General features: G+C 35.6%; 4 protein-coding genes across 4 annotated transcripts; 2 read left to right on the top strand and 2 right to left on the bottom strand.

Moving 5' to 3' along the window:
• Positions 1-8510: 8510 nt before the first annotated feature.
• On the top strand, positions 8511-9277 carry LOC140015965 (uncharacterized). The gene is made up of 2 exons (XM_072068802.1): positions 8511-8953; positions 9196-9277. Exons 1-2 carry the CDS (start codon positions 8511-8513, stop codon positions 9275-9277), a joined length of 525 nt encoding a protein of 174 aa, XP_071924903.1.
• Positions 9278-12977: 3700 nt separating this feature from the next.
• LOC140015964 (F-box/kelch-repeat protein At3g23880-like) lies at positions 12978-13918 on the top strand. The gene is made up of 2 exons (XM_072068801.1): positions 12978-13105; positions 13435-13918. Exons 1-2 carry the CDS (start codon positions 12978-12980, stop codon positions 13916-13918), a joined length of 612 nt encoding a protein of 203 aa, XP_071924902.1.
• Positions 13919-21473: 7555 nt separating this feature from the next.
• Positions 21474-22052, bottom strand: LOC140015963 (dirigent protein 2-like). The gene has a single exon (XM_072068800.1). The coding sequence runs from the start codon at positions 22050-22052 to the stop codon at positions 21474-21476; it is 579 nt and encodes a 192-aa protein (XP_071924901.1).
• A 27358-nt stretch (positions 22053-49410) lies between these two features.
• Positions 49411-49989, bottom strand: LOC113716272 (dirigent protein 2-like). Its single transcript, XM_027240560.2, has one exon. The coding sequence runs from the start codon at positions 49987-49989 to the stop codon at positions 49411-49413; it is 579 nt and encodes a 192-aa protein (XP_027096361.2).
• Between the last annotated feature and the right edge of the window lie 22100 nt (positions 49990-72089).

Below are 72089 nucleotides of genomic sequence, written 5' to 3'. Positions count from 1 at the left end.
CCTTGCCCAACATCTAAATAGGAGAAGCAACTTGAGAAGAGTGATTACCTGTGACCAAAATGTCATCAACGTAGACAACCACACACATAATAACAACATTATAAGAATAAATAAAAAGAGACGAGTCATTTTTTCGATGGGATAAACTTGTCACAACTGCGAAAATGAGACAATCGATTAAACCAGGCCCAAGGTGCTTGTTTTAGGCTGTAAAGGGACTTATGAAGTTTGCAAACATGGTCTGGTCGATTTACATCAATGAAAGCTTGGGGTTGAGCCATACAAATGGTTTCAGTTGTTACCCCATTAAGAAAGGAATTATGAATATCCAACTAACAAACCAAACCATCCCGACTGTAGCAATGGTAAGAACTGTCTGAATTACGGTAGGCTTGACAACTGGACTAAAAGTGTCACCATAATCAACACCATCTTGCTATTGAAAACCCTTTGCAACAAGACTGGCCTTGTAACGCTCCTATGTAACATTTGCCTTTTGTTTGATATAGTACACATACTGACTGCCCATAACATTCACGAAGAGTTGAAAAGGTATGAAGGTCCAAGTGTTATTTTGAACCGGAGCACTGATTTCTTCTGACACAGCTTGGCACCACTTTGGTGTTCTATTAGCATCAGAAAAACAAGATTGTTCAGATAACTCCGTGGAAGGTTTAGACATAAGATTTGCTGAAGGATTAGTGTTTATGATTTGGTTGGTCATGTGATGAAGTATCATAGGGCGAGTTCATTTGGGTGGAATAAAGGATGGAGTTTGAGTTAAATCTACTACTAGATTAATGCCTACGAGATTATGAACTGGAGTTTGTCTAAAGGTTAAAGATGGAGAAGCAAAAGGAAATGAGTCAAGAGAAGATAAGGGATCGATGGACATTGGATTAGGTTAGGGTGTAGTTGGACTCTTAGATAGTTGGGAAACATATGAGGCTTACACAATATTAGGATGACTTTGATGACGAGAGCTAGAGTTAGCATTGTTTGTGATAGGAAAAATGTGTGTAAGGATCGAAAACAACCTAAGAAGGGGGTGAATTGGGTTGATTATAAAGCGAATCAAATTATGGGCAATTTTGCTCAATATGAAATTTACCCTCTTTTCGAAGTGATCACACAATGAATCAATTAATGAATGAACAAAATCACTTGAGAGAAGTAGAAGAGATAAGCAATGTAAAGATCACAAACGTAACAATAAGTAAATAAAAAGGAAAAAATTGCAAACCAATTAACTACCCAACTCCTCTTGATCTTGTAGATTAATTCAAACAAACTTCTTCGAATTGATGAATTACAATCACTCTTGTATACAAAGGAAGGTTCACCTCCTCCTTACCCCGAACTCCACTCGGTTAATCTAGGAAGTTTTACTATTCCTCAGGACAACCCTCACAGAGCTACACTTATGAAATATTCATTCACAAATGAAAAACTTACAATGAACCTCACAACACTAAGACTGCAAATCTTTCTTGGAGAGTGTTTTCTCACTAAAACTACTCTAAATCTTTTGTATCTTCAGAGTGCAAAAGTGGTTTGGAGTTTCTGACCATGCTCTATTAATAGAAGACTAAGAAAGTGTTTCATTAATGCTTCAAAAGGATAGAAAGTAGCTGAAAAGTCAACTAGCCGTTGGGAGTGTCGGACGTTCGGTACTCCTGTTTTTTGCGTCCGACAGCAGGCAGTGAGTTTGAGAAATTTTTTTCAATTCTATCGGACATCCGGTATTGTCCTTGTGAGCGTCCGACAGCTTTCGTCGATTTTGAGGGATCCTATCGGACGTCCGGTACTTCCGTCCGATAGCAGACAAAGAGTTTGAAGGATTCTATCGGACGTCCGATCGAAATCAATGAGTTAGGGGGAATGTCTTATTTCCTTCGGACGTCCGGTGATGGAGTTTTTCATGCGTCCGAAGTTACGCAATGATTATCGGACGTCCGATCCTGTCTTCACAAGCGTCCGACAGCTTTCAACAACTTTTGTTTCTTTCAATTGCACTTGATCTTTGAATCTGATTTGCTTCATAACTGAAAGTATATCTTGAGAATCATCAATTTGTTTTGTAAATATCAAAAGTTAGGAACTAAGATCAACATTCTCCCCCTTTTTTATGATGACAAAACAATGAATGGAAGAAAGAAAAAAGATTGAGCATAAGCTCCCCCTTACTCATTGCATCCAATTCTCTCCCTTTTTGTCATGATAAGATGAGAGTAAAAACTAGCAATCATAATCCAGTAACAATAATTGAGAATCCAGTATTTCAAACAAAAATAGAGAGATGATACCAGAATTCAGCAATCACAAACATATCAACATTTACCAACATATCATAGAGAATTGATACCAAAAGAAATATCAAACAGAGAAATAACAATCAAAATAATTATTAAAACAAATCGTCATTAGATCAGCATTATTCATTCCTCCCCCTTTTTATCATCATAAAACTTCAATAATATTAAAAAATATCAAGAAAAATTCAGTTTAAAATATCAGAAACATCAAAAGAAAATTGCAAAAGAATATTATGAACAAAAATCTCACCGATCTTACCAATATTTCCTACTCCAATTGTTTTAATTCTCATGTCATCTCCAATGTCATTTTGCCACGAGACTTTGGCTTGAAGTTGAAGAATTGTGATGGATCACCGGTCATGTATCTTGAGCACTCACTTTGATTTCTTAATAATGTTCACCAGATTCACCTACTCAAGAGTTCAAATATTTGGTACCCTTTAATTTTTGGGTTCTTGAGAGTTAGTATCATGTCTAACTATCCACATGCATTTCATACATTTTTTCATGTTCTTTCTCATATAGCAATCACTTTTCATATAACCTTTTTGACAACAGAAATTACACATAATCAAGGGGTTATATACACCTTTTAATAAATCTTACTTGTTTTCTCTTATAAACAGCAAAATCATTTGCAACAGAATTTATCTTCTTCTCATAAGTGCCAAAATGAGGTTTTGTTCTATTTTCTTGAAAGCAGTTTTGTTTCTTATATTGGAATAACTCATTTAAATTATCCGTTCTTCTTTTCAGATCACCTTGTTCCTCTTTGAACATTTCACAAAACCTTATTTTTCTATCAAACTTATTTTGTAAATCAATCTCATTTTTTTTCAAGAAATCATTTTTAATTTTCAGCTTCTTGTTTTCTTGAAAAAAGACGTGTATTGTCTTGAAGAAGAAAACTAAATTTGTGTTTCAATTCCTCGTTTCTAACATAAGATTCTTTCAAACTATCATGCAATTTTTTAATGAAAGATTCAAAATCATCATCAATTTTATCATCACTATCAAATTGAGAGTTACAAATTGTTACCTCATCATTTGCAAATGGCCATGAAAGCCAATTGAACAGATTCTTTTTCCTGTTCAATTTCACCATCGGAGTTGCACTCATTCCATATGAATTAAAAGTTGTTGAATCTTGATTTTTTTTCAGCTTTCCTCTTTTTCATTGGACACTCACTTACGTAGTGTCCAGGTTGGCCCCATTCAAAGCAATTATTAGTTTGCTTTTTATTGAACTTTTGCTTCCCTTTGTTTCTTGTATTGCTGAACTGATTTGGGAATGAGTTGCTGTTTCTTTCTTTTCTGAACTTTCGTTTGTTGAGAATTCTCTTGAAGTTTTTTGTGATGAGAGTTAGATCACTATCATCAGCTTCCGTATCTTCTTCATCTAGGGAGGCAGAATCATCTTCATCTTGAAATACCTTTAAAGCAATACTCCTTCTTACTTTCGCATCCTCTTCCTCTTGCATTTTGGACTTAAGTTTTAACTCATAAGAGGTTAGAGAATTAATAAGAGATTCAATAGGCAAGAAATTTAGATCTCTAGTTTCTTCAATGGCAGTCACTTTACTCTCCCAATTCTTTGATAAAGCATTTAGAAATTTTTTATTTTTCTCGCCTAGAGAGTATTCATTTTCCAGCATCTCTAAATTCTTAATGAGGTCATTGAATCTACAATACATCTTATCAATATTTTCATAAGATTCCATCTTGAACTATTCATATTTGGTAACCAAAATAGACTTCTTTTGTTCTCTCATATTCTCACTTTTTTCATAAATTTCTCTAAATTTGTTCCAGATTTCTTTAGCGGACTTACACCCTTTGACCTTAATGAATTCATTTGAATCTAAAGCACAATATAACACATTCATGACTTTCACATTTAAGGTGAGATGAGATCTATCCACAGCAGTCAGTTCATTTCTAGTTTTTAGTCTAGATCTACGAGTATTTTTATCTATAAGAGAGACATCATATGGACCTTCACTAATAATAAACCACAATTCAATATCAATCGATTGCAAGAGAACAATTATTCTTTCTTTCCAACTCACATAATTCGATCCATTAAATATAGGTGGTCTAATCATAGTTTGTCATTTCAAAAACATGGCATTGTTGGTTGCCATATTTACTCCTAAGCCGATTGAGTTTAATCCCAAGGAGACCAAACTCTGATACCAATTGTAAGGATTGAAGACAACCTAAGAAGGGGGTGCATTGGGTTGATTATAAAGCGAATCAAATTATGAACAATTTTGCTCAATATGAAATTTACCCTCTTTTCGAAGTGATCACACAATGAATCAATTAATAAATGAACAAAATCACTTGAGAGAAGTAGAAGAGATAAGCAATGTAAAGATCACAAACGTAACAATAAGTAAATAAAAGGAAAGAATTGCAAACCAATTAACTACCCAACTCCTCTTGAGTTTGTACATTAATTCAAACAAGTTTCTTCAAATTGATGAATTACAATCACTCTTGTGTACAAAGGAAGGTTCACCACCTCCTTGCTCCGAACTCCACTCGGTCAAATTAGAAAATTTTACTATCCCTCAGGACAACTTTCACAGAACTACACTCATGAACTATTTACTCACAAATAAAAAACTTACAATGAACCTCACACTACTAAGATTACAAATCTTCCTTGGGGAGTGTTTTTTCACTAAAACTACTTTAAATCTTTTGTATCTTCAGTGTGCAAAAGTTGTTTGGAGTTTCTGACCATACTCTATTTATAGGAAACCAAGAAAATGTTTCATTAATGCTTCCAACGGATAGAAAGTAGTTGAAAAGTCAACTAGTCGTTGGGAGTGTCAGACGTCTGGTACTCCTGTTTTTTGTGTCCGACAGCAGGCAGTGAGTTTGAGAAATTTTCTTCTATTCTATCGGACGTTCGGTATTGTCCTTGTGAGTGTCCGACAGCTTTCGTCGAATTTGAAGGATCCTATCGGACATCCGGTACTTCCATCCGATAGCAGACAAATAGTTTGAAAGATTCTATCGGACGTCCGATACTTGCGTCCGATCGAAGTCAGTAAGTTAGGGAGAATGTCTTATTTCCTTCGGACGTCTGGTGATGGAGTTTTTCATGCGTTCGAAGTTGCACAATGATTATCGGACGTCCGATCATGTCTTCACAAGCGTCTGACAGCTTTCAACAACTTTTGTTTCTTTCAATTGCACTTGATCTTTGAATCTGATTTGTTTTATAACTGAAAGTATATTTTGAAGAGATATTTGTATCATTCATTTGTTTTATAAACATAAAAAACTAGGGACTAAGATCAACAGTGTGTGCGACCCATTGGAAACGTGAATTGGTGAAACAGGCCAAGGTGGATTGGAATTAGCTTGTGTTTGACTAATACTGGTGGTGATAGATCAATTATAGAAGCATCAAGAAAAGGAAAAACCTCAAAACGAACTTGCCTTGCTAAATATATCCGATTAGTTTGAACATTAAGACACTGATAACCAAGATGAGAAGGACCATAACCCAATAACACACACGGGATGGAACGAACGTTCATTTTATTTTTATTACAGGTCCTAAGGAACGGAAAACAAAGGCACCTAAAAATGTTTCGAAAACAGTAACTGGGTTTAGTCTTGAATAAATGCTCAAACAGAGAAAAATTTTTAATAACCGGAGATGGTATGCGATTAATGAGATATACATCTGTTTCAAAAGAATAATGCCAACATTTTTAAGGAAGCTCAGCTTGAGCAATTAAAGTAAGACCAGTCTCAGCAATGTGCAGCTGTCGACGTTCAATTGCCCCATTTTGCTCATACGTATGGAGACATTTGAGACGAGGGGGTGATGCTCAAACTTTAAAAAAAAACTTTTGTGTTTTTGATACTCACCCCACCAATCAGTTTGAACATTTTTTATTGTGACACTAAATTGGCATTCAACATTTAGTTGAAATTTTTGAAAAATTTGGAACATATCAGATTTTTGAAAAATTGGATAAAACCAAATGAATTTAGAATAATTATCTAAGAAAATAACAACGTACCTATATCCATTAGAGGAAAAATATGGAGCTGGGGTCCATACATCGCTGTAGATTAGTTCTAATAGGAAAGAACTAAAATTATTTGTTATTGGGAGAGAAAGTTTAGTTGCCTTGCCAAGATGACAGGCAGTACAAGTAGTCCTAAGAGAAGAAGAAAAATAGGATAATTTTAAAACTGTACTTACTTGTAAAAATGCATAGAAATTTTAATATTTTCAAGGAAAGTGTAAAATGTAGGTAAAGAAATAAAATAATGTTGAGAAAATGTGAAAATGTTTTGGGTTCTCACACATTGCAAATGAATAAAACTAGTACTTGATTGGTTACATCTAAATGGTGTATCTTAAGGAAACATTAAGATACATATAGATATTGTATATTGGCAATCTTTATATCTTGTAAGTGAAGCCTTGGAGGTGAAGTATGTACTTGAACAATTTCTACCAATGTTATTTAAACACTATTTTGATTGTGATATGGATGGAAATCAAGTCTAAGGCATTATGCTTAGTCTGGTCGGTAATTAACCTACAAATAAAGAAGATAGACAAAATAAATAGGGCTATCTTATTAACTCCAAAAAATTTAGATCCTTGTATCCTTGACACTTCAAGAATTATTAAAACTAGATATTTAAATTTCTTGAAAAACATGACATTAATGGGAGTGTTTTGTCCTAAGAATGGAGTTTGTAAAGGTAAGGATTCACATTTGACTCCTCCATCTATATATATATGGAAAATTGATGGTTTTTTTTCAAAATAATTATTTAAATTATTTTAGATTAGCAATCAATTGAAAAACTCATTATCAAATAAACATATGAAGATAAATCCACCTTGAATCCATTGGTCAAGTCCACTTTAGGAACTAAAGATATGACAGTGTGGTTCAAAGACCTGAGCATTAGACCTGTATGAAAGAATGTTTGGATAGCTTGAACTATGTCCTTTTTAATGATGTACCAGAATTTATGAGAAAATAGAGGACTTATCCCATCAATGGTAGGAGCTTTGTTAGGATTCATGGAGAAAACAACAGGCTATATTAGCCTTTGCAGAGCCCTGTACAAAATAATATCTAAAATCTTGTCTAACAGGCTTAAGAAAGTCCTCAATGTCTGTATTAGTAGGTACCGGGCTGCTTTTGTACCAAGTAGGCAGATTATAGATAATGTCATCATCTCTCATGAATTTTTACACTACCTAAAAAATAAGAGACAAGTGGACCAGGAATTTTCTGCTTTAAAATTAGACATGCCAAAAGCATATGATAGAGTGGAGTGGAAGTTCTTGGAAGAAATCACGAGAAAGATGGGATTCTACGAAATCTGGATCAAATGGATAATGAGCTGTGTGTCATCTGTCAACTACTCTTTCAACATCAATGGAGATCTCAAAAGCTATGTAACACCTGCAAGAGGAACCAGACAAGGAGATCCTCTATCTCCTTATCTGTTTCTGTTGTGCTCTGAAGGCTTCACCAACCTACTAAGGAAGGCAGAAAGGGAAAAAAGGATAACAAGGATGAAGATTTGTAGACAAGGACCATCAATAACGCATCTCTTTCTTGCAGATGATACCTTAATTTTCAGCAAGGCAGACACAAAGGAGGCGGAGGAGCTCAAACAAATTCCGAAGAATTATGAGAAAAGCTCAAGACAGGTGATCAATATGGAAAAATCTTCAGTGTTCTTTAGCAGGAATGTCCCACAACAAACACAGGAGAGGATAAGTTCACAACTTGGTGGTGTACAGATTGTGACTCAAAGGAAATACATAGGGTTACCAATGGTCATCACAAGGGCAAAACAGCAAATTTTTGGCTTTATAAAGGATAAATGTGAGAGGAGGATGAAGCAATGGAAGATAAACTCCTTAGCACTGCAGGGAAGGAAGTTTTGCTGAAAGCAGTGGCCATGGCACTGCCTACTTATACCATGTCCTGCTTCAAGATGCCAATCAGATTATGCAAGGAATTAAGTACTATGATGGCAAACTTTTGGTGGGGAGAAGAGAATGGGAAGAAGAAAATGCACTGGTGCTCCTAGAAAAAGATGACATAGTAGAAGGATAGAGGAGGGCTAGGATTTAAGGACTTGCAAAGCTTCAATAGAGCTCTATTGGGAGAACAAGTATGGAGGATGGTCACAACTCCTAATTCTTTAGTATCTAAAGTGTTAAAAGCCAAATATTACCCACACGAGTCAATATTCAGATGCAAAATCAAGCAGAACTCTTCTTGGATTTGGCAGAGTTTGATGGGTGAAAGGAACTTGGTGGAAAAAGGAACCTATAGGAAAATTGGAAATGGCAAGAGCACTAAGATATGGGAGGACAAATGGATACCAGGAAATTCCCAAGGGAAGCCGACTTCAGCAAAGCCACAACATTGCACAGTCAATAGAGTGGAAGAGCTGATCCAGAACTACAGATGGAAAAGGCCCCTCTTATTTAAGCTGTTCAAGGAGGAGGAAGCTAAAAGAATTATGAGGATACCCTCAGTTTGGTTGATAAAGAAAATAGGCTCTTCGAGACACACAATGGGAATGGGGAGTATACAGTGGCCTCAGCTTATAAGGAACTGGTGAAGAATGATTAGCAAAAAGAAAGCCAGAAAGAAGGAACAAGCCTGAGAGACAATAAGCCTTGGAAAATTTTGTGGAATCTAAATCTAAAACATAAGATAAAGATGTTTTTGTGGAAGTGCTTGAACATTGCATTACCTGTGAATGAAATCATATACAGTAGAATCAAAATAGGATCACCTATATGTAATTGCTGTGGAGAAGACATTGAGACTGTTGAACACCTATTCTTCCAATGCAGGATAGCTAAAGAAACATGGCATCTAACTCCATTACATTGGGATGGAATTGAAGACCAGAGAGGAGACTTTAAGAAGTGGTAGAGCTCAGTAATAGAAGCTAGGCACAGAAGTGAGGGAATGGAACACATAGCCTTAACAGCTAATATCCTGTGGCAGATTTGGAAAGCAAGAAATGACAGAATGTTCAACAATGTGCAGCAACATCCTTTGAAGATAATACAGAAAGCACAAAATGAATGGATGGAATACAAAGAAGCTAAGGATCAAGAGAAAAGGATGAGCATGCTGGAAACGCCAAGAGCAGATGAACTACAGGGACAGAGGAAGGAGGATGCAGACACCATTCATCTAAATATTGCAGTACAGCATAGGATGGGAGGCTGGGACATAGGGATTGGAATAGTAGCAGAGGATGTTAACAAACAAATTCTTGCTCAGTGGGCACTCAAAGAAGCTACTGATGGTAACAAACTAAGGAACCAAGCAGTGGCTGTTAAATTAGCTCTATGTAAGGCAAGAGAGAAGGAGTGGAAGCAGATTCAGATCAAGGTTAAGCTGGAACGGTTGCTGAAAATGATCCAAACCAGTAACTCCAAAGACATGGCAATGCATTCTCACTTGGAGGAAATCAGAAATTTGCGCTCAATATTTACAAAATGCTCATTCGTTTTGTCCACTACTTTAACAGAGGAAAGGGTTGACTTAGTTAGTATGCATGCATTAAGCATTTCTTCTGATGAAGAGTGGCTACACTCTTAGTGCCAAGGTGCACTTGTAAAGTCAATTTGGGCATTTGCTCAACAATTGTATAGTTTTCAACATATCAATGAAATTATCTAACATTTCTGGAAAAAAAAAAAAGAATCCACTGGTCAAGTTATCTTTGAAACAGTGGGTGGTAAAATGTTCTGTATAACAAGAAATTTAAATTTTCTAGTTATTATGCCATATACCTACAAGAGCTTGAGGATGATCCGTGTAATGTTTTTGCAAGGCATAAATGGAGGCATAAATGGAGAAGGCTCCATATTCTAAAATGATGTCATAAGAGAGACGTTAATTACCATTAAAGTTTTACTAAGTTTTGAGAGATTTTGGTAGAATCCACTTGAACACCCCATTTCCTCAATCTGTCCAGTGCACTAAGTCTTTTTTTACACACCAACTACAATGTAAAAGCATGTCTAAGAGTGTGATTTTTATACCATACTAAACTATGCCGCTGTTTTCATAGCATCATTTACAGTAAACATCCCTGAAGAATTTCCAAACCACACAATTTGATCATCATGCTCTTAGCATAGGCACAAAAATTGCAGGTGTAGCTTCTTGTAGTATTTTGACCTCTCTACTCATTCTCCTTCCTCCAGACTCCATTGCCTATCATATATATTTAGCCACCACATCCTCATTTTTGAACAAGACAATGATTGAGTAGAAATTTGCTGGTACAACGGTCCTAGAGGTTGTCAAAAGTCAAACCAGAAATTTGTTTGCAAGCCATTCCCCACAATCTTCTTAATGAAAGGCTGAGCTAACCCCCTTAGTTTTAATAGCTTGAGCCCTACCCAAGAACAATCAGAGGGAATTTTTATTCCCCATATAGAAGCACCGTTTAGCAGAATTTCATGGATCCATTTAACCCACAAAGTGTCTTTTTTACAACAAATATTCCACAACAATTTCAATACTAAACATTGGTTCCACAAAGTTAAATAAAAAAGGCCAAGTCCACCATCTTTCTTAGGAAAACAAACATCCTTCCTGCTTTCCTGTGCCCTATTATGCATTTTAGTTTTACCAGCCCACAAAAGGGAAGGCAATATGCTTTCAGTCTTCCTAATAACATATTTAGGCAAGATAACAACACTAGACCAATAGAGATGTATACCAGAGAGTACTGATTTAATCAATTGTAATCTACCACCATAACTCACCTTTTTGCAAGGCGCCCAACCAAGAATTCTCTATTGCAATTTAGTGAAAATGGGTTGACAATCTTTCAGAGAGAACCTTGAACTGATGAGAGGAATACCTAAATACCGTACAGGTAGGTCTCCTCTAGGCATTTGCACTTGTTGACAAAGATCATTAGCCAAGAATTCAGAGACCCCTACAAAAAAAAAAACTACGCATTTTTGCAAATTTTGGCTTGAAAAGTACCAAATTCTTGAAAAGATTTGATAATAGTACTATAAGACTTATGAGTAGCAGCAAAAATACTGAACAGGTCATCTGCAAAAGCAAGATGGGACAGATGAATCACAATGAGAACGATAATCATATCCCTGTTCTTTGATACGCCACTCAAACAAAGCAGAAAAAGCTTCCATTGCAATAAGAAACAGGTATGGGGATGATTGGTCCCCTTGCCTTAGTCCCCGTTCATTTCTAAAGAATCCCTCTAAAGAGCCATTAAGGTTGATAGAAAATTGGGTAGTTTTGACACAATTTCAGGTCCACAGAATATATTGATGAGCAAATCGCAGAACCTCCATTACTACCAAAAAAAAAAATCCCAACACAAAGTGTCTAAACCTTCAGAATGTCAATTTTAATGATAGCTCTTGGCTTTCCCCCTGCTCTAGTATAACCATGGTTCAAAGCCGTGGTCGCGGTCACGGTCGCGGCCTGGAACGTTCCACATCGGTCTCGGCATATCGGTCGCGGTCTCGGTGAGACGCAAATTTTAAAATATTTAATATTCTAAAAATTATTAATAATATAAAAAAAGTATGCTAAACAAAAATAATAAAAAATAGCAAAAGAAATGGCCGAGTCAATCTGTCACGGTGTAACTCGGCCAATTTCTCGTCTTGACTCGGGATAACTCGGTGTGACTCGGCCGAGTCAATCCCTCGCGGTGACGTCTCGGCCGATTTCTCGGCGAGTCAAATATCTCGATATCGTTTCGTCACGGTATCGTATCGGTAGGGGCCGAGACGGTGACGACTCGGCCGAGTCGTCTCGGTCTCGGCCGAGATTTCGAACCATGAGTATAACCCTTAATGATCTCATGCATAGTCAGGTTGTCAACCATGTGCCTCCCCTTTACAAAAACATTCTGGTAGGGAGTAATCAAATGAGGCGTAACAGTTTTGATCCTATAAGTACACTATATTCTCAAGTCCGTTACCTCTACTTAATTTCAGTTTTAAGCAAGCACAATAAAGAACCATGTATGGCTTATCTTTCCAGTCAATAATGTATGACTCTGTCATATTGAAAGCTTGTACTGCTTTCCATTTGAAAAATTATGGAATTTATCCAGTGACTGAGGTAGTTTGTTTCTTTACATTTTCTGTTAGGTGCATGAGTGGTATATGGAGCAGAGTTGTTATACAATTTTGAAGGGCAAATTACATTTTAGCCCCCTGTGGTTTTCGCAAAAACCACATAACCCCCCATGATTCAAAAAGCTATACATAAACTCCCTGTGGTTTGGGTTGAACTGTCAAATAGACGGAAAGAAGCCATCGTGACGGTTCGTAGGCAAAATGTCCAAATTACCCTAATATAAATACAAAAAGGAAGCAGATGAAGTCAGACTCTCCCTTGCTCTGGCCTTTGTCGTGAGAAAGAGAAGGTTATCGGCTTTTACCTTCGGACTTTGGAGAAGGTTCGGTGACTGGTGGGTAGTGATAAGGGTGGTAGGGATCTTGGCTTGCGGAATTTGGCTGCTTTGGGGATTTCTTCTTACAGCTCCTTTCCTTATTTTTGTATTATTTTGCTTTTATTTTTTATTCCCTCCTTTTGAGTCTTGTGAAGGGGTTTGTTATTTATGGGTAGCGTGAAGAATTGTGTTGTAAAAAGAATCTGTCAGCCACTGGGGAGATATGATAGGACACAGCCAGAGGACTTAGCAGCTTCTTCTTCTTCTTCTGTGTCTTCACACCATAACATTCTACTGTATCCTTCACACCGCCGACAACCCAAGCTCGTGCCACCCCTGAAATGAGAGTGAATTTTGGAACCAGAAATGGAAGGACCAGTCAATCAAAACAAGAGATGCCCTTTGACCCATGATGTGGACGCAGGGTCTTCCCCATCTGCAATTCAGTACATAACTAGAGTACGATAATCGATGTCCCCAAAGAAACTCCATCAATCTCAAATGCCGGTGGCCAAGGCTGCCTTAGCCCCAAATATTCCCGAAGAACTCACAGTCGACATACTCTTACGTCTTCCGCCTGTGACATACTCTTACGTCTTCCGCTGAAATCTATCGGTAAATTCAGGTGCGTCTCGAAGTCATGGCGATCTCTACTCTCCGACCCACTATTCATCACAGCCCACCTCACTCTTCATCTCCATTACCCCCAAAAACTCATATTCTTTTCTTCTTCCCCTGTCCCTCTCTCTTCACGCAGCATCTACACCCTAACTTTCACTACTGCTGACAACCCTGGTTCCGAAGCTGTTTTGCAAAAGCTCACCCTAGCAGAGAACATTTTAGAGAATACATCTTCGAAGTACGCCTCAATTGTTGGTTCTTGCAACGGGTTGGTGTTGGTGTTAGGATTCAGAATGGAGATAGGCTTCCGGGATACAATGTATTTGATAAACCCCACGACCATGGAGTTCGTGAAATTGCCCGCTAGCCCTTTGGTTCGGGAGGCTATTCGAATTGGGGGTGCATTGGGTTATGATAGTTCTAATGATGATTACAAGATCGTTACTGTCTCGTGTGATGAACCCACGAGTAATGAAACTTCTAGTTAGCATTCTTTTTGTGTACAGTTAGCATCCTGTCCACATCAGGGTCAAAGGGTAATATGGGAATGGTTCTTATTGATACCAGTAGTACAAGTGCGTTTTGCCCACGAACCGTCACGAAGTGTTCATTCCGTCTATTTGACAGTTTAACCCAAACCACAGAGAGTTTATGTATAGCTTTTTGAATCATGGGGGGGTTATGTGATTTTTGCGAAAACCACAGGAGGCTAAAATGTAATTTGCCCAATTTTCAATGAAACGATTCAAGTGAATAGGTCAGAAGTAGAAACTCCTCCTATCAAATCCATTAGAGAGGCAATATGAGCAAAAGAAAGGAATTCCCTAACTTTGCAAAAATAAACTAACTCCTTGTTGAGGTACTGAAAAGGAGGAGTCACAATTCTTGATTTCTTTATGGTAGAGGTTTGGATTTGTAGCAACACTACAAAAGACTTGTTATGGTTATGTCGCTGTATAGAAAAGAAGGGTGGAACTTCATAGTTTAAAAAAAGAATGAATCTTGTTCATTTGAAATAGAACAGCTTAACTAACTAACAAAGAAAATGTCTAAATTAATAAAGCATGTTAGACCCTAATATTGCCGCTCCCTGGCAATGACACTAAAAACTTGATGAGATCTCAATACAAGTGCAAGTTTAATCCAAAAATATACCCGTTTGACTGCAAATATATAAGTCAAATAGTAGTTTAGAGCATATATCGAGTCGATCTCATGAGGAGCAACTATTTCAAGTACTAGGTCCTTTACTTGCTCTATTATTTATTCTATCTATCGAATAAAGGCAGTAAAAATAACAATACTTACTAACTAACTATTTTAACTAAATGACTTGCAAGATAATAATGGAGAAATTCCACTAAATACTTGAGTCTAAGGAAATAAAGTCCACTTATGGCACAAAAGATATGAATAAATAGATTCACCTCTTGTTACTACTCTTGTTTAATTAGAGATTCATTTCCATACTCACCAAAATTCACTCTCATGATGTAGTGGTTTAGAATAGTCTAGTTTTCCCTATTCTCATGGTGAATAACTAGATCTACTCTTTTTTTCTATATGAAATGCAAAGTTATTCCATTTAAATGTACCTCTATTCTCATGAGTCTACTTCTTACGCTCCATTTATGTTGTTCTATCATTATTACCAATTTTCATTGAATAAAAACAACTAAACACTTGCTATTGGTGATCAAGCAACAACAAATAATAAACATGCATAAATGGATAAGTTAATACAAGAGGTAACAAGTATAAATTATATTCAACTCATATCAAATAGTTATATGTTTCATCTACTCCCTAGATTTAGAAATTTAGCTACTCATGTGATATAAGACAATAAAGAGCATAATTTCATTGCATGCAAATATAATGAATCACAAGTAAAGAAAAAGATAGAGAAAGCTTAGTCAAGGTAATGAACAAGCTCCCAAATTTTCTATTTCTTCAACAAAATAAGTGATACAATGAGTTCTCCAAGTTTTTCTTACAAGTTCCTAACTAGAGAGAAGAAGAAAAAACTACAACTAATTACTATCAAGAACTTCCTCTCTCTTCAATGATTCTTACATGTATAATGTTAGGAGAGTCAAAAAGTGGAAAATGATATGACATAAAGCTTTTTTTTCTTTCCTAAGGAATCTTGAGCATGTGCAACCAAAATTTTGAGCTAAAATTCAGTTGGAAAGTAGTGTAAAAATAGAGCAAGTTGTAGAAATATAGGGCACAATACGTGACCCTACAATAGGGCACATAAGCCCGCGTATTTGAGGTCACGTGTTGTCTTCTAGTACGTTTTCTTGCTTCTTTTCTGCTCCAATTCATCACTAATATCACTTGCAAGATGTCCAAGTGTTGTTCATACATTTCACCAATAATACTTGTATTTGATGCTCTTCTACTTTCCGAATTGCCGTTGAATCAAGTGCTAATGAGTTCAAATTGAATCCATCTCGATCCAACATTGATAATTCACATCCATTCCTACAAATATAACCAACTTTGCACATTAAGTTTCTCAATCGAAACTCACAAACTTTAGAAGTTTAGGAAGCAAGTTACATTTTAAAACATCCTAATTTATATAAAAAATAAGCACAAAATGCTACTTAAAAACACTTATCACTGAGCTGCAATTTTTTGCAGAAAATTTTCACCCATTAAAAATTACACACTTCACCCCAATTTTTTAAAATGCATTCTAGATCATTCTTTTGTCAAAATAATCAATACATGCACATATAAAATGATCAAAACATGCATTCTAACCCTTTTCAACATATCAAAAACAACAATTACTCAAATCGAGAGGTTGAGTTCCTTGATCGAAGTTTGCCATTTTCACCTCAAATGACCATCTTTGCTTCCATTTCCAATTCTTTCAAATGAAGAACAACAAAACAACTTACACATAATTTAAACATAAAATCATACCAAATTAACATAAATCACCAAAATATTGGGTTGTATCCCAATTAGCATTTCTTTATAGTCATTAGCTTGACTATATAACCTCATTTTTCAATAAAGTTTAGTTAATGCATGATCCACCCTTAGAAGACGTGGTGAATCAACAAATGGTGGCTCGACAATAAAAGCCACATGTTCTAATGATGCGAGAGATGGAAATGGCTTACCAATCTCAAGTGATTCATAGATATTATCTTAAATGTGCATCACTTGATTACTCATCCAAGGAATGTCCACATGACCTTCTTGAAAGATAACATCTTTAGAACCTACACCTTCAGAGCACTTATCAAAAGGGGTTAAATATGAATAACTAATGTTCATCTTTTGAAGTTTGTCATTAGTTCCAAGGATATTATCTTGTGAAATGGACATTTTCTTATTGAAACAACAATTAGAATTATCATTATCATAAAAAAGATGTCTACTTTCACATGCATCATTCCCACCATTCATGTTAGAGTCAATTTGCATATCATTAGAAGAAATAATTTCACACAAATCAAGCAATTGATCTTGAATTCTACCAAAGTGAGAAGCTAATTCATCTAACCTTTCCTCAACCCTATCAAAATGGTCGGAAGTCCATTAGCTAGTTGACAAGCGTGGGGTATACTTATACAATTAAGCTCATCCACAATCAAAATTTACATTTATAAATCCGAAATACCCCATACGCGATTTTTTGCAAGTATACGAATGGTTTATTGAGCATAGGGGTATTAGGTGTCAATCCCACAGGGAAGATTTTAATTACCGGTGATTTTTGAATTTCTTTATTATCTAGACTACCATAAACATAAAAGTAAGGAAAATAATACTAGAAAGCTCCTAGAGATATGAAATTCCTTACTCCTCTTGCAAATGAGATTACCGGTTAAGTGAATGCTATTATCTTGGCTAGTTATGGCGTAATTTCCTAATGTATGTGAAACCTATTCTCGTAGTGAATAAACTATACTTGTAGCTAAGCCATACCTACTCTCATGGTTATGAAATTAACTACAAACTCATTTCTTCTATGAAATTACATGAAACAAGTCATTGAAGCCACATAGGTGCTCCTTTACTCTCATGAGTGAACTCCCTAGGTTTATCACTTCCTTGAACTAGTGTTAAATTTCAATTCTCATTGCAAACTCAACACCTTTAGATAATCACAATTAATGACCGGTTAATCATAATTAGACAAGCAAAAGTGATAAATAACTTGCTCAAAATAATATCATCAAATAACCAAGTAAACATCACTAACAAGATATAACAAGTTCATCCATAACTCTAGGCTTAAACTTTAACTAAACATGAAAACAAGATCCAAACTTGTATTATAGTTGAATATGAACTTAAATACAAAAGAGAAAGTGATAGGAGAGATGTCATCCTTGTCACATGAGTTTCAAACTCTCCATCTTTGCTCCTCAATCTTCATTCGAATCTAACTACAAATACAAGAAGGATAAACAACACTAACTATACTATACTACTCTAACTAATGAACTAAGAAAATTCTAGTGAAAACTACATTTTTAGCGAGTTTCTTTAGCCTTCCAAAATTATTAAAATATCCTCCAAAGGCTTCTATATATAGAGGAACTTCTTGCAAGAGACAAAATTTTAAACCATGTCTTGAGCCCATAAACAAGTTAGAAATGAGTTGTAAAGCTTCATTTGCAGCTGTCTTGGGCTGTTTCCACCGATATTCTTGCAGGAAAATGGGTCAAAAAGCTTGTGTGAATAAAACACAAGTTGCAGCTGAAATTCAGGAATACGCGACTAGGGAATACGCAACTTCAAGTCACGTATTCATGTAGTCGCGTTTTCACTTCTACACACTTGGCACCACTTCAACTGCTATTTTCTCACAGATGGAGGCCGAACTAGCTCTTGTGCAAAACATGAAAGTTGTATCCATTTGAGTTAGATTTTCAATGCCTTAAGAATCATCTAATTTGAAGCTCTATAGACTGAGATATGACCAAAATACCATTGACTAGTCAGAGCTCTGTTTCAACTTTCGACAGCAGAGTTGCACTTCTGTATTTCGACTTTTTGACAATGAAGACGATTGAACTGGACTTCGATGTTTTCATATCAAATGTAGATCTATCTCTTGGTTTCAAAATTTAAAATTAACTAGTAGGGGCAAATTAGCCCATTCATATGATATTATCATGTGAGAGTAGGATTATATAATTATAAGAGTATAAATTTGTATTTTTTGTAAGGGTCAATTAGTCTAAAATTTTATCATCCTATCTGTTAGTCATACCGGGATGACTAATTCCATCTCTCGCATGGGATTATTTTATCCCATGAATAGGGAATTAATTCGGTTAGGTAGGATGTATCATTCCATGTATAAAATGCAACCAAACATGGGATGACACAGGATGATTAATTCAATCTTATGTCATCCCATGAACCAAACGGACCCGTAGGTATATTTTATTCAAGAAATGACCCAATTGAGTTATTTGGCTACATAGATAGTGATTTAGCAGGTGATACAGTTGAAAGGAAGAGCATTTCAGATTATGCATTTGTTATTGGTTCATGGGTGTTATCTTGGAATTTGAAGAAGTAGTAGGTGATAGTTTTGTCTACTACAGAGGCGGAGTATATTGCAGTAGCTAATAGTGCAACTCAAAATTTGTGGTTGTGTCACATTCTTGGTGTTGTATAACACAACCAGGTTGATCCTACGAAAATTTATTGTGACAGTAAATCGACCATTGAGTTGTCCAAGATTCCTCTTTTCTATGGGCGCAGCAAACACATTGATATTAAATATCACTTCAAACTTGAGTTGGTTCAAGATAAGAAGATTGAAGTTGACATTAAAAACTACTTTTATAGCAGTTGAAGGAGAAGTTGGGTATGTTCAACCTTGAAGAGTTTGGTTTAGAGGAGGCATTGTACGAAATTTCAACCAATCTTTAATGTTTATTTATTAGTTGTCTACATGTCATAGTTAGTTGGTCAATTTGTGTTGGAGTTGTATGGGATTATTCCCTTTATTACTGGTATTAGGAGTCAGTAGCTATCTTGGGTATATTACTAGCATATTAGATAAAAAGCCGTATAGGGCTTATTGTGTAGGAGTCTATAGTTTCATATATATGCATCAGTGATAGCCTCGAGTCGTGGTATTTTTTGTACTGAGAAAACTACTATAGCCGCAGCCTTTGTCAATACGAGAGGAATTTCTTTTACCTCTTAATCGATTTCTTATGAATTTATTGCTAATTTGGGTTCATCAGATTGTAATATTTATAGGGATTCCAGATTGCTCAACAACTGGATAAGTAGTAGATGGAAAAAAAATTCTGTGAATTTGATGTATTGAAGTTGCAATACACGATCTCTTGTTTTTACATGTAGATTGAGATGACAATTTCTAACACAATGGAGTAATACAACTCAAATGCGACCTGAAAATAATAAGAGTATAAGTAGGTCATTGTTGGACTGATCTGTCAATGAAAGGAATTTAAATGGGTTGAGTTGGACAAAGCCGCAGGTAACAAAGTAATTGAATAATAGCTGAACTTTACTAAACCACCATGCTTGTTGTTGGTTTTCTTTTTTTTTTCTTCCTTGTTTTGAAAATAATTTCCTTTTTTCCTTTATAGAATTGAAAAAAAAGAGAAAAATGAATGCTTATAATAAGGATGGTTTCATGGCCAGGCTTGCTTGTTTTGCTTGAAGATTTAAATTAAAAGTTTTAAGAACTCATAAGTTCAATGTCTAATTATATATGGTAGTATTAGACTTTGTTTTTGTTGAAAATTCTAAAACTTGAGACTTGTTTCATACTAAGGAGACTTCCTTGTGTATCATATCTTTAAAAACTTTGAAAACTCTTTAAGTTCTATTTTTCATTATGTATTACTGTATTTCAATATTGGATTAATTTGTTGTTGAAATATTTATGGTGCATTTTGTCATTGAAAACCTTTTCGATAGCAAAACTAATGGGTTACATGAATAAGTGGATTGGGTTAACCTGTTATTAAGCAGGTCATGACACAACACGAAATAATACAAAAGTTTAGTGTGTCAGTTTCAGGCTGAATTCTTTTCAATGCAAATTAAACACGACATAACAAGTAATGTCCTTATTTGATTTCTAAAACAAATTAGATGCTAAAGGAAGTCAAATATCACCATTACCTACTATCTAAAAATTTCTGAGTAGTTCTTTACAATTCGAACGATTTTTTGGTGCTTGGACTTTACTTTCTTTTTTCTAATTAATTTGTGAAGAGATCTCTTTTAACAAATGCATTGCTACTTGCTGGTTAGCTCTTCACAGAACTCAGAAAAAATCCATTCACCACAACTGGGAATGAAATATAACGTGCTACATTAGATGGGGTTGGAACTTTTAGGATAGGGAGGCATTAGCTTAATTAGAAGGGTTTCCCTTTTCCTTTTTCCAACGTGATTGTCACTTAGTATTTTAAGTTTTTGTGAAGACTGTTGTAGTCTTTTCAAAATATCAAGGAGTGTGAGCATAAATTTTTAAGACCCTAGAGGACGTAGTTGTAATAATAAAAAACTTCAGGGGAGATAGTTAAAAAATTTTCCAAAAACATTATAGTGGGGATTTTGCATATGTAAAAAGCAATAATCAACGTACACCATCAGTTCAAGCAAATTCCACAATTAGGAGTAGATTTTATCTAAGTTTCAATACACATCTCTATTAGTAAATGCAAATATCTTATTTTAACACATTCACAAGCTTATGTAATGCGAAGCCAAGTGTAATTGAAGAACACCGATAGTGTTTTTATTAAGATGAACATATTGACGAAACAAAAAGTGCATGAAGAAAAGTCATACATTGATCACCAAGTACATATAAGTCCGCAATAAAGATAAAAATCTATACTTGGTTTTCTAATTTATTATTTTTCTTTTATTAGTTATTTTTTCCCATCCTCCTAGATGGATTTCTTATTAAGATAGTCGAGTGAACAAGAAGTACATGTGAAACATAGACTGCCAAGTACGTATATGGCCTGTAATTGGCTTTCTTTATTATTGGTTTTTCCTTTATTATTCAAACTTATTATTGGACACTACGGTAATGTTGCCCATTATAACCGTATTATTCAGTGACAGATTTTGTCGAACTATCTTAAAAAGTCCATATCCCCGAGCAAGCCTAAACTTTTTGGTGCCACCAATTACTGGAATTTCACTCGTCGGACCACCTGTTTGTAAGTTAAATCCTGGTCCTTGGAATTCCAATGTGCTACCGTTGTATTGTGAGTTGGAGAAAAGGAGGGAAAATAAGCCCTGTGAGCTGGATCCATTACGGGCTGAAACTATATAAAGGCCTTGGGCTCGACCAATAGTTGGAGATCTGTAGCTGATGCCTTCTGTCATGTTAGCATCATTAACAAAAATGGTTCCAAATTCGGAGAGAGTTCTGGGCCTACCAGGGGCGCCGGCAACTGCAACACTGGTGGTTTTTGGTCCGCCTGTAAACAATTGAAGGTACACAGTAATCTTGGTCTCCTTTCCACGGCAGCAGTAGTAAGGGTCAAGAAGATCAGCTTCTGAACAAACAAAGATTGCTAGTAATAGCACAAGGGAAATTTGGATGGATGCTAAAGCTGAACCTTTTGCCATTTTGTATGTTGAAAGGCAAGCTGAAAAACAAAGAAGGAAGAAACAAATAGCTAGATAGTAAACATAATTTGTTCAATGACAATATTTATAGGATGGAGGAAGTAGCAGTTACAAATGGTTATAGTAGAACAATTAAATCAATCTTGACTTTTGATGTTTCTACATATAAATGGTTTAAATGAAATAGTATTACATTTCAAAGAGTTAGGTATAGCACAAAAAGTTTTAATATCACAATAGGTTTGTGTAGAATGGTGTGGTGTACCAAGCAGATATATCATTCAAAGTTCGTAGCCAAGAATTTCTTTTGATATATAGTGGGATAATGGAAAACCTTGATAACATGAAACACATTTACCTAAAAAACACGAAACACATTTAATAAGGTTCTGTAAAAGGATTAACTTCACTTTGCATTTTCAAACTTGTACCCCTTTAACAAGGTTCCAACATATACTTAGCCGATAAATCAATGTTGAGTTTTGACTTTTCTGCATATAAATGGTTTCAATGAAATAGGATTACATTTCTAAAAGTTAGGTAGAGCATAAAAAGTTTTAAGAGAAAATTAAACATCAATGGGTGGCCATCTATCACAATAGGTTTGAGTAGAATGGTGCGATATACTCAATAGATGTATCATTCAAAGTTCATAGTCAAGAATTTCTTTTAGTGATAGCAATTGGAACGGGTGCCCATAGGCTAACGAGGCAGGAGGGAATTTTTTCCCGCATTAAAAAATGGGATGGGCGGGGAGGGAGTATACCCCCGCCCCACACCTGTTCAAAAAGTTATGTATATATATATATATGTATATGTATATAATTATATATATGATATTTAATTTAAGAGTAAATCTTTCCTACACTGACGGTGTATACACTATCAGCGTTGGATTCATGACATGTGTGCAAAAGTTGAATTTCAAATTCAAATTTTGCATAGTTGTCATTCATCCAACGTTGATAGTGTATACACTGTCAGTGTAGGAAAGATTAATCCTTAATTTAATTAGTTACAAACTCACAATAATGATATTATTAATTATAAGTGTTATATAATGTATATTAGTATTTGTCATATAATTGATATTATCGAATACTAATAATTATATATGTCTACTAATAGAAATTATTAATTAGTTATATCAAATTTACTAATACATTTATACTAAATTTCTAATTACACTTAACACAATAATTTAGGGATTGTATTTGTGTCGAAAGTGAAAACTTGACTACTTTAATTGTATTTATTTCATCATGTTGGATTGTATTCAAATAACTTTTGTTTGATTATTTTTATGGGTTACAATTATAAAATTACAATGGATAATAATTTGATGATGTGTTGGCATTTAAGTATTTGATCCTCTGTTCAAATTTGACTATAATGAAATTGTATGACAAATTTTTATTAGCCCCACAGATGCCCTCCCTGGGGGAAGCGAGGTAGGGCGGGGATGGGGCAAGGGGGATTAGTGGGTAGCGAGGCATGGGGTGGGGGAGGATTCCCTCGCCTCATCCCCGCCCCGTCGCCATTCCTAATTTCTTTTGCAGTATAGTGTAATAATAGAAAACCTTGAAAACTTGAAACACATTTACCTAAAAAAAATGAAATACATTTAACAGGGTTCTAGGAAATGATTAACTCCACTTTGCACCTTCGAATTTGTACCAGTTTAACAATGTCCCAAACTTAAAGTTAGAAGATAAATCAAACTTGACTTTTGATTTTTCTGCATATGAATGGTTTCAATGAAATAGGATTACATTTCAAAGAGTTAGGTAGAGCATATAAAGTTTCAAAAGAGAAATAAACCTCAATGGGTGGCCACCTATCATAGTAGGTTTGTGTAGAATGCTCTGGTGTACATGGCGGATATATCACTCAAAGCTTAGAGTCAAGAATTTCTTTTGTTATATAGTGAGATAATGGAAAACCTTGAAATCTTGAAACACTTTTAATTAAAAAACAAAAAACAAAACAATGAAACACATTTCACAAGGTTCTGGGAAAAAATTAACTCCGCTTTGCACCTTCAAACTTCCACCACTTTAATAAGGTTCCGAACTAACACTCAGTAGCTAAATCAATCTTGACTTTTGATTTTTCTGCATATAAGTGGTTTGAATGAAATATGATTACATTCTAAAAGTTAGGTAGAGTGTAAAAAATTTTAAGAGAGAACTAAATATAAATGGGTGGCCACCTATCAAAATGGGTTTGTATAGAATGGTATACTCAGCAGATATATCATTCAAAGTTGATAATCAAGAATTTCTTCTATTGTATTGTGGGATAATGGAAAACCTTAAAAACTTGAAACAAAATTACCTGAAAATAAGTGATACAATGAGTTCTCCAAGTTTTTCTTACAAGTTCCTAACTAGAGAGAAGAAGAAAAAACTACAACTAATTACTGTCAAGAACTTCCTCTCTCTTCAATGATTCTTACATGTATAATGTTAGGAGAGTCAAAAAGTGGAAAATGATATGACATAAAGCTTTTTTTTTTCTTTCCTAAGGAATCTTGAGCTTGTGCAACTGAAATTTTGAGCTAAAATTCAGTTGGAAAGTAGTGTAAAAATAGAGCAAGTTGTAGAAATACAGGGCACAATACGTGACCCTACAATAGGGCACATAAGCCCGCGTATTTGAGGTCACGTGTTGTCTTCTAGTACGTTTTCTTGCTTCTTTTCTGCTCCAATTCATCACTAATATCACTTGCAAGATGTCCAAGTGTTGTTCATACATTTCACCAATAATACTTGTATTTGATGCTCTTCTACTTTCCGAATTGTCGTTGAATCAAGTGCTAATGAGTTCGAATTGAATCCATCTCGATCCAACATTGATAATTCACATCCATTCCTACAAATATAACCAACTTTGCACATTAAGTTTCTCAATCGAAACTCACAAAATTTAGAAGTTTAGGAAGCAAGTTACATTTTAAAATATCCTAATTTATATAAAAAATAAGCACAAAATTCTACTTAAAAACACTTATAATAAACACTTATCACTGAGCTGCAATTTTTTGCAGAAAATTTTCACCAATTAAAAATTACACACTTCACCCCAATTTTTTAAAATGCATTCTAGATCATTCTTTTGTCAAAATAATCAATACATGCACATATAAAATGATCAAAACATGCAGAGGAAAAAACCTGAGGAGCCCTTAAACTATTGTCGTTGTCATCTTTTGGCCCCCCATCTAAAATTTGTTTCCGATTGATCCTTAAACAATTAAAAATGCATACTTTGAGAACTTCTGATGACTTTAACCACAAATCTAACAGGAAGTAAAGGGCATTTTTGTCCGTTCATGTTTGCACCCTCGGGACCAGCAACTAAGTAGCGTAAAAAGAGATTGAAAGATGCAACTCTTCAATTCTTAAGCAAGGCAAAATCGAAGCAATGGAAATCCTTTCCAAAAATCGAGTTTTGCCCATTTGTTGAAATCCCATTTCTTGTTGAAATTTCATCTAAAGTATAAGAATGGCTAGATAATCTTTCAATTACAGCTATTGAAGGTTGCATGGGAGAAATTCTGCATTGAAAGCTACAGATGGACGGAGAAATGAAATGGATGATCAGAAGGAGGGATGCATATTTTGACCCATATCTCGTATACGGTAATGTGCCTCTTGATTTGTAAGCTTATATCGTCGGGGTTTGTGTGTGTAATTGTTGTGTTATTATTGAACAATTTAAGGGCTGTTAAAGAATTAGATGTTGGTTGAGAGGGGCTTAGATATAGTGGAGTTTAATTAAATTAATTGGGTGGAAACAGGGTCTGAGAGTTTTGTCCTGTTGGTAGGTTGCATGGGGTCCTACTATATCTGTGGTCCATTATTAGTTTACTAAAAATAGTAAATTAATGAAATTTCTGGTATAGAGTTTGACAAAAAATAGTTGATGTTGCATGGGCAATTGTTTATTTAGCAATTTTGCTGCTTATTTTTTACTACTCTATGAATATAGTGAATTTTGACTTTAATTTGATACATGATTGTACAGAACATGGGAGTGAATATTTTACTATTAGATTGCACTATGGGGGCAAGTTTAATGGTTCGGATTACAGATTTTATACTGGTGGTGAAGTTGATCATATAGATTTGTGTGATGGTGATAGAATGTCAGTGCTTGAGATTAATGAAATGTTAAAAAAACTGGGGTATGGGGAAGAGGAAGCTGTGTTGTACTATTACCTTGAGCCGACAAGTGTTCTACCTGATGGACTAAGGCAATTGCAAACTGATCAACATGTTAACCAGTTCTGTAGTTGGGTATAGGAATATAAGGTGATGGAAGTTTACTGTGACCATAAGACCATTGAAGAGGTATTGAAAATGCAATTCAATGAGCCAGTAGAGACATATGCAGCACCACCAAAATCTGGTGTTTTGATAGAAGAAATAGATGATGAGGGCAGAGTTATAGAGGAGCCTTGTACTGATATGGTATTAACCAAAAAGCCTTTGAATGCTGAAACTCAAAATTAAAAAAAAAAAGTGGTGCAAGTGTAGGTGAAAATTTAACAGAAAAACAGGTGCAGAAAGACATTCTTAATGAAAAGATTCCAACCTCACAGGCTGAAATTGAAAGTGGCAAACAAAAGACAACAACTAAAACAGTGGGAGGGGTAGGTACTAGTAAGGGTAGAGACAATGATGCTGCTGATGACACGACCAGCAGCTCAGATAATGAGCAGTTCAGTGCTGATGATAATTTCTGCAGAGATGACTTGATGTTTGAGGATGCAGGCAGTATAGATGAAACATAAAATGACCAGCAATCTGTGGGAAGGCAGCAGCAGGAGCATGAAGATGTGACTGGAACTTCTAACATTCCTACCCAACAATCACAAAAGAAAGGCAAAAAAAATAAAGCAAGACAGCCTGCAACTTTTGGTTCAAAATCTATAGATGTTGGAGCTGCATTTGATGGGGACAAAATAGATGATCAACTAGATAGTGGGGAAGAGTCATCTGAGGAAAGGGGAGGACATATCCCTAAATTCATTGACTTTATCCCAGAGAGGGACATGAAGAATCCAAAATTCTTTAAAGGGCAAAGATTTGCTGATAGCAGGGAGTTCAAAGAAGCTCTTAAAAACTATGCAATTGTTAATGGTAAACCTGTGAAGCCTTGCAAAAATGAGAGAAAAAGAGTTAGAGCAAAATGTAAGCACCCCTGTAGGTGGTTTGTTTTTGCCTCAACAGTAAATTGTCTAGGCACAAATGACTTAGTGGTGAAGTCAATCTATGATAAGCATGAAAACTGTGGCCATGCTTGGAAGAATAGAGCTATTACCTCAAAGTGGTTGGCAAATAGGTATGAAGAGAGGTACAGATCCAACCTACAACTGCCTGTGAAAGAGTTAATACAAACAGTTGATGAAGAGTACAGGTCCAAAATCACTAGAGCAGTGGCATATAAAGCAAGAGCACTAGCTACCCAAACTGTGAAGGGTTCAGCTGAAGAGCAGTACAAACTTTTGGGTAGGTACTCTGAGGAGCTTAAAAAAACTCATCCAGGTACAACGACTAAAATTGTATTCACTCCATTCAGAAAACCTGGTGGTAATCCAACATTCATGCGATTCTATTGCTGTTTGGGGCCACTTAAGAGGGGATTTTTTAGTGGTTGCAGGCCACTAATAGGTCTTGATGGTTGTCATATTAAAGGAACTCATCGTGGTCAATTACTAACAGCTATGGGTGTTGACCCTAACAATGGATGGTGGCCCATTGCATGGGCAGTTGTTGAAAAAGAAGCTGGAGAGCAATGGAAATGGTTCCTTCAACTCCTTGCTGATGACTTGAATATTGACAATCAACATCATTACACCTTCATTTCTGATCAACAAAAGGTAAGAATATCAATATAGTTTGAGTGTTAACAATTGTTCCAATAGAAACGATATCCTTCATATTTATCAGTTTGAGTGTTGACTCATGTTTTTTTACCTTTGTAAAGGGATTGGACAGAGCTATGTCTGAGATACCTCCTGGGAGTGAGCATAGATATTGTGTACAACATATGTACAGAAATTTTAAAAAGAAACATCCCGGCAAAGCTTTGAAATCCAAGATGTGGGGTATAGCCACTAGTACAAGTATGGAAGAGTTCAACAAGGCCATGGAAGACATGAAAGATTTTGACTGTGAGGCCTTTAAATGGGTGGAAAAAGCACCTCATGCCAGGCACTGGTGTAAGGCATTTTTTCCAGTCCATACGAAATGTGATATGCTGGTAAACAATATTTGTGAAACCTTCAATGCGTTCATTCTTGAAGCCAGAGACAAACCAATAATATCAATGCTTGAACAAATAAGAGAGAAGGTGATGCAGAGGATCCAACAAAGAAGAGAAGGGATATCTAAATGGACTGAACCAGTAGGGCCCCTAATCAAAGAATTGATTGAGGATAGAATTAAGCAGGCCTGTCTTTGGGAGCCAATCTGGAATGGTTTGTATGGCTACCAAGTGAAAGGTCCTCGGGCAGCTCAATATGCAGTAGATTTCAGAAAAAACACATGCACGTGCCAACTTTGGGAGATAAGTGGGATTCCGTGTATTCATGCCATTTCTGCAATGCTGGTGTCTGATAGAAATCCAATGCAGTTCACAGCCCCATGCTACTCAAGAGAGTTGTTTGCTAAAATTTATGAGAATGTCTTGGAGCCAATTAGTGGGGTCTCATTTTGGCCTAATTCTGAGCATTTGGAAATGGATCCTCCAGTCGCTTGTGTACAACCTGGAAGGCCAAAAAAGGCTAGAAGAAGGGATATAACAGAGGAAAAGGGAAATGGTACAAAGCTGCGCAAGATAGTTGTGATGCACTGTAGAAAATGTGGAGAGACTGGCCACAATGCTGCAACTTGTTCAAGGGATAGAGGGGCTGAGCAGCAACAGCAAAGCCAAAATTCAGAAAAGCAACAGTCCAAACGAGTATGAAATTTGAATTTTCACTAACATTGTTTGTACATTAATCCACATATTGATCTGACCAGATTTACATTTTCAGGGAAGGAGAGAAAAGCAGGGTGTACTTGAATCTTCTCATGCAAATAAAGAGCAGGGACAGCAATCTAGACAGCCTACCCAACAGCAGAATCAATCACAAAACAACCAACAACAACAGCTATTTCAGGCTAGACAACAACACCAACCACCACCCTTCAATCAGTCAACACAACAGCAAAAGCAACGGCAACCACTCCAGAATCAAGCCTCCAGGACAAAGAAAAACAATACATTGACTGATGCTGAAAAGGGAAGGATAAACTCCAACTATGCTTATCTTGGAAAGCAGCCTCCTTTTTCTGTAGGAAGATGGAAAGGAAGATGGGGCAAAGGTAGATCCACAAGAAGTGGTACTCAAAATCAAAGTGAAAGTGCTGGTGGAAGAGGAAGAGGAAGTGGGAATCCAAATCAGGATGAAGTTGCTGGTACAGGAGGAAGAAGAAATGTCAATCCAACTCAAAGTGAGGGTGCTGGTGCAAGAGGAAGAGGAAGAGGACGTGTGCCTTCATCTTCAACTAACTATTAGATTTGTTGCCTAGTCAATGGCATTGGATGCCCTTTTACTTTTGCTTTCAGAACATGACTTATCTCGTGCTATGTCGAGCATGAAAATGACTTGTCTTTTTGGTGGTTTATTCGTAGATGTCATACAGTTGGACCACCTTTTGTTTGTTAATTAAGTGGCTTGACTCTTGGTATTAATGATGTAATTATATGTTGGCAGTTGGTATTTAATCAAAAAGGTTTTTGGTTTCCCTATGTTCTATCATAATCCAATTTTACACTATTCTAGCTTTTCCATTGTTAAACATGTTAAAATGAACACGTCAAATATACCATTGTTTCAATTGTACATTGCTCACAAAAACAGAATAAACCAATATGATGCAATCATTAAAGCAAAACATGCTTTTCCAATACGTTCTGTGTCCAATTAAAGCAAAACATGCTTTTCCATTCACCCATGAACTACATTTGTACATATTACATTCCAGTTCCACTTTCTTCATTCCTTTGCTTATAATACATCTTTCTGGGGTAATTGCTGTGAGATCCCTGAATATATATATATACAAATATCATTTCATATTTCATTTGCGTTTCTAATTCTTTAATAATTTCTAGCATCACTTTCACTTATTTCAAATAAGTATTTAAAAACACTTTTCATGGGTGAACTAATATAATTTTTCTAAGTTATGAAATTTCTTGGTTTTGCTTAAATATATTAATACATTTAGAATTAGAACAATTTTATCGCCTTAACATAAAACGTTAGAACACTTAGCCTCCATTACGCTAAATCAACGATACTTTAGCTGATTAATCTTACTACCTTAAAATAAATTATTTAAAGTCCAATAATTAATTCTAATCAGTGAATAACGTTAATACTACTAAAAATTTTCACGTTAAAAATATAAAGCCGACAAATTTTAGATAAGAATAATACAAGTATACTAAATACGCGTGGGACGTAAATATTTCGATAATTGAAGCCTTGCAAGATTAGTGTATTATTAGGAGCTTAATTTATATTCGGGATAAATTTGTGGAATTAAGTTAGGATTAAGGATTTAAGTGAGGATTAGCAGGGCGATGTGAAATGTCTAAACTACCCTCACAACCTCACAAAATCACCATGCAAACCAAGCAAATTTTCGGACACCATGATCACTCACCTCTCATTCGACCAATGCACTCACTTCACCACTTCAACACTTCACCATTCTTCAAAAACCGCGACTCCACTACCACACACAACCATATCAACCACTAAGCACCCAAACTCCACTACACATTTCAGTTTCTGCTTCGGACCGAGAGCAGGAGGGAGTGAGAGCTGTAGCCTCGGTTCCATCGACAAGAGTGAGCAAGAGGGAGCCGAGCTTCTTGTTTCTTTTCTTCCTATCCGTAACTCAGAGAGGGAAGAGAGTGACTTGCGGCCCATTCTGCCTTCCATCCGTGAGCTGGTGAAGAGTTTGAGACCAAATTTCTTTCATCCAGCCGCAAGCCAGAACAAGGGAGAGAGAGAGAGATAGCGGTCTGCAATTTCTGGGCCGTTGAAAGGAGGAAAACTATTTCTGCTGCCAGCCGTGTGTGTAAACTCCAGGTTGAGGTAATATATAGACTTGAACTAGTTGATTTTGGGTAGATGAGGCTGTTGGAGGCATGCATGTGAGGGTTGTATGTTTGGATAAAGGATTAAGTTACCAGAAATTTGATTGAAAAAAAAATTGGTACTGTCCGAGAGCTTGAGCTGGTAATCTCAGTTTTAATTTGCTAAGTTGTGATGATCTGAGCTTAGTTGTATGATTAGCCAATTAGTAGATGGATGATTAAGCTTGTATGGGATTTATTAGCTGTGTTTAAGCGAGAATTAGAAGGGAAAATAAAATCTGCTGCATGCAAGTTGTCCGACAACTAGCTGAATAGGTTCTGGATTTTTTTTATGAACGTTGCTGGTGTTTGACTCTGTTTTGGACTAGAATGGATAACAATTCCATTTATTAGGTATGCATGTTGGTTTTGAGTGCATAATCTAGTGATTTAGCCGAGTGAAAACTTGATGATGTGAAGAAAAAAAAAAAGAAATCTGTTATGCATAAGAATTTGGGACTGCCGAGAGCTTGACTTGAATAATGCAGCTTCATTTGGTAAATTCTGCTGTTTTGAGCCTCTAACCATGATTAACTAGTTAATTACAAGATAATTAAGCTCTGCATATAGTTAATTAATGGGTTTAAATCAGAAAAATAAAATGAAATAGAAATCTGCTACATATATGTTCATCCGAGGCTAATTGGACAAATTTCTGGAATTGTATTAGATGATTATAATTGTTGTTTGAATCTGGTTTTGCATTGGAAATTTTTATCAGCTAGCTAAGAGTTTGCATGTCCCAATGGAATACTTAAAACACTGTTTTAGCTGAGAAAAAAATTGACCCAAGATAAACAAGCTGCTGGAGTTTCTTAGCTTGGGCCGAGAGAAAGAAACAGAGTTTTATCCAACTTTTTCTTTTGAATCTTTGGTTATAAATTTCATATTATTGCACAAGATACACCTTAGCATGATAACTGCACTCTGCATGTTGAGCTGGAATGGAAAGAAAATGAGGAATTATGGAGAAAGTTTCAAAATTTAATCTATCAATTGCCGGAAAATGATAACCTAACTGATGACAGATTTATGAGGACTTTTTGGTGGAATAACTTGCTGGAATTATTTACCATTTGACTCATTCCATGTTGGATAAAATGCATGTTAAGTGTTTGGTGTTTAAAGCAAGTTAAGGATGGAAACCTTGTTGAAAATTTTGAAGTATCTTTGCTGGAAATTTGTACATGGTTGCTAGCCGTACTAGTTCAAACTTTTGGTGAGTTCATTTGCTGGATTCGTGTGTTATTTACTTTCGCTTGGTTTGGGCAGATTATAAGCTATAAGCTTAGTGATTCTAGCAAGTAAAAGTTGGAGATTTAATGGTCGTCTTGGGTTGAAACTTGCTGGAATTTTCTTGACTTCCGAAACAAGAAAAGAAAACCTGAATTCTTAGAGTCATTCGGGAGTCAAGTTGGCTGTGGTTATCCTTCTTGTTTTGGATTGAGTTGTGATTAAAAATTGAGTATTTGCTGTCAAGAGCTAATGATTGATAAAGCTCTTGGCCATTCAAGTAGTTCCTGCAAGAATCTAATTTTAATAAACTGTCCAAGTAGTTGGCTGAAATGTATTTGGAAGGTCCATGGGTCGTGATTTGGAATTACTTTGATACCTTGGACTTCCTTTGTCGAATTTTGGTTGTACTAGAATCTGTTGAGACCTAGAGCTAATGATTGATGAAGCCCTAGAGAAATTGATATTTGGGTTGTGACTTTGTTTATATTTGTGACTTGGAATCCACTGTACAAATGAGATGGAATTGTTAAGATCGTTTTGGTCATTTGAATGATTTTATACAAGTGTTAAAGCGTGATGAAATCAATTGCTAGAATTACTTGAAGTCTTTATATTTATTTTGCTTCAACTGTGAGGTTATACGAACTTGCCAAAACCAAGAGCTAATGATTGACGAAGCCTTGGTCATTTATTCCATCTTGATCAAAAGTGAATCTATTGAAAACCCAGGGCTAATGATTGACGAAGCCCTAGGGATTTTCTATTAAAATGTGATTTTGATTTGCTGGCAAATTTGAACCAAAATGGGATTTCGAGATGGGATCGAATTTGTGAATTCGTTTCGACCCTGCAAATTTGCGAAGGCTTAAGCAACCTATTCAAAAACTTTGGTGCTTAACATTAATCGATAAAATTTAGTATTGAACGTTTAAGTTAGAAATTCTGGTGTGGGGATTTTCTAAATCTTGCCGACTCGACGCATTCTACTTGAGCTTAAATTAACCTTACTACTTTTAGGAAATGATTTCACCTGGTTCAAAAACTCAAGTCTCGCTTTAATTCCTTTTCTTTTGTTAAAATTTGTCCTTGACTAGTTTTCTAGAGGAAATTTCTAAAATACGAGACTTTTGTGACTTTAGCTAAAAGCGTAGAAAACTTGTTCGGCAAGAAACATTATTTCACGTAAAAATTAGTTTTAGTAACACTTTTACAAGAAAAGGAATATTACAGAGACTTTACCAAGTATTTTACTAGTTCTACTACTACATGGTTTGTGACTTATTACAAACAAATAAACTAGCTATACTGCAAATAATTTTCCTACATAATCCTAGAACTAGTATAGCCAACTTATAGTTTTAAAATTTGGTATTTTAGGGTTTTGCGAGGATGCGGAATTCAATTCCCAACTTGACATTTGAATCTCACTCTTGGTGAGTGTCCCTGCTTGTTCTATTCCTACTTGATTAAAGTGCTTTCTTGACTTGAAATGTGATATTTGCAAAACTAGTTTTTGATCCATCGAAGTGAGCAGTGTGTGCTTTATCGTACTAGCCGTTCGAGTGGTGACTTGCGTGAATCATTTTCTCCTGAATCCGTGAATCAAAATGTAGTTGCGTCGTTGGGTGAATCTCTCGACATCCTGAATCCAACTACAATAACGTCGTTGGATGAATCCCTCGACCAATCATCTACGGGTATATCTCGAGTATACTGCGTCCTTAGTCGGTGTTCGGGCCCGGGACAGGGGTTAGAACGGTGACAGGTTAGGATTAAAATGAGTGGATCTACATGGATTATAAGTAGTGAGAGTTGACGGAGGGTCAACTACGATGAATAGTGATCAAGCGAGGAAAATGGCTCCTGAGAGCCCCTGTATCGTACCTTGTGCTGTTATACGCTTTCATAACTGTTCAATTTGGTTAAGCTATTACCCGCTGTTTGATTTACGTGACTGCATGTTTTGGGGCACCACTGAGCTTTAGCTCACCCCACGTTTATTTGTTTTCCTTACAGGATGGGAAGTTTGAAAGAATTTGAGCTGCTTATATTTCCTATGAATGTACTTGAACAACTTGAATTTAAATTTCGGTTTGTAATGAATTCTAAGTTAAGCATTGTACCTTTCATTTTGGATTGCCACTTGAGGTTGGAAAGGTTTAATCCCTAATTCTGATTTTCGGTATGTATGTTTGTATTGGTATGGTATGGCTTTAACCCTTGTGAGTAACGTGTGAAGTGTTTAAGAGCCGTCGATTGGCTAAGTTTGTATTCTGTTATCTTTGAAGTTAATGTGGTTTAGAAATCGATTTATTTCGGAAGAATCTCTGTTGTAATAGCTAGGTTAAATTTCCGGAAGGATTTGGGTTAGAATGCTTGCGTGAGTCCTGGCGAGAGTTGGGCAGACGACCCGCCACCCCTTTGGTTTACCTTAGGGGGAAGTGGGGTCGCCACAGGTGGTATCAGAGCTTTTATCGAGCTCAAACCGGGAAAAGGTTCTCGGACTGTGGGGATTGGCTTGTTAAGTGGGAAACAAAAGTCTATAGTTGGGGATATTAGATATGTATGTTGGGTAGGAATATCAAATGTAGGTAAGTTACTCTTGGGACTGGCCAGCCTGAGATGTGAATTACCCTATTGTCGGATTCTTGTACCCGAATACCAGATATTTCATTCAATGGTGTATTTGCAAATTTGGAAGAATTTAGTATAGTGCATTATGATGTGACTAGAGATCAAATCCAGAAAAGTAGAACCGAAAGTATCAAGTTTAGCTTTTGAAAGATAAAAGTGAAGAGCCAATAGTGAGATCTTGAAGATTAGTGCCAATTCTGTACTTAAGATGAATAATTTTGCTAGTCATTCACATGGTAAGTGGAATATATGCTATCTTTTACCCAAAATATTGGTTTAGACATAGAGATTGAGCGAAATCGTAGTTTAAGTAAGAACTATGCAGTCGTGAATAGCTCTAAACCTTGAGGGGAGTTTTTAAAATTTAGGTGAGATGAGTTTGACGAATTTGCCATGTGAGGTGAATTTTCGACAGCATTGTGGCTCCTTAAATTTTGTTGGAGAATTATTTGGGGTGAATGTCCAATAGAATAAAGATAACTAGTTGATACGTTATTTAAAAAGCCAATGTATGAATGTTTGAGATCATTTAGAATACTTAAGAGCCATAGATGTACTTAAGTAATGATCATATTATTTGATTTGATATTAGACGTAGTAGATCTACAATTTACTAAGGAAATTTGATTAGTGTTACTACGAGGGGGTCTAGTGGGATTGTCCAGGACTAAACTAATGAAGGTTAAGTTGAATCTAAACTAAGGGTTGAGCTACTAGCTATTTGGTTATAATTATTTGTGTATTGTTGTATTGTTTCCTTTCATGCTTATAAAGATTGAAGTTTGAGTTATGTATGAAAATATTGAATGTATTCGTGAATTGTTTGGCTCTTGAAGTTGTATGAAGTTGGTGTGCAATGTGACTTATATTGCGAGTATGAAATTTGATGATTACGCGTCTATTTTGCTATAATGTTGTAAAATACATTAGTCCTTGGGATTAAATAATTCCTAACTTGAGTAAAATTTGATAACCAAAGTAGTGTAAAGAAACTATGAGATTGATGAATTATAATAGGGAAGTGATGATAGGATCGGTGAAAATTTTTGGTAGTATCGCTACTGGCCGAACATGTTTAGTTACCTTTAACCCTGTTCTTTTTTTTACAAATCATTGGCAAAATTTTGCTTAATATTTTAAATGTTGATTCTTGAAAATGAAATTTGAAGTTGAAAGGAAATAATTTTTAAACCTGGTTTTGCCAAAATTTTGTTCCAAAAAAAGAAAAATAGTTTCGTTTATTAGATTTAAGAGTTGACAATGGCTCTTTTCACCGTGTAAAAATTTCCAAATTTTCTTAAATTCTATGAGCATCGGAAATTTTCCTAAGATAAATGAAATGTCAAATCCATTCTTGTTTTTCCTATTTGATAAAGCTGTAATTTAAGGTCAAGATCCATTTATTTACAAATTTCATCTTGAAGGAATGCCTTTTGGGACAAATGTAGAACTTTTGAGTGGTATAGGATTGGTGCTCTTTGGATTTATGGAACTTAAAAATACAAACAAGTTTAGTTTGAATTAAAAGTGTCCTTTTAAACTTTATGGTCTTAAATTTGAAAATATTGATCCGATGTGAACTTGAAAAGAGACACGAGAAAAAGTTAAGATTAACTCGTTAAAGGATATTAATGGTTTGAAACTGTTAGAAGAGTTGTACAGATAATAGAAGGAAAGATTGATAGACAATCTTGTACAATCCAATGGGATCCTAGCACTTGATCTAAGTTGAAACTGAACGAGGAGATGAGATCTACTGGTATTATGATGAATTGACCCGGTTGAGTAACTAGTGAGGTTCTTCCTTGTGAACTTAATGATTATTTTACATATATCTTGTGATTGGCCCTATAGGCATGTTTTAAACTTTTACGAATATTTGAACTTCTTTTATAAATAAGAATGAATATTGGTCGCGAAATGGGAGAGTAAATAGTTAAGTTTTATGTGCCATAAAAGCTAAATCTCAGATTAGGTGTGAAGAGTAGAGGCTTTGGACCAAAGTTTAAGTATATACGAACCTGCATGTCTGCTTATTTTCTTAAAAGCATTTTATTCTCAAAAAGTGATTTGTGGGGTTAAATGATTTTTCTTGATCAAACGTTCAAATAACAAATGTTGAATTTCTTATCAAAAGTCGAATGCATTTAGAAATTTTGACTATCAAGATCAGAACCAATTTCTTTTCTTCTTGTCTTCCATTCGAATAGCCATTTTATTTATATGTACATAGACCACAATTTTTTCAAATGTGTATTTGATATTCTGTTATTAGTTTGGTTACGAAAGGTACGTGAAAAAGCTTTCCTCAAACGAATAAAAATCATGACTGTTGTTTTAAACAACTTTGAAGGTAAGTACTGAACAGTGCACTAAGACATGAAAATTTTCTTTGGGAAAAGACTTCCTTATTCTGTCGTGATAGTGATTAACGATGGTAATCTCGATGACATTTAAGAACTCACTGGGTTAAGTAAAAAGTAGTTAAGGTTTATATTTTGGAGTAATCATTAATAAAAGGATGAAAGAGTATTACGGCTCAAGCTTCCAGTATGAATAGTTGCTTATTTTGATCATATGAATTGTCTGGCAGGCTAGCTATTTGATTTAAGCCAACTAGTAAGATGACAACTTTGGAAGACATGCGTAAGGAAATGGACATCCTCCGAAATGAGGTAGAATTTCAAAGGAAATTGGCTGACTACTGGGAAGGACGATGGAAACAAGAATATGCAGAAAAAACTGAGCTGTTACGCCAAAATGTAGAACTGGAGAAGGAAAATAAAGAAAACCCTCGAAAGAGCCAGGCCGCCACTTTTCATGGAAATTGTGGATATTGTGGTAAGGTTAACCACACTGAGGCTGAGTGTTGGTTAAAGCAAAGAAAGTGTCTGGGGTGCGGTAGTACCAAGCACAAGATTTCGGATTGTCCTAGAGCATTTAAAAAGAGGAAGAACTCAGCAGCTAACTAAGTCCGCTACAGCGCGACCAAGTGCCAAATGGAAGTAATTCGTGCTAATGGCCATGAACGGGGTCCTAGAAGTGAATGTTTCGCAAATCAAGAGGGTTTGACCTCACTCGAGGAATAGAGGTTATAGTTACCCTAAACTAGAATAGCACTTTTGGAGGTTGTGATCTTTCGCTATGAATTGTATGTACGCTACGAATATCCTTTACTTTAATTGCTTTGCTATTAGAAATATTATAACAAATAAATGGTTAAAATAAGTGCCTAATTGAAAAAAAAAATTATATATATATATATACCCCGACCTATCTCTTGAGAAAGTAAGAATTTTGAGGACAAAATTCATTTTAAGGAGGGGAGGATGTGAGAACCCTGAATATATATATATATATACAAATATCATTTCATATTTCATTTGCGTTTCTAATTCTTTAATAATTTCTAGCATCACTTTCACTTATTTCAAATAAGTATTTAAAAACACTTTTCATGGGTGAGCTAATATAATTTTTCTAAGTTATGAAATTTCTTGGTTTTGCTTAAATATATTAATACATTTAGAATTAGAACAATTTTATCGCCTTAACATAAAACGTTAGAACACTTAGTCTCCATTACGCTAAATCAACGATACTTGAGCCGATTAATCTTACTACCTTAAAATAAATTATTTAAAGTCCAATAATTAATTCTAATCAGTGAATAACGTTAATACTACTAAAAATTTTCACGTTAAAAATATAAAGCCGACAAATTTTAGATAAGAATAATACAAGTATACTAAATACGCGTGGGACGTAAATATTTCGATAATTGAAGCCTTGCAAGATTAGTGTATTATTAGGAGCTTAATTTATATTCGGGATAAATTTGTGGAATTAAGTTAGGATTAAGGATTTAAGTGAGGATTAGCAGGGCGATGTGAAATGTCTAAACTACCCTCACAACCTCACAAAATCACCATGCAAACCAAGCAAATTGTCGGACACCATGATCACTCACCTCTCATTCGACCAATGCACTCACTTCACCACTTCAACACTTCACCATTCTTCAAAAACCGCGACTCCACTACCACACACAACCATATCAACCACTAAGCACCCAAACTCCACTACACATTTCAGTTTCTGCTTCGTACCGAGAGCAGGAGGGAGTGAGAGCTGTAGCCTCGGTTCCATCGACAAGAGTGAGCAAGAGGGAGCCGAGCTTCTTGTTTCTTTTCTTCCTATCCGTAACTCAGAGAGGGAAGAGAGTGACATGCAGCCCATTCTGCCTTCCATCCGTGAGCTGGTGAAGAGTTTGAGACCAAATTTCTTTCATCCAGCCGCAAGCCAGAACAAGGGAGAGAGAGAGAGAGATAGCGGTCTGCAATTTCTGGGCCGTTGAAAGGAGGAAAACTATTTCTGCTGCCAGCCGTGTGTGTAAACTCCAGGTTGAGGTAATATATAGACTTGAACTAGTTGATTTTGGGTAGATGAGGCTGTTGGAGGCATGCATGTGAGGGTTGTATGTTTGGATAAAGGATTAAGTTACCAGAAATTTGATTGAAAAAAAAATTGGTACTGTCCGAGAGCTTGAGCTGGTAATCTCAGTTTTAATTTGCTAAGTTGTGATGATCTGAGCTTAGTTGTATGATTAGCTAATTAGTAGATGAATGATTAAGCTTGTATGGGATTTATTAGCTGTGTTTAAGCGAGAATTTGAAGGGAAAATAAAATCTGTTGCATGCAAGTTGTCCGAAAACTAGCTGAATGGATAACAATTCCATTTATTAGGTATGCATGTTGGTTTTGAGTGCATAATCTAGTGATTTAGCCGAGTGAAAACTTGATGATTTGAAGAAAAAAAAAATTTGTTATGCATAAGAATTTGGGACTGCCGAGAGCTTGACTTGAATAATGCAGCTTCATTTGGTAAATTCTGCTGTTTTGAGCCTCTAACCATGATTAACTAGTTAATTACAAGATAATTAAGCTCTGCATATAGTTAATTAATGGGTTTAAATCAGAAAAATAAAATGAAATAGAAATCTGCTACATATATGTTCATCCGAGGCTAATTGGACAAATTTCTGGAATTGTATTAGATGATTATAATTGTTGTTTGAATCTGGTTTTGCATTGGAAATTTTTATCAGCTAGCTAAGAGTTTGCATGTCCCAATGGAATACTTAAAACACTGTTTTAGCTGAGAAAAAAATTGATCCAAGATAAACAAGCTGCTGGAGTTTCTTAGCTTGGGCCGAGAGAAAGAAACAGAGTTTTATCCAACTTTTTCTTTTGAATCTTTGGTTATAAATTTCATATCATTGCACAAGATACACCTTAGCATGATAACTGCACTCTGCATGTTGAGCTGGAATGGAAAGGAAATGAGGAATTATGGAGAAAGTTTCAAAATTTAATCTATCAATTGCCGGAAAATGATAACCTAACTGATGACAGATTTATGAGGACTTTTTGGTGGAATAACTTGCTGGAATTATTTACCATTTGACTCATTCCATGTTGGATAAAATGCATGTTAAGTGTTTGGTGTTTAAAGCAAGTTAAGGATGGAAACCTTGTTGAAAATTTTGAAGTATCTTTGCTGGAAATTTGTACATGGTTGCTAGCCGTACTAGTTCAAACTTTTGGTGAGTTCATTTGCTGGATTCGTGTGTTATTTACTTTAGCTTGGTTTGGGCAGATTATAAGCTATAAGCTTAGTGATTCTAGCAAGTAAAAGTTGGAGATTTAATGGTCGTCTTGGGTTGAAACTTGCTGGAATTTTCTTGACTTCCGAAACAAGAAAAGAAAACCTGAATTCTTAGAGTCATTCGGGAGTCAAGTTGGCTGTGGTTATCCTTCTTGTTTTGGATTGAGTTGTGATTAAAAATTGAGTATTTGCTGTCAAGAGCTAATGATTGATGAAGCTCTTGGCCATTCAAGTAGTTCCTGCAAGAATCTAATTTTAATAAACTGTCCAAGTAGTTGGCTGAAATGTATTTGGAAGGTCCATGGGTCGTGATTTGGAATTACTTTGATACCTTGGACTTCCTTTGTCGAATTTTGGTTGTACTAGAATCTGTTGAGACCTAGGGCTAATGATTGATGAAGCCCTAGAGAAATTGATATTTGGGTTGTGACTTTGTTTATATTTGTGACTTGGAATCCACTGTACAAATGAGCTGGAATTGTTAAGATCGTTTTGGTCATTTGAATGATTTTATACAAGTGTTAAAGCGTGATGAAATCAATTGCTAGAATTACTTGAAGTCTTTATATTTATTTTGCTTCAACTGTGAGGTTATACGAACTTGCCAAAACCAAGAGCTAATGATTGACGAATCCTTGGTCATTTATTCCATCTTGATCAAAAGTGAATCTATTGAAAACCCAGGGCTAATGATTGACGAAGCCCTAGGGATTTTCTATTAAAATGTGATTTTGATTTGCTGGCAAATTTGAACCAAAATGGGATTTCGAGATGGGATCGAATTTGTGAATTCGTTTCGACCCTGCAAATTCGCGAAGGCTTAAGCAACCTATTCAAAAACTTTGGTGCTTAACATTAATCGATAAAATTTAGTATTGAACGTTTAAGTTAGAAATTCTGGTGTGGGGATTTTCTAAATCTTGCCGACTCGATGCTTTCTACTTGAGCTTAAATTAACCTTACTACTTTTAGGAAATGATTTCACCTGGTTCAAAAACTCAAGTCTCGTTTTAATTCCTTTTCTTTTGTTAAAATTTGTCCTTGACAAGTTTTCTAGAGGAAATTTCTAAAATACGAGACTTTATTGACTTTAGCTAAAAGCGTAGAAAACTTGTTCGGCAAGAAACATTATTTCACGTAAAAATTAGTTTTAGTAACACTTTTACAAGAAAAGGAATATTACAGAGACTTCACCATGTATTTTACTAGTTCTACTACTACATGGTTTGTGACTTATTACAAACAAATAAACAAGCTATACTGCAAATAATTTTCCTACATAATTCTAGAACTAGTATAGCCAACTTACAGTTTTAAAATTTGGTATTTTAGGGTTTTGCGAGGACGCGGAATTCAATTCCCAACTTGACATCTGAATCTCACTCTTGGTGAGTGTCTCTGCTTGTTCTATTCCTACTTGATTAAAGTGCTTTCTTGACTTGAAATGTGATATTTGCAAAAACTAGTTTTTGATCCATCGAAGTGAGCAGTGTGTGCTTTATCGCCCTAGCCATTCGAGTGGTGACTTGCGTGAATCATTTTCTCCTGAATCCGTGAATCAAAATGTAGTTGCGTCGTTGGGTGAATCCCTCGACATCCTGAATCCAACTACAATAACGTCGTTGGATGAATCCCTCGACCAATCATCTACGGGTATATCTCGAGTATACTGCGTCCTTAGTCGGTGTTCGGGCCCGGGACAGGGGTTAGAACGGTGACGGGTTAGGATTAAAATGAGTGGATCTACATGGATTATAAGTAGTGAGAGTTGACGGAGGGTCAACTACGATGAATAGTGATCAAGCGAGGAAAATGGCTCCTGAGAGCCCCTGTATCCTACCTTGTGCTGTTATACGCTTTCATAACTGTTCAATTTGGTTAAGCTATTACTCGCTGTTTGATTTACGTGACTGCATGTTTGGGGGCACCACTGAGCTTTAGCTCACCCCACGTTTATTTGTTTTCCTTACAGGATGGGAAGTTTGAAAGAATTTGAGCTGCTTATATTTCCTATGAATGTACTTGAACAACTTGAATTTAAATTTCGGTTTGTAATGAATTCTAAGTTAAGCATTGTACCTTTCATTTTGGATTGCCACTTGAGGTTGGAAAGGTTTAATCCCTAATTCCGATTTTCGGTATATATGTTTGTATTTGTATGGTATGGCTTTAACCCTTGTGAGTAACGTGTGAAGTGTTTAAGAGCCGTCGATTGGCTAAGTTTGTATTCTGTTATCTTTGAAGTTAATGTGGTGATAGAAATCGATTTATTTCGGAAGAATCTCTGTTGTAATAGCTAGGTTAAATTTCCGGAAGGATTTGGGTTAGAATGCTTGCGTGAGTCCTGGCGAGAGCTGGGCAGACGACCCGCCAACCCTTTGGTTCGCCTTAGGGGAAAGTGGGGTCGCCACAATTGCAATAGATGATTATTTCCTAAATTTCCAAACACCCAGACTGCAAATCCTGCTAACACAAAGCCATAGGTGATTGCAAGAGCTGCAGCAAACTTCCTCTCCCTTGATGCATGTTGTTGCATCGTAATTTCCAACCTTCGAACCTTTGTCTGCAATTTTGCTGCTTTGCACTCCCACTTTTGTGCAGACTCTTCGGCATTTGTGAGCTGTTTCTCCATTTGATTGATTTGCCGAAGCAACCCAGGTATAATCTCCACTGAACGCGGACACATTTCTTCATCTATCCATTTCCAGTACTTGCATCCCTAACCCAAATTCAAATTCATAACAAAATAGCAATTACTAACAACTTACCTCAGCAATTACTAACAACTTCACTAAATTACTGCTATCCATTACTTGAGCAACTGGACATTCCGCATATCTTTGACCTGGATTCCGTGGAGTCCATGACGTTTTCAGAATGGTACTCATTCCGCAGGCACACATTGGAGGTATTGGATTTGATCTTGGCATCTTCCACCTCGTCGTTTCCAATGTTATACGTGCAAGAAAACCCTAATTTTTCTTTCTTTTGCAGAAGAAGAAGATGAAATTTCAACAAATGGGCAAAACTCGATTTTTGGAAAGGATTTCCGTTGCTTCGATTTTGCCTTGCTTAAGAATTGAAGAGTTGCATCTTTCAATCTCTTTTTACACTACTTAGTTGTTGGTCCCGAGGGTGCAAACATGAACGGACAAAAATGCCCTTTACTTCCGGTCAGATTTGTGGTTAAAGTCATCAGAAGTCCTCAATGTATGCATTTTTTATTGTTTAAGGATCAATCGGAAACAAATTTTAGATGGGGGGCCAAAAGATGACAACGACAATAGTTTAAGGGCTCCTCAGGTTTTTTCCTCAAACGTAAATTCTAACCCTTTTCAACATATCAAAAACAACAATTACTCAAATCGAGAGGTTGAGTTCCTTGATCGAAGTTTGTCATTTTCACCTCAAATGACCATTTTTGCTTCCATTTCCAATTCTTTCAAATGAAGAACAACAAAACAACTTACACATAATTTAAACATAAAATCATACCAAATTAACATAAATCACCAAAATATTGGGTTGTATCCCAATTAGCATTTCATTATAGTCATTAGCTTGACTATATAACCTCATTTTTCAATGAAATTTAGTTAATGCATGATCTACCCTTAGAAGACGTGGTGAATCAACAAATGGTGGCTCGACAATAAAAGCCACATGTTCTAATGATGTGAGAGATGGAAATGGCTTACCAATCTCAAGTGATTCATAGATATTATCTTAAATGTGCATCACTTGATTACTCATCCAAGGAATGTCCACATGACCTTCTTGAAAGATAACATCTTTAGAACCTACACCTTCAGAGCACTTATCAAAAGGGGTTAAATATGAATAACTAATGTTCATCTTTTGAAGTTTGTCATTAGTTCCAAGGATATTATCTTGTGAAATGGACATTTTCTTATTGAAACAACAATTAGAATTATCATTATCATAAAAAAGATGTCTACTTTCACATGCATCATTCCCACCATTCATGTTAGAGTTAATTTGCATATCATTAGAAGAAATAATTTCACACAAATCAAGAATTGATTTTGAATTCTACCAAAGTGAGAAGCTAATTCAGCTAACCTTTCCTCAACCCTATCAAAATGGTCGGAAGTCCATTAGCTAGTTGACAAGCGTGGGGTATACTTATACAATTAAGCTCATCCACAATCAAAATTTACATTTATAAATTCAAAATATCCCACACGCGATTTTTTGCAAGTATACGAATGGTTTATTGAGCATAGGGGTATTAGGTGTCGATCCCATAGGGAAGATTTTAATTACCGGTGATTTTTGAATTTCTTTATTATCTGGACTACCATAAACATAAAAGTAAGGAAAATAATACTAGAAAGCTCCTAGAGATATGAAATTCCTTGCTCCTAGAGATATGAAATTCTCCTCTTGCAAATGAGATTACCGGTTAAGTGAATGCTATTATCTTGGCTAGTTATGGCGTAATTTCCTAATGTATGTGAAACCTATTCTCGTAGTGAATAAACTATACTTGTAGCTAAGCCATACCTACTCTTATGGTTATGAAATTAACTACAAACTCATTTCTTCTATGAAATTACATGAAACAAGTCACTGAAGCCACATAGGTGCTCCTTTACTTTCATGAGTGAACTCCCTAGGTTTATCATTTCCTTGAACTAGTGTTAAATTTCAATTCTCATTGCAAACTCAACACCTTTAGATAATCACAATTAATGACTGGTTAATCATAATTACACAAGCAAAAGTGATAAATAACTTGCTCAAAATAATATCATCAAATAACCAAGTAAACATCACTAACAAGATATAGCAAGTTCATCCATAACTCTAGGCATAAACTTTAACTAAATATGAAAACAAGATCCAAACTTGTATTATAATTGAACATGAACTTAAATACAAAAGAGAAAGTGATAGGAGAGATGTCATCCTTGTCACATGAGTTTCAAACTCTCCATCTTTGCTCCTCAATCTTCATTCGAATCTAACTACAAATACAAAAAGGATAAACAACACTAACTATACTATACTACTCTAACTAATGAACTAAGAAAATTCTAATGAAAACTACATTTTTAGCGAGTTTCTTTAGCCTTCCAAAATTATTAAAATATCCTCCAAAGGCTTCTATATATAGAGGAACTTCTTGCAAGAGACAAAATTTTAAACCATGTCTTGAGCCCATAAACAAGTTAGAAATGAGTTGTAAAGCTTCATTTGCAGCTGTCTTGGGCTGTTTCCACTGATATTCTTGCAGGAAAATGGGTCAAAAAGCTTGTGTGAATAAAACACAAGTTGCAGCTGAAATTCAGGAATACGCGACTAGGGAATACGCAACTTCAAGTCACGTATTCATGTAGTCGCGTTTTCACTTCTACACACTTGGCACCACTTCAACTGCTATTTTCTCACAGATGGAGGCCGAACTAGCTCTTGTGCAAAACATGAAAGTTGTATCCATTTGAGTTAGATTTTCAATGCCTTAAGAATCATCTAATTTGAAGCTCTATAGACTGAGATATGACCAAAATACCATTGACTAGTCAGAGCTCTGTTTCAACTTTCGACAGCAGAGTTGCACTTCTGTATTTCGACTTTTTGACAATGAAGACGATTGAACTGGACTTCGATGTTTTCATATCAAATGTAGATCTATCTCTTGGTTTCAAAATTTAAAATTAACTAGTAGGGGCAAATTAGCCCATTCATATGATATTATCATGTGAGAGTAGGATTATATAATTATAAGAGTATAAATTTGTATTTTTTGTAAGGATCAATTAGTCTAAAATTTTATCATCCTATCTGTTAGTCATACCGGGATGACTAATTCCATCTCTCGCATGGGATTATTTTATCCCATGAATAGGGAATTAATTCGGTTAGGTAGGATGTATCATTCCATGTATAAAATGCAACCAAACATGGGATGACACATGATGATTAATTCAATCTTATGTCATCCCATGAACCAAACGGACCCGTAGGTATATTTTATTCAAGAAATGACCCAATTGAGTTATTTGGCTACATAGATAGTGATTTAGCAGGTGATACAGTTGAAAGGAAGAGCATTTCAGATTATGCATTTGTTATTGGTTCATGGGTGTTATCTTGGAATTTGAAGAAGTAGTAGGTGATAGTTTTGTCTACTACAGAGGCGGAGTATATTGCAGTAGCTAATAGTGCAACTCAAAATTTGTGGTTGTGTCACATTCTTGGTGTTGTATAACACAACCAGGTTGATCCTACGAAAATTTATTGTGACAGTAAATCGACCATTGAGTTGTCCAAGATTCCTCTTTTCTATGGGCGCAGCAAACACATTGATATTAAATATCACTTCAAACTTGAGTTGGTTCAAGATAAGAAGATTGAAGTTGACATTAAAAACTACTTTTATAGCAGTTGAAGGAGAAGTTGGGTATGTTCAACCTTGAAGAGTTTGGTTTAGAGGAGGCATTGTACGAAATTTCAACCAATCTTTAATGTTTATTTATTAGTTGTCTACATGTCATAGTTAGTTGGTCAATTTGTGTTGGAGTTGTATGGGATTATTCCCTTTATTACTGGTATTAGGAGTCAGTAGCTATCTTGGGTATATTACTAGCATATTAGATAAAAAGCCGTATAGGGCTTATTGTGTAGGAGTCTATAGTTTCATATATATGCATCAGTGATAGCCTCGAGTCGTGGTATTTTTTGTACTGAGAAAACTACTATAGCCGCAGCCTTTGTCAATACGAGAGGAATTTCTTTTACCTCTTAATCGATTTCTTATGAATTTATTGCTAATTTGGGTTCATCAGATTGTAATATTTATAGGGATTCCAGATTGCTCAACAACTGGATAAGTAGTAGATGGAAAAAAAATTCTGTGAATTTGATGTATTGAAGTTGCAATACACGATCTCTTGTTTTTACATGTAGATTGAGATGACAATTTCTAACACAATGGAGTAATACAACTCAAATGCGACCTGAAAATAATAAGAGTATAAGTAGGTCATTGTTGGACTGATCTGTCAATGAAAGGAATTTAAATGGGTTGAGTTGGACAAAGCCGCAGGTAACAAAGTAATTGAATAATAGCTGAACTTTACTAAACCACCATGCTTGTTGTTGGTTTTCTTTTTTTTTTCTTCCTTGTTTTGAAAATAATTTCCTTTTTTCCTTTATAGAATTGAAAAAAAAGAGAAAAATGAATGCTTATAATAAGGATGGTTTCATGGCCAGGCTTGCTTGTTTTGCTTGAAGATTTAAATTAAAAGTTTTAAGAACTCATAAGTTCAATGTCTAATTATATATGGTAGTATTAGACTTTGTTTTTGTTGAAAATTCTAAAACTTGAGACTTGTTTCATACTAAGGAGACTTCCTTGTGTATCATATCTTTAAAAACTTTGAAAACTCTTTAAGTTCTATTTTTCATTATGTATTACTGTATTTCAATATTGGATTAATTTGTTGTTGAAATATTTATGGTGCATTTTGTCATTGAAAACCTTTTCGATAGCAAAACTAATGGGTTACATGAATAAGTGGATTGGGTTAACCTGTTATTAAGCAGGTCATGACACAACACGAAATAATACAAAAGTTTAGTGTGTCAGTTTCAGGCTGAATTCTTTTCAATGCAAATTAAACACGACATAACAAGTAATGTCCTTATTTGATTTCTAAAACAAATTAGATGCTAAAGGAAGTCAAATATCACCATTACCTACTATCTAAAAATTTCTGAGTAGTTCTTTACAATTCGAACGATTTTTTGGTGCTTGGACTTTACTTTCTTTTTTCTAATTAATTTGTGAAGAGATCTCTTTTAACAAATGCATTGCTACTTGCTGGTTAGCTCTTCACAGAACTCAGAAAAAATCCATTCACCACAACTGGGAATGAAATATAACGTGCTACATTAGATGGGGTTGGAACTTTTAGGATAGGGAGGCATTAGCTTAATTAGAAGGGTTTCCCTTTTCCTTTTTCCAACGTGATTGTCACTTAGTATTTTAAGTTTTTGTGAAGACTGTTGTAGTCTTTTCAAAATATCAAGGAGTGTGAGCATAAATTTTTAAGACCCTAGAGGACGTAGTTGTAATAATAAAAAACTTCAGGGGAGATAGTTAAAAAATTTTCCAAAAACATTATAGTGGGGATTTTGCATATGTAAAAAGCAATAATCAACGTACACCATCAGTTCAAGCAAATTCCACAATTAGGAGTAGATTTTATCTAAGTTTCAATACACATCTCTATTAGTAAATGCAAATATCTTATTTTAACACATTCACAAGCTTATGTAATGCGAAGCCAAGTGTAATTGAAGAACACCGATAGTGTTTTTATTAAGATGAACATATTGACGAAACAAAAAGTGCATGAAGAAAAGTCATACATTGATCACCAAGTACATATAAGTCCGCAATAAAGATAAAAATCTATACTTGGTTTTCTAATTTATTATTTTTCTTTTATTAGTTATTTTTTCCCATCCTCCTAGATGGATTTCTTATTAAGATAGTCGAGTGAACAAGAAGTACATGTGAAACATAGACTGCCAAGTACGTATATGGCCTGTAATTGGCTTTCTTTATTATTGGTTTTTCCTTTATTATTCAAACTTATTATTGGACACTACGGTAATGTTGCCCATTATAACCGTATTATTCAGTGACAGATTTTGTCGAACTATCTTAAAAAGTCCATATCCCCGAGCAAGCCTAAACTTTTTGGTGCCACCAATTACTGGAATTTCACTCGTCGGACCACCTGTTTGTAAGTTAAATCCTGGTCCTTGGAATTCCAATGTGCTACCGTTGTATTGTGAGTTGGAGAAAAGGAGGGAAAATAAGCCCTGTGAGCTGGATCCATTACGGGCTGAAACTATATAAAGGCCTTGGGCTCGACCAATAGTTGGAGATCTGTAGCTGATGCCTTCTGTCATGTTAGCATCATTAACAAAAATGGTTCCAAATTCGGAGAGAGTTCTGGGCCTACCAGGGGCGCCGGCAACTGCAACACTGGTGGTTTTTGGTCCGCCTGTAAACAATTGAAGGTACACAGTAATCTTGGTCTCCTTTCCACGGCAGCAGTAGTAAGGGTCAAGAAGATCAGCTTCTGAACAAACAAAGATTGCTAGTAATAGCACAAGGGAAATTTGGATGGATGCTAAAGCTGAACCTTTTGCCATTTTGTATGTTGAAAGGCAAGCTGAAAAACAAAGAAGGAAGAAACAAATAGCTAGATAGTAAACATAATTTGTTCAATGACAATATTTATAGGATGGAGGAAGTAGCAGTTACAAATGGTTATAGTAGAACAATTAAATCAATCTTGACTTTTGATGTTTCTACATATAAATGGTTTAAATGAAATAGTATTACATTTCAAAGAGTTAGGTATAGCACAAAAAGTTTTAATATCACAATAGGTTTGTGTAGAATGGTGTGGTGTACCAAGCAGATATATCATTCAAAGTTCGTAGCCAAGAATTTCTTTTGATATATAGTGGGATAATGGAAAACCTTGATAACATGAAACACATTTACCTAAAAAACACGAAACAATTTAATAAGGTTCTGTAAAAGGATTAACTTCACTTTGCATTTTCAAACTTGTACCCCTTTAACAAGGTTCCAACATATACTTAGCCGATAAATCAATGTTGAGTTTTGACTTTTCTGCATATAAATGGTTTCAATGAAATAGGATTACATTTCTAAAAGTTAGGTAGAGCATAAAAAGTTTTAAGAGAAAATTAAACATCAATGGGTGGCCATCTATCACAATAGGTTTGAGTAGAATGGTGCGATATACTCAATAGATGTATCATTCAAAGTTCATAGTCAAGAATTTCTTTTAGTGATAGCAATTGGAACGGGTGCCCATAGGCTAACGAGGCAGGAGGGAATTTTTTCCCGCATTAAAAAATGGGATGGGCGGGGAGGGAGTATACCCCCGCCCCACACCTGTTCAAAAAGTTATGTATATATATATATATGTATATGTATATAATTATATATATGATATTTAATTTAAGAGTAAATCTTTCCTACACTGACGGTGTATACACTATCAGCGTTGGATTCATGACATGTGTGCAAAAGTTGAATTTCAAATTCAAATTTTGCATAGTTGTCATTCATCCAACGTTGATAGTGTATACACTGTCAGTGTAGGAAAGATTAATCCTTAATTTAATTAGTTACAAACTCACAATAATGATATTATTAATTATAAGTGTTATATAATGTATATTAGTATTTGTCATATAATTGATATTATCGAATACTAATAATTATATATGTCTACTAATAGAAATTATTAATTAGTTATATCAAATTTACTAATACATTTATACTAAATTTCTAATTACACTTAACACAATAATTTAGGGATTGTATTTGTGTCGAAAGTGAAAACTTGACTACTTTAATTGTATTTATTTCATCATGTTGGATTGTATTCAAATAACTTTTGTTTGATTATTTTTATGGGTTACAATTATAAAATTACAATGGATAATAATTTGATGATGTGTTGGCATTTAAGTATTTGATCCTCTGTTCAAATTTGACTATAATGAAATTGTATGACAAATTTTTATTAGCCCCACAGATGCCCTCCCTGGGGGAAGCGAGGTAGGGCGGGGATGGGGCAAGGGGGATTAGTGGGTAGCGAGGCATGGGGTGGGGGAGGATTCCCTCGCCTCATCCCCGCCCCGTCGCCATTCCTAATTTCTTTTGCAGTATAGTGTAATAATAGAAAACCTTGAAAACTTGAAACACATTTACCTAAAAAAAATGAAATACATTTAACAGGGTTCTAGGAAATGATTAACTCCACTTTGCACCTTCGAATTTGTACCAGTTTAACAATGTCCCAAACTTAAAGTTAGAAGATAAATCAAACTTGACTTTTGATTTTTCTGCATATGAATGGTTTCAATGAAATAGGATTACATTTCAAAGAGTTAGGTAGAGCATATAAAGTTTCAAAAGAGAAATAAACCTCAATGGGTGGCCACCTATCATAGTAGGTTTGTGTAGAATGCTCTGGTGTACATGGCGGATATATCACTCAAAGCTTAGAGTCAAGAATTTCTTTTGTTATATAGTGAGATAATGGAAAACCTTGAAATCTTGAAACACTTTTAATTAAAAAACAAAAAACAAAACAATGAAACACATTTCACAAGGTTCTGGGAAAAAATTAACTCCGCTTTGCACCTTCAAACTTCCACCACTTTAATAAGGTTCCGAACTAACACTCAGTAGCTAAATCAATCTTGACTTTTGATTTTTCTGCATATAAGTGGTTTGAATGAAATATGATTACATTCTAAAAGTTAGGTAGAGTGTAAAAAATTTTAAGAGAGAACTAAATATAAATGGGTGGCCACCTATCAAAATGGGTTTGTATAGAATGGTATACTCAGCAGATATATCATTCAAAGTTGATAATCAAGAATTTCTTCTATTGTATTGTGGGATAATGGAAAACCTTAAAAACTTGAAACAAAATTACCTGAAAATAAGTGATACAATGAGTTCTCCAAGTTTTTCTTACAAGTTCCTAACTAGAGAGAAGAAGAAAAAACTACAACTAATTACTGTCAAGAACTTCCTCTCTCTTCAATGATTCTTACATGTATAATGTTAGGAGAGTCAAAAAGTGGAAAATGATATGACATAAAGCTTTTTTTTTTCTTTCCTAAGGAATCTTGAGCTTGTGCAACTGAAATTTTGAGCTAAAATTCAGTTGGAAAGTAGTGTAAAAATAGAGCAAGTTGTAGAAATACAGGGCACAATACGTGACCCTACAATAGGGCACATAAGCCCGCGTATTTGAGGTCACGTGTTGTCTTCTAGTACGTTTTCTTGCTTCTTTTCTGCTCCAATTCATCACTAATATCACTTGCAAGATGTCCAAGTGTTGTTCATACATTTCACCAATAATACTTGTATTTGATGCTCTTCTACTTTCCGAATTGTCGTTGAATCAAGTGCTAATGAGTTCGAATTGAATCCATCTCGATCCAACATTGATAATTCACATCCATTCCTACAAATATAACCAACTTTGCACATTAAGTTTCTCAATCGAAACTCACAAAATTTAGAAGTTTAGGAAGCAAGTTACATTTTAAAATATCCTAATTTATATAAAAAATAAGCACAAAATTCTACTTAAAAACACTTATAATAAACACTTATCACTGAGCTGCAATTTTTTGCAGAAAATTTTCACCAATTAAAAATTACACACTTCACCCCAATTTTTTAAAATGCATTCTAGATCATTCTTTTGTCAAAATAATCAATACATGCACATATAAAATGATCAAAACATGCAGAGGAAAAAACCTGAGGAGCCCTTAAACTATTGTCGTTGTCATCTTTTGGCCCCCCATCTAAAATTTGTTTCCGATTGATCCTTAAACAATTAAAAATGCATACTTTGAGAACTTCTGATGACTTTAACCACAAATCTAACAGGAAGTAAAGGGCATTTTTGTCCGTTCATGTTTGCACCCTCGGGACCAGCAACTAAGTAGCGTAAAAAGAGATTGAAAGATGCAACTCTTCAATTCTTAAGCAAGGCAAAATCGAAGCAATGGAAATCCTTTCCAAAAATCGAGTTTTGCCCATTTGTTGAAATCCCATTTCTTGTTGAAATTTCATCTAAAGTATAAGAATGGCTAGATAATCTTTCAATTACAGCTATTGAAGGTTGCATGGGAGAAATTCTGCATTGAAAGCTACAGATGGACGGAGAAATGAAATGGATGATCAGAAGGAGGGATGCATATTTTGACCCATATCTCGTATACGGTAATGTGCCTCTTGATTTGTAAGCTTATATCGTCGGGGTTTGTGTGTGTAATTGTTGTGTTATTATTGAACAATTTAAGGGCTGTTAAAGAATTAGATGTTGGTTGAGAGGGGCTTAGATATAGTGGAGTTTAATTAAATTAATTGGGTGGAAACAGGGTCTGAGAGTTTTGTCCTGTTGGTAGGTTGCATGGGGTCCTACTATATCTGTGGTCCATTATTAGTTTACTAAAAATAGTAAATTAATGAAATTTCTGGTATAGAGTTTGACAAAAAATAGTTGATGTTGCATGGGCAATTGTTTATTTAGCAATTTTGCTGCTTATTTTTTACTACTCTATGAATATAGTGAATTTTGACTTTAATTTGATACATGATTGTACAGAACATGGGAGTGAATATTTTACTATTAGATTGCACTATGGGGGCAAGTTTAATGGTTCGGATTACAGATTTTATACTGGTGGTGAAGTTGATCATATAGATTTGTGTGATGGTGATAGAATGTCAGTGCTTGAGATTAATGAAATGTTAAAAAAACTGGGGTATGGGGAAGAGGAAGCTGTGTTGTACTATTACCTTGAGCCGACAAGTGTTCTACCTGATGGACTAAGGCAATTGCAAACTGATCAACATGTTAACCAGTTCTGTAGTTGGGTATAGGAATATAAGGTGATGGAAGTTTACTGTGACCATAAGACCATTGAAGAGGTATTGAAAATGCAATTCAATGAGCCAGTAGAGACATATGCAGCACCACCAAAATCTGGTGTTTTGATAGAAGAAATAGATGATGAGGGCAGAGTTATAGAGGAGCCTTGTACTGATATGGTATTAACCAAAAAGCCTTTGAATGCTGAAACTCAAAATTAAAAAAAAAAAGTGGTGCAAGTGTAGGTGAAAATTTAACAGAAAAACAGGTGCAGAAAGACATTCTTAATGAAAAGATTCCAACCTCACAGGCTGAAATTGAAAGTGGCAAACAAAAGACAACAACTAAAACAGTGGGAGGGGTAGGTACTAGTAAGGGTAGAGACAATGATGCTGCTGATGACACGACCAGCAGCTCAGATAATGAGCAGTTCAGTGCTGATGATAATTTCTGCAGAGATGACTTGATGTTTGAGGATGCAGGCAGTATAGATGAAACATAAAATGACCAGCAATCTGTGGGAAGGCAGCAGCAGGAGCATGAAGATGTGACTGGAACTTCTAACATTCCTACCCAACAATCACAAAAGAAAGGCAAAAAAAATAAAGCAAGACAGCCTGCAACTTTTGGTTCAAAATCTATAGATGTTGGAGCTGCATTTGATGGGGACAAAATAGATGATCAACTAGATAGTGGGGAAGAGTCATCTGAGGAAAGGGGAGGACATATCCCTAAATTCATTGACTTTATCCCAGAGAGGGACATGAAGAATCCAAAATTCTTTAAAGGGCAAAGATTTGCTGATAGCAGGGAGTTCAAAGAAGCTCTTAAAAACTATGCAATTGTTAATGGTAAACCTGTGAAGCCTTGCAAAAATGAGAGAAAAAGAGTTAGAGCAAAATGTAAGCACCCCTGTAGGTGGTTTGTTTTTGCCTCAACAGTAAATTGTCTAGGCACAAATGACTTAGTGGTGAAGTCAATCTATGATAAGCATGAAAACTGTGGCCATGCTTGGAAGAATAGAGCTATTACCTCAAAGTGGTTGGCAAATAGGTATGAAGAGAGGTACAGATCCAACCTACAACTGCCTGTGAAAGAGTTAATACAAACAGTTGATGAAGAGTACAGGTCCAAAATCACTAGAGCAGTGGCATATAAAGCAAGAGCACTAGCTACCCAAACTGTGAAGGGTTCAGCTGAAGAGCAGTACAAACTTTTGGGTAGGTACTCTGAGGAGCTTAAAAAAACTCATCCAGGTACAACGACTAAAATTGTATTCACTCCATTCAGAAAACCTGGTGGTAATCCAACATTCATGCGATTCTATTGCTGTTTGGGGCCACTTAAGAGGGGATTTTTTAGTGGTTGCAGGCCACTAATAGGTCTTGATGGTTGTCATATTAAAGGAACTCATCGTGGTCAATTACTAACAGCTATGGGTGTTGACCCTAACAATGGATGGTGGCCCATTGCATGGGCAGTTGTTGAAAAAGAAGCTGGAGAGCAATGGAAATGGTTCCTTCAACTCCTTGCTGATGACTTGAATATTGACAATCAACATCATTACACCTTCATTTCTGATCAACAAAAGGTAAGAATATCAATATAGTTTGAGTGTTAACAATTGTTCCAATAGAAACGATATCCTTCATATTTATCAGTTTGAGTGTTGACTCATGTTTTTTTACCTTTGTAAAGGGATTGGACAGAGCTATGTCTGAGATACCTCCTGGGAGTGAGCATAGATATTGTGTACAACATATGTACAGAAATTTTAAAAAGAAACATCCCGGCAAAGCTTTGAAATCCAAGATGTGGGGTATAGCCACTAGTACAAGTATGGAAGAGTTCAACAAGGCCATGGAAGACATGAAAGATTTTGACTGTGAGGCCTTTAAATGGGTGGAAAAAGCACCTCATGCCAGGCACTGGTGTAAGGCATTTTTTCCAGTCCATACGAAATGTGATATGCTGGTAAACAATATTTGTGAAACCTTCAATGCGTTCATTCTTGAAGCCAGAGACAAACCAATAATATCAATGCTTGAACAAATAAGAGAGAAGGTGATGCAGAGGATCCAACAAAGAAGAGAAGGGATATCTAAATGGACTGAACCAGTAGGGCCCCTAATCAAAGAATTGATTGAGGATAGAATTAAGCAGGCCTGTCTTTGGGAGCCAATCTGGAATGGTTTGTATGGCTACCAAGTGAAAGGTCCTCGGGCAGCTCAATATGCAGTAGATTTCAGAAAAAACACATGCACGTGCCAACTTTGGGAGATAAGTGGGATTCCGTGTATTCATGCCATTTCTGCAATGCTGGTGTCTGATAGAAATCCAATGCAGTTCACAGCCCCATGCTACTCAAGAGAGTTGTTTGCTAAAATTTATGAGAATGTCTTGGAGCCAATTAGTGGGGTCTCATTTTGGCCTAATTCTGAGCATTTGGAAATGGATCCTCCAGTCGCTTGTGTACAACCTGGAAGGCCAAAAAAGGCTAGAAGAAGGGATATAACAGAGGAAAAGGGAAATGGTACAAAGCTGCGCAAGATAGTTGTGATGCACTGTAGAAAATGTGGAGAGACTGGCCACAATGCTGCAACTTGTTCAAGGGATAGAGGGGCTGAGCAGCAACAGCAAAGCCAAAATTCAGAAAAGCAACAGTCCAAACGAGTATGAAATTTGAATTTTCACTAACATTGTTTGTACATTAATCCACATATTGATCTGACCAGATTTACATTTTCAGGGAAGGAGAGAAAAGCAGGGTGTACTTGAATCTTCTCATGCAAATAAAGAGCAGGGACAGCAATCTAGACAGCCTACCCAACAGCAGAATCAATCACAAAACAACCAACAACAACAGCTATTTCAGGCTAGACAACAACACCAACCACCACCCTTCAATCAGTCAACACAACAGCAAAAGCAACGGCAACCACTCCAGAATCAAGCCTCCAGGACAAAGAAAAACAATACATTGACTGATGCTGAAAAGGGAAGGATAAACTCCAACTATGCTTATCTTGGAAAGCAGCCTCCTTTTTCTGTAGGAAGATGGAAAGGAAGATGGGGCAAAGGTAGATCCACAAGAAGTGGTACTCAAAATCAAAGTGAAAGTGCTGGTGGAAGAGGAAGAGGAAGTGGGAATCCAAATCAGGATGAAGTTGCTGGTACAGGAGGAAGAAGAAATGTCAATCCAACTCAAAGTGAGGGTGCTGGTGCAAGAGGAAGAGGAAGAGGACGTGTGCCTTCATCTTCAACTAACTATTAGATTTGTTGCCTAGTCAATGGCATTGGATGCCCTTTTACTTTTGCTTTCAGAACATGACTTATCTCGTGCTATGTCGAGCATGAAAATGACTTGTCTTTTTGGTGGTTTATTCGTAGATGTCATACAGTTGGACCACCTTTTGTTTGTTAATTAAGTGGCTTGACTCTTGGTATTAATGATGTAATTATATGTTGGCAGTTGGTATTTAATCAAAAAGGTTTTTGGTTTCCCTATGTTCTATCATAATCCAATTTTACACTATTCTAGCTTTTCCATTGTTAAACATGTTAAAATGAACACGTCAAATATACCATTGTTTCAATTGTACATTGCTCACAAAAACAGAATAAACCAATATGATGCAATCATTAAAGCAAAACATGCTTTTCCAATACGTTCTGTGTCCAATTAAAGCAAAACATGCTTTTCCATTCACCCATGAACTACATTTGTACATATTACATTCCAGTTCCACTTTCTTCATTCCTTTGCTTATAATACATCTTTCTGGGGTAATTGCTGTGAGATCCCTGAATATATATATATACAAATATCATTTCATATTTCATTTGCGTTTCTAATTCTTTAATAATTTCTAGCATCACTTTCACTTATTTCAAATAAGTATTTAAAAACACTTTTCATGGGTGAACTAATATAATTTTTCTAAGTTATGAAATTTCTTGGTTTTGCTTAAATATATTAATACATTTAGAATTAGAACAATTTTATCGCCTTAACATAAAACGTTAGAACACTTAGCCTCCATTACGCTAAATCAACGATACTTTAGCTGATTAATCTTACTACCTTAAAATAAATTATTTAAAGTCCAATAATTAATTCTAATCAGTGAATAACGTTAATACTACTAAAAATTTTCACGTTAAAAATATAAAGCCGACAAATTTTAGATAAGAATAATACAAGTATACTAAATACGCGTGGGACGTAAATATTTCGATAATTGAAGCCTTGCAAGATTAGTGTATTATTAGGAGCTTAATTTATATTCGGGATAAATTTGTGGAATTAAGTTAGGATTAAGGATTTAAGTGAGGATTAGCAGGGCGATGTGAAATGTCTAAACTACCCTCACAACCTCACAAAATCACCATGCAAACCAAGCAAATTTTCGGACACCATGATCACTCACCTCTCATTCGACCAATGCACTCACTTCACCACTTCAACACTTCACCATTCTTCAAAAACCGCGACTCCACTACCACACACAACCATATCAACCACTAAGCACCCAAACTCCACTACACATTTCAGTTTCTGCTTCGGACCGAGAGCAGGAGGGAGTGAGAGCTGTAGCCTCGGTTCCATCGACAAGAGTGAGCAAGAGGGAGCCGAGCTTCTTGTTTCTTTTCTTCCTATCCGTAACTCAGAGAGGGAAGAGAGTGACTTGCGGCCCATTCTGCCTTCCATCCGTGAGCTGGTGAAGAGTTTGAGACCAAATTTCTTTCATCCAGCCGCAAGCCAGAACAAGGGAGAGAGAGAGAGATAGCGGTCTGCAATTTCTGGGCCGTTGAAAGGAGGAAAACTATTTCTGCTGCCAGCCGTGTGTGTAAACTCCAGGTTGAGGTAATATATAGACTTGAACTAGTTGATTTTGGGTAGATGAGGCTGTTGGAGGCATGCATGTGAGGGTTGTATGTTTGGATAAAGGATTAAGTTACCAGAAATTTGATTGAAAAAAAAATTGGTACTGTCCGAGAGCTTGAGCTGGTAATCTCAGTTTTAATTTGCTAAGTTGTGATGATCTGAGCTTAGTTGTATGATTAGCCAATTAGTAGATGGATGATTAAGCTTGTATGGGATTTATTAGCTGTGTTTAAGCGAGAATTAGAAGGGAAAATAAAATCTGCTGCATGCAAGTTGTCCGACAACTAGCTGAATAGGTTCTGGATTTTTTTTATGAACGTTGCTGGTGTTTGACTCTGTTTTGGACTAGAATGGATAACAATTCCATTTATTAGGTATGCATGTTGGTTTTGAGTGCATAATCTAGTGATTTAGCCGAGTGAAAACTTGATGATGTGAAGAAAAAAAAAAAGAAATCTGTTATGCATAAGAATTTGGGACTGCCGAGAGCTTGACTTGAATAATGCAGCTTCATTTGGTAAATTCTGCTGTTTTGAGCCTCTAACCATGATTAACTAGTTAATTACAAGATAATTAAGCTCTGCATATAGTTAATTAATGGGTTTAAATCAGAAAAATAAAATGAAATAGAAATCTGCTACATATATGTTCATCCGAGGCTAATTGGACAAATTTCTGGAATTGTATTAGATGATTATAATTGTTGTTTGAATCTGGTTTTGCATTGGAAATTTTTATCAGCTAGCTAAGAGTTTGCATGTCCCAATGGAATACTTAAAACACTGTTTTAGCTGAGAAAAAAATTGACCCAAGATAAACAAGCTGCTGGAGTTTCTTAGCTTGGGCCGAGAGAAAGAAACAGAGTTTTATCCAACTTTTTCTTTTGAATCTTTGGTTATAAATTTCATATTATTGCACAAGATACACCTTAGCATGATAACTGCACTCTGCATGTTGAGCTGGAATGGAAAGAAAATGAGGAATTATGGAGAAAGTTTCAAAATTTAATCTATCAATTGCCGGAAAATGATAACCTAACTGATGACAGATTTATGAGGACTTTTTGGTGGAATAACTTGCTGGAATTATTTACCATTTGACTCATTCCATGTTGGATAAAATGCATGTTAAGTGTTTGGTGTTTAAAGCAAGTTAAGGATGGAAACCTTGTTGAAAATTTTGAAGTATCTTTGCTGGAAATTTGTACATGGTTGCTAGCCGTACTAGTTCAAACTTTTGGTGAGTTCATTTGCTGGATTCGTGTGTTATTTACTTTCGCTTGGTTTGGGCAGATTATAAGCTATAAGCTTAGTGATTCTAGCAAGTAAAAGTTGGAGATTTAATGGTCGTCTTGGGTTGAAACTTGCTGGAATTTTCTTGACTTCCGAAACAAGAAAAGAAAACCTGAATTCTTAGAGTCATTCGGGAGTCAAGTTGGCTGTGGTTATCCTTCTTGTTTTGGATTGAGTTGTGATTAAAAATTGAGTATTTGCTGTCAAGAGCTAATGATTGATAAAGCTCTTGGCCATTCAAGTAGTTCCTGCAAGAATCTAATTTTAATAAACTGTCCAAGTAGTTGGCTGAAATGTATTTGGAAGGTCCATGGGTCGTGATTTGGAATTACTTTGATACCTTGGACTTCCTTTGTCGAATTTTGGTTGTACTAGAATCTGTTGAGACCTAGAGCTAATGATTGATGAAGCCCTAGAGAAATTGATATTTGGGTTGTGACTTTGTTTATATTTGTGACTTGGAATCCACTGTACAAATGAGATGGAATTGTTAAGATCGTTTTGGTCATTTGAATGATTTTATACAAGTGTTAAAGCGTGATGAAATCAATTGCTAGAATTACTTGAAGTCTTTATATTTATTTTGCTTCAACTGTGAGGTTATACGAACTTGCCAAAACCAAGAGCTAATGATTGACGAAGCCTTGGTCATTTATTCCATCTTGATCAAAAGTGAATCTATTGAAAACCCAGGGCTAATGATTGACGAAGCCCTAGGGATTTTCTATTAAAATGTGATTTTGATTTGCTGGCAAATTTGAACCAAAATGGGATTTCGAGATGGGATCGAATTTGTGAATTCGTTTCGACCCTGCAAATTTGCGAAGGCTTAAGCAACCTATTCAAAAACTTTGGTGCTTAACATTAATCGATAAAATTTAGTATTGAACGTTTAAGTTAGAAATTCTGGTGTGGGGATTTTCTAAATCTTGCCGACTCGACGCATTCTACTTGAGCTTAAATTAACCTTACTACTTTTAGGAAATGATTTCACCTGGTTCAAAAACTCAAGTCTCGCTTTAATTCCTTTTCTTTTGTTAAAATTTGTCCTTGACTAGTTTTCTAGAGGAAATTTCTAAAATACGAGACTTTTGTGACTTTAGCTAAAAGCGTAGAAAACTTGTTCGGCAAGAAACATTATTTCACGTAAAAATTAGTTTTAGTAACACTTTTACAAGAAAAGGAATATTACAGAGACTTTACCAAGTATTTTACTAGTTCTACTACTACATGGTTTGTGACTTATTACAAACAAATAAACTAGCTATACTGCAAATAATTTTCCTACATAATCCTAGAACTAGTATAGCCAACTTATAGTTTTAAAATTTGGTATTTTAGGGTTTTGCGAGGATGCGGAATTCAATTCCCAACTTGACATTTGAATCTCACTCTTGGTGAGTGTCCCTGCTTGTTCTATTCCTACTTGATTAAAGTGCTTTCTTGACTTGAAATGTGATATTTGCAAAACTAGTTTTTGATCCATCGAAGTGAGCAGTGTGTGCTTTATCGTACTAGCCGTTCGAGTGGTGACTTGCGTGAATCATTTTCTCCTGAATCCGTGAATCAAAATGTAGTTGCGTCGTTGGGTGAATCTCTCGACATCCTGAATCCAACTACAATAACGTCGTTGGATGAATCCCTCGACCAATCATCTACGGGTATATCTCGAGTATACTGCGTCCTTAGTCGGTGTTCGGGCCCGGGACAGGGGTTAGAACGGTGACAGGTTAGGATTAAAATGAGTGGATCTACATGGATTATAAGTAGTGAGAGTTGACGGAGGGTCAACTACGATGAATAGTGATCAAGCGAGGAAAATGGCTCCTGAGAGCCCCTGTATCGTACCTTGTGCTGTTATACGCTTTCATAACTGTTCAATTTGGTTAAGCTATTACCCGCTGTTTGATTTACGTGACTGCATGTTTTGGGGCACCACTGAGCTTTAGCTCACCCCACGTTTATTTGTTTTCCTTACAGGATGGGAAGTTTGAAAGAATTTGAGCTGCTTATATTTCCTATGAATGTACTTGAACAACTTGAATTTAAATTTCGGTTTGTAATGAATTCTAAGTTAAGCATTGTACCTTTCATTTTGGATTGCCACTTGAGGTTGGAAAGGTTTAATCCCTAATTCTGATTTTCGGTATGTATGTTTGTATTGGTATGGTATGGCTTTAACCCTTGTGAGTAACGTGTGAAGTGTTTAAGAGCCGTCGATTGGCTAAGTTTGTATTCTGTTATCTTTGAAGTTAATGTGGTTTAGAAATCGATTTATTTCGGAAGAATCTCTGTTGTAATAGCTAGGTTAAATTTCCGGAAGGATTTGGGTTAGAATGCTTGCGTGAGTCCTGGCGAGAGTTGGGCAGACGACCCGCCACCCCTTTGGTTTACCTTAGGGGGAAGTGGGGTCGCCACAGGTGGTATCAGAGCTTTTATCGAGCTCAAACCGGGAAAAGGTTCTCGGACTGTGGGGATTGGCTTGTTAAGTGGGAAACAAAAGTCTATAGTTGGGGATATTAGATATGTATGTTGGGTAGGAATATCAAATGTAGGTAAGTTACTCTTGGGACTGGCCAGCCTGAGATGTGAATTACCCTATTGTCGGATTCTTGTACCCGAATACCAGATATTTCATTCAATGGTGTATTTGCAAATTTGGAAGAATTTAGTATAGTGCATTATGATGTGACTAGAGATCAAATCCAGAAAAGTAGAACCGAAAGTATCAAGTTTAGCTTTTGAAAGATAAAAGTGAAGAGCCAATAGTGAGATCTTGAAGATTAGTGCCAATTCTGTACTTAAGATGAATAATTTTGCTAGTCATTCACATGGTAAGTGGAATATATGCTATCTTTTACCCAAAATATTGGTTTAGACATAGAGATTGAGCGAAATCGTAGTTTAAGTAAGAACTATGCAGTCGTGAATAGCTCTAAACCTTGAGGGGAGTTTTTAAAATTTAGGTGAGATGAGTTTGACGAATTTGCCATGTGAGGTGAATTTTCGACAGCATTGTGGCTCCTTAAATTTTGTTGGAGAATTATTTGGGGTGAATGTCCAATAGAATAAAGATAACTAGTTGATACGTTATTTAAAAAGCCAATGTATGAATGTTTGAGATCATTTAGAATACTTAAGAGCCATAGATGTACTTAAGTAATGATCATATTATTTGATTTGATATTAGACGTAGTAGATCTACAATTTACTAAGGAAATTTGATTAGTGTTACTACGAGGGGGTCTAGTGGGATTGTCCAGGACTAAACTAATGAAGGTTAAGTTGAATCTAAACTAAGGGTTGAGCTACTAGCTATTTGGTTATAATTATTTGTGTATTGTTGTATTGTTTCCTTTCATGCTTATAAAGATTGAAGTTTGAGTTATGTATGAAAATATTGAATGTATTCGTGAATTGTTTGGCTCTTGAAGTTGTATGAAGTTGGTGTGCAATGTGACTTATATTGCGAGTATGAAATTTGATGATTACGCGTCTATTTTGCTATAATGTTGTAAAATACATTAGTCCTTGGGATTAAATAATTCCTAACTTGAGTAAAATTTGATAACCAAAGTAGTGTAAAGAAACTATGAGATTGATGAATTATAATAGGGAAGTGATGATAGGATCGGTGAAAATTTTTGGTAGTATCGCTACTGGCCGAACATGTTTAGTTACCTTTAACCCTGTTCTTTTTTTTACAAATCATTGGCAAAATTTTGCTTAATATTTTAAATGTTGATTCTTGAAAATGAAATTTGAAGTTGAAAGGAAATAATTTTTAAACCTGGTTTTGCCAAAATTTTGTTCCAAAAAAAGAAAAATAGTTTCGTTTATTAGATTTAAGAGTTGACAATGGCTCTTTTCACCGTGTAAAAATTTCCAAATTTTCTTAAATTCTATGAGCATCGGAAATTTTCCTAAGATAAATGAAATGTCAAATCCATTCTTGTTTTTCCTATTTGATAAAGCTGTAATTTAAGGTCAAGATCCATTTATTTACAAATTTCATCTTGAAGGAATGCCTTTTGGGACAAATGTAGAACTTTTGAGTGGTATAGGATTGGTGCTCTTTGGATTTATGGAACTTAAAAATACAAACAAGTTTAGTTTGAATTAAAAGTGTCCTTTTAAACTTTATGGTCTTAAATTTGAAAATATTGATCCGATGTGAACTTGAAAAGAGACACGAGAAAAAGTTAAGATTAACTCGTTAAAGGATATTAATGGTTTGAAACTGTTAGAAGAGTTGTACAGATAATAGAAGGAAAGATTGATAGACAATCTTGTACAATCCAATGGGATCCTAGCACTTGATCTAAGTTGAAACTGAACGAGGAGATGAGATCTACTGGTATTATGATGAATTGACCCGGTTGAGTAACTAGTGAGGTTCTTCCTTGTGAACTTAATGATTATTTTACATATATCTTGTGATTGGCCCTATAGGCATGTTTTAAACTTTTACGAATATTTGAACTTCTTTTATAAATAAGAATGAATATTGGTCGCGAAATGGGAGAGTAAATAGTTAAGTTTTATGTGCCATAAAAGCTAAATCTCAGATTAGGTGTGAAGAGTAGAGGCTTTGGACCAAAGTTTAAGTATATACGAACCTGCATGTCTGCTTATTTTCTTAAAAGCATTTTATTCTCAAAAAGTGATTTGTGGGGTTAAATGATTTTTCTTGATCAAACGTTCAAATAACAAATGTTGAATTTCTTATCAAAAGTCGAATGCATTTAGAAATTTTGACTATCAAGATCAGAACCAATTTCTTTTCTTCTTGTCTTCCATTCGAATAGCCATTTTATTTATATGTACATAGACCACAATTTTTTCAAATGTGTATTTGATATTCTGTTATTAGTTTGGTTACGAAAGGTACGTGAAAAAGCTTTCCTCAAACGAATAAAAATCATGACTGTTGTTTTAAACAACTTTGAAGGTAAGTACTGAACAGTGCACTAAGACATGAAAATTTTCTTTGGGAAAAGACTTCCTTATTCTGTCGTGATAGTGATTAACGATGGTAATCTCGATGACATTTAAGAACTCACTGGGTTAAGTAAAAAGTAGTTAAGGTTTATATTTTGGAGTAATCATTAATAAAAGGATGAAAGAGTATTACGGCTCAAGCTTCCAGTATGAATAGTTGCTTATTTTGATCATATGAATTGTCTGGCAGGCTAGCTATTTGATTTAAGCCAACTAGTAAGATGACAACTTTGGAAGACATGCGTAAGGAAATGGACATCCTCCGAAATGAGGTAGAATTTCAAAGGAAATTGGCTGACTACTGGGAAGGACGATGGAAACAAGAATATGCAGAAAAAACTGAGCTGTTACGCCAAAATGTAGAACTGGAGAAGGAAAATAAAGAAAACCCTCGAAAGAGCCAGGCCGCCACTTTTCATGGAAATTGTGGATATTGTGGTAAGGTTAACCACACTGAGGCTGAGTGTTGGTTAAAGCAAAGAAAGTGTCTGGGGTGCGGTAGTACCAAGCACAAGATTTCGGATTGTCCTAGAGCATTTAAAAAGAGGAAGAACTCAGCAGCTAACTAAGTCCGCTACAGCGCGACCAAGTGCCAAATGGAAGTAATTCGTGCTAATGGCCATGAACGGGGTCCTAGAAGTGAATGTTTCGCAAATCAAGAGGGTTTGACCTCACTCGAGGAATAGAGGTTATAGTTACCCTAAACTAGAATAGCACTTTTGGAGGTTGTGATCTTTCGCTATGAATTGTATGTACGCTACGAATATCCTTTACTTTAATTGCTTTGCTATTAGAAATATTATAACAAATAAATGGTTAAAATAAGTGCCTAATTGAAAAAAAAAATTATATATATATATATACCCCGACCTATCTCTTGAGAAAGTAAGAATTTTGAGGACAAAATTCATTTTAAGGAGGGGAGGATGTGAGAACCCTGAATATATATATATATATACAAATATCATTTCATATTTCATTTGCGTTTCTAATTCTTTAATAATTTCTAGCATCACTTTCACTTATTTCAAATAAGTATTTAAAAACACTTTTCATGGGTGAGCTAATATAATTTTTCTAAGTTATGAAATTTCTTGGTTTTGCTTAAATATATTAATACATTTAGAATTAGAACAATTTTATCGCCTTAACATAAAACGTTAGAACACTTAGTCTCCATTACGCTAAATCAACGATACTTGAGCCGATTAATCTTACTACCTTAAAATAAATTATTTAAAGTCCAATAATTAATTCTAATCAGTGAATAACGTTAATACTACTAAAAATTTTCACGTTAAAAATATAAAGCCGACAAATTTTAGATAAGAATAATACAAGTATACTAAATACGCGTGGGACGTAAATATTTCGATAATTGAAGCCTTGCAAGATTAGTGTATTATTAGGAGCTTAATTTATATTCGGGATAAATTTGTGGAATTAAGTTAGGATTAAGGATTTAAGTGAGGATTAGCAGGGCGATGTGAAATGTCTAAACTACCCTCACAACCTCACAAAATCACCATGCAAACCAAGCAAATTGTCGGACACCATGATCACTCACCTCTCATTCGACCAATGCACTCACTTCACCACTTCAACACTTCACCATTCTTCAAAAACCGCGACTCCACTACCACACACAACCATATCAACCACTAAGCACCCAAACTCCACTACACATTTCAGTTTCTGCTTCGTACCGAGAGCAGGAGGGAGTGAGAGCTGTAGCCTCGGTTCCATCGACAAGAGTGAGCAAGAGGGAGCCGAGCTTCTTGTTTCTTTTCTTCCTATCCGTAACTCAGAGAGGGAAGAGAGTGACATGCAGCCCATTCTGCCTTCCATCCGTGAGCTGGTGAAGAGTTTGAGACCAAATTTCTTTCATCCAGCCGCAAGCCAGAACAAGGGAGAGAGAGAGAGAGATAGCGGTCTGCAATTTCTGGGCCGTTGAAAGGAGGAAAACTATTTCTGCTGCCAGCCGTGTGTGTAAACTCCAGGTTGAGGTAATATATAGACTTGAACTAGTTGATTTTGGGTAGATGAGGCTGTTGGAGGCATGCATGTGAGGGTTGTATGTTTGGATAAAGGATTAAGTTACCAGAAATTTGATTGAAAAAAAAATTGGTACTGTCCGAGAGCTTGAGCTGGTAATCTCAGTTTTAATTTGCTAAGTTGTGATGATCTGAGCTTAGTTGTATGATTAGCTAATTAGTAGATGAATGATTAAGCTTGTATGGGATTTATTAGCTGTGTTTAAGCGAGAATTTGAAGGGAAAATAAAATCTGCTGCATGCAAGTTGTCCGAAAACTAGCTGAATGGATAACAATTCCATTTATTAGGTATGCATGTTGGTTTTGAGTGCATAATCTAGTGATTTAGCCGAGTGAAAACTTGATGATTTGAAGAAAAAAAAAATTTGTTATGCATAAGAATTTGGGACTGCCGAGAGCTTGACTTGAATAATGCAGCTTCATTTGGTAAATTCTGCTGTTTTGAGCCTCTAACCATGATTAACTAGTTAATTACAAGATAATTAAGCTCTGCATATAGTTAATTAATGGGTTTAAATCAGAAAAATAAAATGAAATAGAAATCTGCTACATATATGTTCATCCGAGGCTAATTGGACAAATTTCTGGAATTGTATTAGATGATTATAATTGTTGTTTGAATCTGGTTTTGCATTGGAAATTTTTATCAGCTAGCTAAGAGTTTGCATGTCCCAATGGAATACTTAAAACACTGTTTTAGCTGAGAAAAAAATTGATCCAAGATAAACAAGCTGCTGGAGTTTCTTAGCTTGGGCCGAGAGAAAGAAACAGAGTTTTATCCAACTTTTTCTTTTGAATCTTTGGTTATAAATTTCATATCATTGCACAAGATACACCTTAGCATGATAACTGCACTCTGCATGTTGAGCTGGAATGGAAAGGAAATGAGGAATTATGGAGAAAGTTTCAAAATTTAATCTATCAATTGCCGGAAAATGATAACCTAACTGATGACAGATTTATGAGGACTTTTTGGTGGAATAACTTGCTGGAATTATTTACCATTTGACTCATTCCATGTTGGATAAAATGCATGTTAAGTGTTTGGTGTTTAAAGCAAGTTAAGGATGGAAACCTTGTTGAAAATTTTGAAGTATCTTTGCTGGAAATTTGTACATGGTTGCTAGCCGTACTAGTTCAAACTTTTGGTGAGTTCATTTGCTGGATTCGTGTGTTATTTACTTTAGCTTGGTTTGGGCAGATTATAAGCTATAAGCTTAGTGATTCTAGCAAGTAAAAGTTGGAGATTTAATGGTCGTCTTGGGTTGAAACTTGCTGGAATTTTCTTGACTTCCGAAACAAGAAAAGAAAACCTGAATTCTTAGAGTCATTCGGGAGTCAAGTTGGCTGTGGTTATCCTTCTTGTTTTGGATTGAGTTGTGATTAAAAATTGAGTATTTGCTGTCAAGAGCTAATGATTGATGAAGCTCTTGGCCATTCAAGTAGTTCCTGCAAGAATCTAATTTTAATAAACTGTCCAAGTAGTTGGCTGAAATGTATTTGGAAGGTCCATGGGTCGTGATTTGGAATTACTTTGATACCTTGGACTTCCTTTGTCGAATTTTGGTTGTACTAGAATCTGTTGAGACCTAGGGCTAATGATTGATGAAGCCCTAGAGAAATTGATATTTGGGTTGTGACTTTGTTTATATTTGTGACTTGGAATCCACTGTACAAATGAGCTGGAATTGTTAAGATCGTTTTGGTCATTTGAATGATTTTATACAAGTGTTAAAGCGTGATGAAATCAATTGCTAGAATTACTTGAAGTCTTTATATTTATTTTGCTTCAACTGTGAGGTTATACGAACTTGCCAAAACCAAGAGCTAATGATTGACGAATCCTTGGTCATTTATTCCATCTTGATCAAAAGTGAATCTATTGAAAACCCAGGGCTAATGATTGACGAAGCCCTAGGGATTTTCTATTAAAATGTGATTTTGATTTGCTGGCAAATTTGAACCAAAATGGGATTTCGAGATGGGATCGAATTTGTGAATTCGTTTCGACCCTGCAAATTCGCGAAGGCTTAAGCAACCTATTCAAAAACTTTGGTGCTTAACATTAATCGATAAAATTTAGTATTGAACGTTTAAGTTAGAAATTCTGGTGTGGGGATTTTCTAAATCTTGCCGACTCGATGCTTTCTACTTGAGCTTAAATTAACCTTACTACTTTTAGGAAATGATTTCACCTGGTTCAAAAACTCAAGTCTCGTTTTAATTCCTTTTCTTTTGTTAAAATTTGTCCTTGACAAGTTTTCTAGAGGAAATTTCTAAAATACGAGACTTTATTGACTTTAGCTAAAAGCGTAGAAAACTTGTTCGGCAAGAAACATTATTTCACGTAAAAATTAGTTTTAGTAACACTTTTACAAGAAAAGGAATATTACAGAGACTTCACCATGTATTTTACTAGTTCTACTACTACATGGTTTGTGACTTATTACAAACAAATAAACAAGCTATACTGCAAATAATTTTCCTACATAATTCTAGAACTAGTATAGCCAACTTACAGTTTTAAAATTTGGTATTTTAGGGTTTTGCGAGGACGCGGAATTCAATTCCCAACTTGACATCTGAATCTCACTCTTGGTGAGTGTCTCTGCTTGTTCTATTCCTACTTGATTAAAGTGCTTTCTTGACTTGAAATGTGATATTTGCAAAAACTAGTTTTTGATCCATCGAAGTGAGCAGTGTGTGCTTTATCGCCCTAGCCATTCGAGTGGTGACTTGCGTGAATCATTTTCTCCTGAATCCGTGAATCAAAATGTAGTTGCGTCGTTGGGTGAATCCCTCGACATCCTGAATCCAACTACAATAACGTCGTTGGATGAATCCCTCGACCAATCATCTACGGGTATATCTCGAGTATACTGCGTCCTTAGTCGGTGTTCGGGCCCGGGACAGGGGTTAGAACGGTGACGGGTTAGGATTAAAATGAGTGGATCTACATGGATTATAAGTAGTGAGAGTTGACGGAGGGTCAACTACGATGAATAGTGATCAAGCGAGGAAAATGGCTCCTGAGAGCCCCTGTATCCTACCTTGTGCTGTTATACGCTTTCATAACTGTTCAATTTGGTTAAGCTATTACTCGCTGTTTGATTTACGTGACTGCATGTTTGGGGGCACCACTGAGCTTTAGCTCACCCCACGTTTATTTGTTTTCCTTACAGGATGGGAAGTTTGAAAGAATTTGAGCTGCTTATATTTCCTATGAATGTACTTGAACAACTTGAATTTAAATTTCGGTTTGTAATGAATTCTAAGTTAAGCATTGTACCTTTCATTTTGGATTGCCACTTGAGGTTGGAAAGGTTTAATCCCTAATTCCGATTTTCGGTATATATGTTTGTATTTGTATGGTATGGCTTTAACCCTTGTGAGTAACGTGTGAAGTGTTTAAGAGCCGTCGATTGGCTAAGTTTGTATTCTGTTATCTTTGAAGTTAATGTGGTGATAGAAATCGATTTATTTCGGAAGAATCTCTGTTGTAATAGCTAGGTTAAATTTCCGGAAGGATTTGGGTTAGAATGCTTGCGTGAGTCCTGGCGAGAGCTGGGCAGACGACCCGCCAACCCTTTGGTTCGCCTTAGGGGAAAGTGGGGTCGCCACAATTGCAATAGATGATTATTTCCTAAATTTCCAAACACCCAGACTGCAAATCCTGCTAACACAAAGCCATAGGTGATTGCAAGAGCTGCAGCAAACTTCCTCTCCCTTGATGCATGTTGTTGCATCGTAATTTCCAACCTTCGAACCTTTGTCTGCAATTTTGCTGCTTTGCACTCCCACTTTTGTGCAGACTCTTCGGCATTTGTGAGCTGTTTCTCCATTTGATTGATTTGCCGAAGCAACCCAGGTATAATCTCCACTGAACGCGGACACATTTCTTCATCTATCCATTTCCAGTACTTGCATCCCTAACCCAAATTCAAATTCATAACAAAATAGCAATTACTAACAACTTACCTCAGCAATTACTAACAACTTCACTAAATTACTGCTATCCATTACTTGAGCAACTGGACATTCCGCATATCTTTGACCTGGATTCCGTGGAGTCCATGACGTTTTCAGAATGGTACTCATTCCGCAGGCACACATTGGAGGTATTGGATTTGATCTTGGCATCTTCCACCTCGTCGTTTCCAATGTTATACGTGCAAGAAAACCCTAATTTTTCTTTCTTTTGCAGAAGAAGAAGATGAAATTTCAACAAATGGGCAAAACTCGATTTTTGGAAAGGATTTCCGTTGCTTCGATTTTGCCTTGCTTAAGAATTGAAGAGTTGCATCTTTCAATCTCTTTTTACACTACTTAGTTGTTGGTCCCGAGGGTGCAAACATGAACGGACAAAAATGCCCTTTACTTCCGGTCAGATTTGTGGTTAAAGTCATCAGAAGTCCTCAATGTATGCATTTTTTATTGTTTAAGGATCAATCGGAAACAAATTTTAGATGGGGGGCCAAAAGATGACAACGACAATAGTTTAAGGGCTCCTCAGGTTTTTTCCTCAAACGTAAATTCTAACCCTTTTCAACATATCAAAAACAACAATTA

This window comes from Coffea arabica, chromosome 10c, assembly GCF_036785885.1.
Source record: "Coffea arabica cultivar ET-39 chromosome 10c, Coffea Arabica ET-39 HiFi, whole genome shotgun sequence".
Classification (NCBI taxonomy): domain Eukaryota; kingdom Viridiplantae; phylum Streptophyta; class Magnoliopsida; order Gentianales; family Rubiaceae; genus Coffea; species Coffea arabica.
Note: the sequence above shows the minus strand (reverse complement) of the source record. Positions and strands in the feature narration are given on the sequence as shown.

Coding starts and splice junctions, on each gene's coding strand:
- LOC113716272 (XM_027240560.2), bottom strand. CDS start 49,989: ATGGCAAAAGGTTCAGCTTTAGCATCCATCCAAATTTCCCTTGTGCTA.
- LOC140015965 (XM_072068802.1), top strand. CDS start 8,511: ATGGTCACAACTCCTAATTCTTTAGTATCTAAAGTGTTAAAAGCCAAA. Junction 8,954..9,195: donor CCTCAGCTTATAAGGAACTG/GTGAAGAATGAT, acceptor CTTCCAATGCAG/GATAGCTAAAGAAACATGGC.
- LOC140015964 (XM_072068801.1), top strand. CDS start 12,978: ATGGGTAGCGTGAAGAATTGTGTTGTAAAAAGAATCTGTCAGCCACTG. Junction 13,106..13,434: donor TCACACCATAACATTCTACT/GTATCCTTCACA, acceptor CGGTAAATTCAG/GTGCGTCTCGAAGTCATGGC.
- LOC140015963 (XM_072068800.1), bottom strand. CDS start 22,052: ATGGCAAAAGGTTCAGCTTTAGCATCCATCCAAATTTCCCTTGTGCTA.